The sequence below is a fragment of the Podospora pseudoanserina genome, chromosome 6 (assembly GCF_035222485.1).
Source record: "Podospora pseudoanserina strain CBS 124.78 chromosome 6, whole genome shotgun sequence".
NCBI classification, from domain to species: Eukaryota; Fungi; Ascomycota; class Sordariomycetes; order Sordariales; family Podosporaceae; genus Podospora; species Podospora pseudoanserina.
The window spans coordinates 1-60,299 of NC_085925.1; the positions used below are offsets into that span (position 1 = coordinate 1).

The 60,299-nt window shown below is 43.2% G+C and overlaps 10 protein-coding genes across 10 annotated transcripts; 4 read left to right on the top strand and 6 right to left on the bottom strand.

The window, feature by feature from the left end:
- Positions 1-17,677: 17,677 nt before the first annotated feature.
- QC764_611200 (uncharacterized protein) lies at positions 17,678-22,074 on the bottom strand. Its single transcript, XM_062949602.1, has 3 exons — positions 21,622-22,074; positions 21,377-21,564; positions 17,678-21,327 (listed from the first exon to the last, which is right to left on the bottom strand). The coding sequence occupies exons 1-3, from the start codon at positions 21,760-21,762 to the stop codon at positions 17,775-17,777; spliced, it is 3,882 nt and encodes a 1,293-aa protein (XP_062797011.1). The 5' UTR covers positions 21,763-22,074; the 3' UTR covers positions 17,678-17,774.
- Positions 22,075-22,163: 89 nt separating this feature from the next.
- Positions 22,164-25,130, top strand: QC764_611210 (uncharacterized protein). Its single transcript, XM_062949603.1, has 7 exons — positions 22,164-22,387; positions 22,466-22,489; positions 22,557-22,609; positions 22,669-22,731; positions 22,805-24,071; positions 24,141-24,391; positions 24,471-25,130. The coding sequence occupies exons 1-7, from the start codon at positions 22,226-22,228 to the stop codon at positions 24,979-24,981; spliced, it is 2,331 nt and encodes a 776-aa protein (XP_062797012.1). The 5' UTR covers positions 22,164-22,225; the 3' UTR covers positions 24,982-25,130.
- A 1,004-nt stretch (positions 25,131-26,134) lies between these two features.
- QC764_611220 (uncharacterized protein) lies at positions 26,135-27,596 on the top strand. Its single transcript, XM_062949604.1, has 4 exons — positions 26,135-26,622; positions 26,685-26,777; positions 26,834-27,074; positions 27,131-27,596. The coding sequence occupies exons 1-4, from the start codon at positions 26,526-26,528 to the stop codon at positions 27,402-27,404; spliced, it is 705 nt and encodes a 234-aa protein (XP_062797013.1). The 5' UTR covers positions 26,135-26,525; the 3' UTR covers positions 27,405-27,596.
- Positions 27,597-28,990: 1,394 nt separating this feature from the next.
- QC764_611230 (Type I Iterative PKS) lies at positions 28,991-37,256 on the top strand. Its single transcript, XM_062949605.1, has 6 exons — positions 28,991-29,902; positions 29,955-30,956; positions 31,013-31,388; positions 31,445-32,151; positions 32,246-36,131; positions 36,225-37,256. Exons 1-6 carry the CDS (start codon positions 29,303-29,305, stop codon positions 37,130-37,132), a joined length of 7,479 nt encoding a protein of 2,492 aa, XP_062797014.1. The 5' UTR covers positions 28,991-29,302; the 3' UTR covers positions 37,133-37,256.
- A 1,323-nt stretch (positions 37,257-38,579) lies between these two features.
- QC764_611240 (uncharacterized protein) lies at positions 38,580-40,847 on the top strand (the record flags this gene model as incomplete). Its single annotated transcript, XM_062949606.1, has 1 exon — positions 38,580-40,847. The coding sequence occupies one exon, from the start codon at positions 38,580-38,582 to the stop codon at positions 40,845-40,847; it is 2,268 nt and encodes a 755-aa protein (XP_062797015.1).
- Positions 40,848-41,202: 355 nt separating this feature from the next.
- QC764_611250 (uncharacterized protein) lies at positions 41,203-43,199 on the bottom strand (the record flags this gene model as incomplete). The annotated part of the gene is made up of 3 exons (XM_062949607.1): positions 41,203-41,961; positions 42,019-42,814; positions 42,872-43,199. 3 exons carry the CDS (start codon positions 43,197-43,199, stop codon positions 41,373-41,375), a joined length of 1,713 nt encoding a protein of 570 aa, XP_062797016.1. The 3' UTR covers positions 41,203-41,372.
- Positions 43,200-43,845: 646 nt separating this feature from the next.
- On the bottom strand, positions 43,846-45,620 carry QC764_611260 (uncharacterized protein; the record flags this gene model as incomplete). Its single annotated transcript, XM_062949608.1, has 5 exons — positions 43,846-44,025; positions 44,082-44,560; positions 44,619-44,670; positions 44,744-45,404; positions 45,493-45,620. The coding sequence occupies 5 exons, from the start codon at positions 45,618-45,620 to the stop codon at positions 43,846-43,848; spliced, it is 1,500 nt and encodes a 499-aa protein (XP_062797017.1).
- Positions 45,621-46,464: 844 nt separating this feature from the next.
- Positions 46,465-47,147, bottom strand: QC764_0087820 (uncharacterized protein; the record flags this gene model as incomplete). The annotated part of the gene is made up of 2 exons (XM_062940890.1): positions 46,465-46,855; positions 46,921-47,147. The coding sequence occupies 2 exons, from the start codon at positions 47,145-47,147 to the stop codon at positions 46,465-46,467; spliced, it is 618 nt and encodes a 205-aa protein (XP_062797018.1).
- A 27-nt stretch (positions 47,148-47,174) lies between these two features.
- Positions 47,175-47,662, bottom strand: QC764_0087830 (uncharacterized protein; the record flags this gene model as incomplete). Its single annotated transcript, XM_062940891.1, has 2 exons — positions 47,175-47,504; positions 47,561-47,662. The coding sequence occupies 2 exons, from the start codon at positions 47,660-47,662 to the stop codon at positions 47,175-47,177; spliced, it is 432 nt and encodes a 143-aa protein (XP_062797019.1).
- An 893-nt stretch (positions 47,663-48,555) lies between these two features.
- Positions 48,556-50,145, bottom strand: QC764_611280 (uncharacterized protein; the record flags this gene model as incomplete). Its single annotated transcript, XM_062949609.1, has 1 exon — positions 48,556-50,145. The coding sequence occupies one exon, from the start codon at positions 50,143-50,145 to the stop codon at positions 48,556-48,558; it is 1,590 nt and encodes a 529-aa protein (XP_062797020.1).
- Positions 50,146-60,299: the final 10,154 nt, after the last annotated feature.

Consider the following 60,299-nt stretch of genomic DNA (forward strand, 5'->3'; position numbering starts at 1 on the left):
CCCTACTATTATAGAATACTTAATATCCGATACTTTTATTCGTACGAGTAACCGACGTATTACCGCTACTTTATTATCTAATGTAATCCCGTACTTCTAATAAAGTACCTCGATATTTTCCTTAAACTAACCTAACCCCCTTTTTTTAATTATAATTAACCCAATAATAATTTTATCCAGTATAAATAATTCCTCCTTAACTCGTAAAATTAATTTTTATTTTCCTTTAGCGGTTCCTACCGCCTATAAAACTTTCGAGGAACCTTACATTTATTATACCCCTAGAAACCCCTATTTAACTTTCGTACGGTATTTAAATTTAAATCCCTAACCCTTAAAAACTAATCGCCTAACTTTATACTTTTCTTTTAAGCCTATTTATTTTCGAGTAAATCCTTTAATATATGTAGCTTTTTTAACCTATTAGGAAGTTTAGTTAGTTATAAAGTATTTCGTACGATACTATAAAATCTATAGGCCGGCGATTACTGGAACTCGTACCGTATATATTCCTTCCCGGACTTAATATATTTCAAAAAGTAAATTATATAATATACCTATAACTATAAAAACGCTTTAGTTATAACTTCTATATTTCGTATAATATCTTTCCTTCTTTCCCGCTCTTTTATAGTAACCCGCCGTTACTTTTTTTTATTAATAACTATATCGAAAGCTTCTTTATCTATAGCCTCCGGGGTTACCGTATAATTTAACCTATTACCCTCCTCCTTTTCCCGCATATTTTCCGTACGAGCTATATTAAAAAACCGCTCTTTATATAATTTATATAACTCCTTACCCTCCTTACATCCGGCCTTATCTATCCGCCCGTTTATTATCCGGGAAAAAATAATCTTATAGTATAGGTTACTATCCTATATAAAATACTTTATTTTTAATAATACTAAATTTATAGCTCCGGTAATTAACTTTCTGGCCGTACGATTTTTTATAAAAGAAAATAACCGATTTAGCTTTTACTCCGTCTCTCCCGGCTCGTCCGCTTTCCTAAATAAAGTCCCTTAATATCCTTAGAAACCCGTTATAGAAAATATATTATACGTTTGGAATATCGATATTAGTATTTAGGGCGGACGTAACTATAATAGTATTACCGTTTTTAATTTACCCTCGTACGATCTTACTTTTCTAAATACTATTTTTTATATTATTATAGTATACCGGATACTTAAGTAAGTATAAAAAAGCTTTAATAAAATAAATCGAGGGAAAATAAATAATAATTTTTGTATAAGGGTTACGGTTACCGATAAACTTAACTTATTAATTAAGGGCTTAGAGAATAGCCTCTTAATTTTTATATTTAACTATAAAGTATTTAATATTCGACCGGGATATAATAGACCGTACGATAATTACTTTTTATAAATTAAAATATAAACTTTTATAAAACCTTAATAAGTCCTAAGGTAGGAAGGTAGCTATTAGGAAAATTAATTACGTTCCGATTAAAGCTATATATTAGCCGATTTACCGGAGGAGTAATCGAAATTCGTATAACGAATTTAAAATAATATAATATTCATTAAAAATAATCCGGTCGAGCTATTATTATACGTTAAGCCTATTAATAAAGGTTTTAAACGTTTTAATAGTAAAGGCCTTTAGGGTTATAAAAATAACCTAATTAATTAAAACCCTTTTAAAGCTTTAAATCGTATAACCAATCTTTATTTCCTTATAACGCCGGGCTATATCTTTTTATAGTATTATAAAAGGAGAAATAATAATAGTAACCTTATCTTTCGTATAATAAGTTAGAAATAAAAAAATAATACTTTTTCTATTCTCTATCCCGGTAATATAAAGGATTAGGTAAAACCCTCGTATAATAAATATTAGTATTTCGCGTTAATTACTTTTAAAATTAATATTAAAGTTATTAAATATTTAATAGAAATAGCTTTTAATATTAAAGTTAGCTAGGTACTGGAGTCGTTTTTATCGTACGGTATAATATTAGTTTTAAAAGAAGTTAATTTTAGTTTATTAGAGGGTTAAAGTATTGTCCGAGCCGAAAGTAAATAGCTAATACTATAATTAATTAAGCTTTATAAACCACTATTATTATACGGTATACCCTAACCTTCCTTAGTTAATATACTTAGTATATACTATTCCGGTAATCCTTTCCAAATAGTTAGTTTAGGCTATAATAATAGGATTAAAGCCCTTATTTTCGTTATCCTCGTCGTAACTAAAATTAGACCCGTTATAATTATCGGACGACGGTACTATCTTATTTTCTAATAAGCTTTTTAGGATAAAATAAATAAGAAATTAATAGGTAATATCTATAGTAATATAACGCTAAGGCCGAATATTAATTTTAGATCCGAAATAACGCTTTATATATAATAAAAGGGCCTAGCTAACTTTATTGGATAACTATTAGTTTTTTAAGTTACCGGAGGATATATTTAAATTAATTACCCTAAACTCGATATTTTTAGACGGTCGTATAAATTTAGAATCCTAAAAGAATAAGGTAAGGGTAGAGGCTCCGTCGAGCTAATATTATAAACTAAAGTAAAAGAGGTAGATAAGTTAAAAGTATTATACGACGCTTATATTTAATTCCCTTAGGAAATAACGGTAAATAACTTTAAGCTATCCCGTATAGTTTAACCTTTTATAGTACCGTAATACGATTATAATTATACCGTATTAAATAAATATATTTTTAAGCTCTTTAACCGGTATATTATAGACCTTTATACTTAAAAGCTTTATTGTATAAGGCGGTAACCCTAATAATAAATAAATAGCAATAAAAAGAAAGGATTAAAGTTTATTTACCCGGTTTAAGTATAATTAGGCCTCGGTCGTATAATAAATATAATTATTACCCTCTTCTCTTAACTAAAGTTAAGTAAGGAATAGATTTTCGGTAATTCGTTATATAATTTAATTTTAAGGCCGCTAAAAGTATATATTATTAGGATCGGAAAAAAAGGAATACCTAATCTTATTCTAGCTTATATTATCCTTTAAATTATCCTAGGGAATCTCCGGGATAGGAACGTCCGATATTAATAAAAAAGTTAGGTCTTAGACCGTACAATTAATTTTATTAACTAAAATATATATTATCTCGGCCAGGGTATTAATAGTAGTAGAGATATCCTAGTATATAATAGTAGTATCGTTAAACGTAAGCTTATTTTCGGATACCGTAAAGCTATTAATCGTTATACTATACGTATAAGCCTTTAAAACCTAGTCTATCGGTATAAAGTAATTACTTTAGTAAACCCTAATTATAAACCTCGAGACTTTAAAGTAAATAATATTAAAGAGATTTAGCTTTTTACTTACCTTTTCTAGCTAAATAAACTTGTAAAATAAGTATTATACGATAAAGGCCCTACCGAGGGTAACGATAGTAGAAAAGAATAATATAAAATCGGACGGGGTATACTACTTTCTATTATCTTTTAAGGCTATAATAACTAGGGTAAAGAGGAGAGCGCTTTCGTACGACGACTGTAAAAAAGAATAATCTAAAAGTCTAATAAGAAAATTAATAAGTATTTAATCTAATAACTTTTATCCGGCCTTATCGCTACCGTAGTAAAACTCCTATACTATTTATATAATAATCTTTAAACTTTTAGTCTAGCTAGCGTTTAAATTATACGGTAGTCGATCCTATTAATTCTAACTCTATATACAGTAAATATACCTAAAAATCGTTTTTTAAATAAAAAAATATTTCTATATTATATAAGGGGCTAGGCTATTACTATTAAAAGGCTTAAAAGGTTTTTAATTAATCGTTTTTTTATTAACTTTAAATAGAACCGGGTAACCGACTTTATCGGACGACGATCTTATTATTATATCGGTAGTAACTTAATTAATTCTCTTTTAGATTTTTTAAAGTACTATAAAAGTAATTAAGTTTTTACTATCTAACTATCTTTCGTTTAGGTTAAGAGAAGTCGTACGATATAAGGCTTGCCGGTCTAAAAACCTAAAGTAATATACCTAATTTATTTTATTTAATTAAGGATTTAAAGCTAATCGTCCCTTATTTACTATAATAGTTATTAATATTTATTAAAGGGTTAAATTAATTATATAATAAAATATTATAAATTACTTTTTTTATTTTTAAGTTTATTATACGAGGTCGGGACTCCTAATTACCGGCTTTATTAATCGTACTTTAAAATATCCGGTAACTAATCGGCTTTTAAAGAAACGCTAATAATATATTTTAATTAATTAAGGTCCTTAATATTATTAGGCAGCCTTAATATTTCTTCCTTTTATATTAAAATTAATTTAATTATATTTTATATAGTAATACTTTTATATTACCCTTTTAATCCGTACGATATAAACGTAAGTCTCGTACTTTAATTTATTAAAAAACGGCTTTTTTAGTTCTAGAATTAGGTTAATTACTATAGGAGGAAGTATAAAGTTTATAAAGTTTTATTATTTTCGAAAGACGGCTAATAAATTATTATATTTTCGTACAATACCTAGTTTATCTATAACTATAATATTTTTATAGGACGTATAAAGATAAATAAGTACTTTATCTATAAAAATAGTTACCTTATATTTCCTATAAACGAGAATTTAAAAGCAGGGGATATAAATAAAAGGTTTTATTTTAATATAATAATAATAGTAATATAATTGTTATATACGATACGAAATATTATTAAATTAAAGTTTATTACTAATTTTCTTTTCGTAAAGGATACCCTATTAAAAGTAGAATAGATTACGTATAAGTAGATAAAGGGAGTACGGTGTGGTTACCGGAGTCTAGGTCACGTACGATAATTAGGAAAGTAATAGCGTACGATTGCCGGGGTTTAGATCTTTAACCTTTTCTTCTAAATCCCTTAGTAGGCTAGCTATATAATAGAGCCTTATTATTCCGATCTTAGAGTCTAGCTCCCGTACGGTATCGAGGAACGCCTGGGCACGAAGGCAGTGGCTTGCGGTTACGAGGGTCTGGCTCCCGTACGGTATCTAGAGACGCCTGGGCACGAAGGCAGTGGCGTGCGGTTGCGAGGGTCTGGCTTCCGTACGGTATCTAGGGACGCCTGGGCACGAAGGTAGTGGCGTGCGGTTGTGAGGGTCTGGGTGTTTAAAAGCAGATCTTTTCTTCTAACTTCCTCGACCGGCTAGCTATATAACAGAGCCTTGTTATTCCGATCCAGGAGTCTGGCTCCCGTACGGTAGTCGGGGCATGCCTGGGCACGAAGGTAGTGGCGTGCGGTCGCGAGGGTCTGGCTCCCGTACGGTATCTAGGGACGCCTGGGCACGAAGGTAGTGGCGTGCGGTTGCGAGGGTCTGGCTCCCGTACGGTATCCAGAGACGCCTGGGCACGAAGGTAGTGGCGTGCGGTTGCAAGGGTCTGGCTCCCGTACGGTATTCAGGGACGCTTGGGCACGAAGGCAGTAATGTGCGGTTGCGAGGGTCTAGGTGTTAAAAGCAGACCTTTTCTTCTAACTTCCTCGACCGGCTAGCTATATAATAGAGCCTTATAATTTCGATTAAAGCGTCTGGGTTCCGTACGGTAAGGTTTAATTAAAAGATATAAATATTTGGTTCTTAAACGGTTTTATAGTAGGCCTATCGTACGATAAAATAATATAAATATTATATAATAGTATTAAAATATTATATAATAATTATCCGGGGTTTATAAAGTTATCGGTTATAGGTATTATCGTTTAAAAAGTAATATAATCTTTAGGTATAATAACTAAGCGGTATATACTATTTTAAAGTTTCTTAAAATACGGATTTAATTCTTATTAATATTTTTTTTTAATAAACTTTTAATCGTATAAACCAATCGACTTTTGTTACAGTTAAGCCAACAGGCAGGACGGACTATATGCGGGGCACAAGACGCACAGACAATCGCTAGTAGGACCAATCAGGGCAAGGCTACGCGATTATAAGCAATAGACTAGGAAGACACAGTAATCGCGGCAATATAACTAATAGGGAGTTATAGAGGATTATAGCGATTATTACGATTATTAAAAATAAGCGGAATAATTACTATAATTAAGGCTTAGCACGAGGTCTATATATATAGAAGAACTAACTATATAAATAAATAGTTCCGCAGTATATAATTTAAACTTATATTTACGGTATTTAGTATTTATATTAAAATATTTTATTATATACTATTTAGCTATACCGAACTATAATTATTTAGAAGTGCCTTCGACTAATATCCCTTTTAGAGGTTCTAAATAGGGGTTTATTATACGTTATATACTCACTTTAACTTTATTACGGATAAATTAAAAGTATTTTTTTACTACTATAGCCGGACTTAAGAATATTTAGATAGGAAGCGTCCTACCTAGCTTAAGTAGCGAGGGACCTTTTACTAGCATTAGACCTGCACTTACTACTATAGAACAGGTCGTTAAGCGCCTTAAGGAGCTTAAGGAAGAGGCTTAGTAAACCCGGGAGTAAATTATTACTATTATAACCGCATTTAAATTAACTATTAAGTTCCCGGTACCGGAGCGCTATAGAGGAGAAAAGGCAGAGCTTAAAGGATTTTTAATTTAACTTAAAATCTATTTTCGTTATTACCTAAACTAGTTTACTAACGAAGAATTAAAGGTAATCTTCGAGGCTACTAAATTTAAGGATAGGGCTCTCGCGTAGTTTAAGCCTATCCTCGATAACTACTATAAGTAGGAGCCGGAGGATTAAAAAAAGATTACCGTAGAATACTTCGAAAGCTATCGTATCTTTAAAACTAAGCTTAAGAAAGTATTTAGGGAGTATAATAAAGTAAGGCGCGCGTAGGAAAGGCTTATAAACCTACGTTAAACGTACTTAGCGGCTAACTATACGGCTCTATTTAAAATCGATAGCCTACGTAGTACTATTAACGATAAAAGGTTAATATAGTTTTTCTATAACGGCCTTAAAGAAAAAGTAAAAAATAAGTTATATAAAGAGTTAAAGCCTAATACTATCGATAAGTATATCGCTATAGCTATTCGGATCGACGATCGGTAGTTCTAGCGGCGTATAGAGAAAAGAGGTAGTAAGGGTTATTACAGTAATAATAATAATAAAGGATATTTCGGTAATAACTATTTTAATAATAAGTAAAAGAGAAAATACTTTAGTATTAGCTACTCCGGCATTATATACGTAGGACCGATAAAGGTCGACGCTATATAGTAATAGAGACTATAAAGCCGGGGCTAAGGTAAAGATAACCTTAAGTATTTTAATTACGGTAAAGTAAAATACTTTAAAAAGAACTATAGGGTACCTAAACGGCTCGGATAAAAGAAAGAAGTCGCATTAACTATTATATTAAAAGGACCGAGGGTTATAGAGGTAATAGCTATCGGGTACTAATAAGGTAAAGCGGTAAGCTCCGAAGAAAACTCTAACTAGTACGTTAAATAAGAAGATATAGAGTTCTAGGAGGTAAAAGAAGTTCTGGAAAGGCTAAAGGTAAAGTATAAGGAAAGAGATCTTTAGATATAAGTATTATAGGATTAGCTAGTATAAATCGCTATAGAAGTTACTACGGAGGTTACTAAAGACAAGGGTCTTACGTAAGGACCTACTAAGTAAACGATATTAAAGAAATAATATAGTAAGTACGGAATTACTATCTTATAAAATATATTATAGCCTATAAAGCTTTTATATAAGAGCTAGGAAAAATATTAGAAAAGTAGGAAAGTTATTAGTATTAAGATCGCGAAATTATTAAGGGATATATTAATACCTATATAATATATATCCTATAAGGGAAATACGGTATAGCTTTATCCTAAATATCCGGAGTATTAAAGAGTACCTTAGTTTTAATATATTATATACGGATATATAGAGTACTATTAAAGTAAGTCGCTATATAGCTATTAGCCGGTACGTAAAGTAAGTAAGGAAAGTAAACTATAATTAATTAAAAGGATTATAGCCCGATAGGAAAAGGCTTAATAGGAGGACCTAAACGATTATATTTTATAAAAGGTTTAGGACCCGGTTAAATTAAAGGATAGCCTTTAGGTTATATAAATCGTATTAAAGTATATAAAGTATTACGTTAAATACGTAAACGGTTAAAATATAAATAATAATATACGTTTATAGAAGAAAGTAATATTAGGATAGTACCTAAGCTTAAACTATATTATATATCTATAAAAGAAAGTTAAGTAATATTATTAAACTAAAACGCTTAAGACTAAATAGAAAAACTATTATCGAGTATAAATACGAAAGAATATTAAAGATAGAAGATAGGAGAAAGCTAGGCGGATATAATTAAAAGATTTTATATTACTAAATAACCCGGGGCAGGAAAACGCTTTTAAACGATATAACCGCTTAAGAAACGATTCGCGGCCTTTCGCGGGAGCTATTAACCTTTAACGGATTACAAACGATATTTTTAAAGGTATTAATATAAGGCGAAGGTATAGGATAACGACCCGGCGCTTATTAATAAGGTCGTTATTATATAGGAAAAAAGTAAGAAAGATAAATGCCTTTAGATTACTATACGATAGAGGGATCTCTAGGTAGTGGTATTAGTAAACGGTAGTGCGGAAACGAATTTAATTTCGCTATAGTTCGTGTACTAGGCCTATATACTATAAAAGAAAAAGAAAGAATAGATAGTTATATAAAGTCCATTTCCTACGTAAAAGGTCTATAGGGAGATACTATCCCTAGATATTATAGTCGAAGGAAAAACGATATTAATTATATTTAATATTATAGATATAGGACCCTCGAAAGATATAATTTTAAAGTAACTATAGTATAAAGATTATAACCTAGATATCGATTAAAGGAATAGTAGTTACCTACGACTAAAAGAGCTTTAAAAGTATTTAATTAACGATAGAAGATTAGGAGTACGTACGGAGTAAAGTGTAGGACGAGCATCCTCTACGGTACTACCGTAAAAAGTATAGGAAGTAATAATATATTTTATCGATATAAGCGGTAAAATCGAAGAAGTAAGGTTAACGACGTTAGTAGAAATATCGGAGGTTAATAAATACGCTTATTATAATAATATAAAGAAAGGTAAGAAAAAGGCGGTACCGGTAGAATATCGAGAATACTTAGCTTTTACGGCTAAATATTTAGAGGGGCTTCTAAAGTAAGGACCGTAGAACTACGAAATTAAATTAAAAAAAAAAGCTAAACTATAGCTATTTAAGGTCTACTATATTAATAATAAATAAAGTAAGGAATTACGGAAGTACTTAAATAAGAACTTAAAGAAAGGATATATTAAGGAGTCTATATCGCTAGTAAGATACCCCGTATTTTTTATACCGAAGAAGGACAGTAACTTATAACTATATATAGATTACCGGTAATTAAATAACGAGACGGTAAAAAATAGTTATCCGCTACCGTTAATATTTAGGTTACGGAGTTAATTAGTAAGGGCACGATACTTTATATACTTAAATATACCTGTCGGGTACGCCTATATATAAATTAAAGAAGGAAACGAATAGAAAATAACGTTTCGTATACCCTATAGTTATTTCGAGTATTTTATAATATTATTTAAGTTAATTAATACGCCCGTAACGTTCTAATCTCTCGTTAACTATACTATACGGAAGTACCTCGATAAGATAATAATATACTATTTCGATAACGTTCTTATTTACTTATATACTTTAGAGGAGTATAAGCGATATATACGAGAGATACTCGACGCGCTATACGGAACCGGACTCTCTATTAATAAGGAAAAAAGCGAGTTTTATATATAGAAAATAGTATACCTAAGATATTTAATAACGTATATTATAAGCGAGTGCACCATATAAGCGAGTGCACTACTTTCCACCACCCTACGAATACTATCCTCAATTACACCACATCAGCACAAGGAATTAACTATAATTACATTAGAAACAGCTGAATCTGAGGCATCTGCAGCTTCCTAGCAAGTGCGCGCATTATGGCCAGGCTTGCCGTATATATTATAGCACTGAACCTTCGTACGAGCCTCCCCTGCATTACTACTATCCGGCTACGTTTCTTACACTCCCTCCTTATCCACGGCCTTCTAATCTAATAAATCCTGTGCCTCTTATATAGTAAGTGACCCTCTAAGCCTTATACGTGTTTTTTTAGCTTTCCGGCGCTTACTTAATACCTTATTGGCCTTACGGAGCGAAGAGACCTCTGCACGAAGGAGAGCTACTTAGTATATTATAGCCGTTATACCTTTAATAAGCTAGTCTACTGTAGCCAGTATTAAAGTCGGGGAGCTATTTTAATGGTTAGTAATGCGAGTCTTAATAAGCGTTAATTGTAAATTGGCTTCTCGAGGGTTATGTAGTGTTTGGGAGACCCAAGGTTATGTAGTGCCGGGCCGTAAGTTTGGAGGTGTTAGCGTATAAAGCTTTATATTTAGCTTAGAAAGTACCCTCTCTGGATCGTACGGTATAAGGCTAGCGCCCGCAAAGCTACCCTATATATTCTTCTTTATTATAGAGACAAAAAAGGCCTCGCGGAAGGTATAGAGGAACTCGAGCTTGCTTATATAGTTAATATACATACGTATTAAGTCTTCGATCTGGCGACCGTACGCCTGTTTTAGCGGCCTAAAGTAGCTAACATCGAGTGGCTAGAGGAAGTGGGAGGAGTATGGAGGTATATAGAGCGTAATAATGTTATTTTGCTGGTAGTAGCGTTCGAATTCGGTCGAGTAGTGGCTTTCGTGGTTATCGAGGATTAATAACCGGTATTTGCCTTTTGTACGGGACGCTATATAATAGTCAAAGTGCTTGATCTAATCTAGGCTTACCGGATTGGTAGTCTATTTATTATCGGTAGTTGCGATACGCTAGGTAGACGGTAAATTGTATTCGGTATACTAATTGGCAAAGTAATACTATACGGTTAAAATAATAAAAGAAGGGATAGCCTAGCCGAGGGTATTAATTCCTTAGATTACCGTTGCCCATTCGCGGTTACTAGGCTGGACTAGTTTTGCCTTGCTAAGGCCGTCCGAGGTTATAACTACTATACCCGCGAAGATAATACCTATTATAAATCTAGTCTCGTCGAAGTTATAAATATCGTTATCTATAATACCGTATTTAGCTTTAGTATTCCGTATAAGCGCAAACCATTCGGTAATAACCTTTAGATCCTCGCATTTAGCCCTCTAGTAGTCGTATCTATACATAAAACGCGTACGGAGCTATAGCTAGCGTTTAACGAAGTTATGTGCCTAGAGCTTGCTAACAGGGGGCGCGTCGCGTACGCGTAGCAGTTAGTTGGCTATATCTTCCATACTACGTAATCTTGGTGGAAAAGCTCGCGCATATAGCTTAATAATATATTGAACAATAGCATCCTCTTCGGATTAAGTAAGCTTCTTCGATTTAGGCGTAGTATCGCGTCGTGCAGGCTGGCCAGCGCATCGTCGTAAGAGAGTCGTATGGTGGACGTTATAGATCTTTCTTGCGGCTCGGAGGCTAAGATTTTTATTTTTTTCAAGAGCTTCGAGGGCTAAGATCACCCTAGCTTCCTTTAAAGTAAAAGGTATATTAGGTTGTATAGAAAAAGTCGATGTTAGGTGGAAGGATAGTGCGTCGCTTAAAAAGTGGTGCACTCGCTTATATAGTGCACTCGCTTATAATGTACGTTATCGCTAAATAAAGTTCGTATAAAACTAAAAAAAATTACGGTAGTAAAAGACTAGCTTACGCTATAATTATAAATATACGTTAAGGAATTTTTAAGGTTTATAAACTTCTATCGGATATTTATTTAAAGCTATGTAGGTATTATAAAGCTACTTAATTACTTAACTAAAAAGGACGTGGAATTCCGGTAAAGGTAGAAAGAAAAGTAGGCCTTTTAGGAGCTAAAAGAGGCTATTCTAAAGGACCCGGTACTTAAATTACTAAACCCTAATCGATTATTCGAAGTCGAGGTAAATATATTAAACTATACTATTAGTAAATAGTTAAGGTAGCGAGACAATAACGGTAAGCTATACCCGGTAGCTTTCTTTTCGAAAAAACTTAATAAAATACGTTAAAACTATTTAATCTATAATAAAGAACTATTTATTATTATCGAAGCGTTCGAGGAATAAAGACTATACTTTAGCGGTACTAAGTATAAAGTATAGGTCTATACGGACCATAAGAATCTACGGTACTTTACTATTACGAAGGTCCTTAACGCGCGGTAAATATAATAATTAGAGTTTCTCTCGGAATTTAATTTTTAAATTAATTATAAAAAGGGTTCGGAGAACGTTAAGGTAGACGTACTTAGCCGGCGAGCCGACTACTATAAGGATATACCTAGGGAGTTACTATTACTATTTAAGGAGGCGCTAGATAGTACCTTTAAGTATCTACTATAGCTATAGATAGAGTATTACGTAATATATTACGAGAAAACTACTTTTAGTAAATATTAAGGGAAGTTAGGTAACGATATTATAAAATAATATTAGTAGGAAAAGCTAAAGCTATAGGGTATTTAAAAGGATAGTTAGGGAAGACTATAGTATAAAAATCGAGCGTACGTAAGGCTAGGTAATAAAACGGTATTAGTAATAGAGATTTATATATTAAAGCTCGGAGGATATATAGGTATCGTTAAAACTATAAAAAAGATTAAATAATACTTTAATTAGTTAGGGATTAAGGACGACGTTAAGGAAACTATTTAATTATACTATATATATAAGAGAACGAAGGTTATAAGGTATAAGCCTTATAGATTTCTAAAGCTATTACCGATAGTAAAACGGCTATAAAGTTTAATTACGATAAACTTTATTATTAAATTATTAAAGTTTAAAAATACGGTAACCGGCGTTAAGTATAATAATATATTAATAGTAATCGATAAGCTTATTAAATAGGTATACTTTTTACTTTATAAAGAGACCTGGTTAATAAAATAATTAACGGATATAGTACTATAGTATATTATATTAATATATATATAGTTAAAGGAGTTTATTATAAACCGCGATACTAAATTCGTATCGAAGTTCTAAAAAGCGTTAATAACGAAGCTAAGGGTAATAAGTAAAGCGTCTTTAGCTTACTACTTTTAAATAAACGGTTAAACGGAACGGCTTAATTAAATCGTAAAATAGTACCTACAGAATTATATTAATTTCGAATAAAACAATTAAGTTAAACTATTACTTATAATATAGTTAATATATAATATATTATTAACTAAAACGATTAAAGCTATACCGTTTTTTATAAACTTCGGTTACGAGGTAAACCTACGGTAAGGACCTACGGTTAAAGTACTTAGGGCTAGGGTTAAGGTAAATAAAATATATATATTTTATAGTAAACTTAAGTAAAAACTAAAGTTTATAAGGGAAAGGATACGGAAATACTATAATACTAAAAAGTTCGAAGGACCTTACCTTAAAGAAAGGAATATAATATTCTTTTCTATACGTAATTTACGTATTAAAAGACTTAATAAAAAGCTAAACTATAGGAAAGTAGGCCCGTTTAAGGTTAAAAGGAAAATATCGGAAACGGTATTTAAACTGGAGCTACTCCGTATAATACGTTTACGGTTATATATTTTTTATATCTTACTTCTAGAGCCCGTACTATAGGTAAGTAAGGCTAATATATAGGTAGTAGCGAAGGACGAAGAAAAAGAGTATAATATAGAAAAAATATTAGATTTACGGTTTAATAAAGGTAAATTAAAGTATTTAGTTAGTTAATTAAAATATTCGGCTATAAATAACTTATAGGAACTATAGGTATACTTTAATTACCTAAATAAGTAAAAGGAATTTTATTAACGATATCTAGACCGGCTAAAACCTAAGTAAGTAAAAAGACTTAGCCTTAGCCTATAGCTAAATAACTATAAAATAAAGTTAAAAAAACTTCGATAAAAATCGAACTTACGCCTTCGACGTAATAGTCGACGTGCTATATATTATATTATAAGGTTAAAAGGTATAAAGGGGATTAAATATAAGTAGTATTACGCGCTTTAATTACTTTAGGAAGGGGAAAGTACGTTATTAACGGTATTTTACGCGGATAAGAAGGAAGGACCGGCCGTATTAAAATCGGTATTAAAGTTAAGAAATAATTAGTTAGGTAAGACGGGAGGTTAGGAGGAGGGGTCGGTATTAGGAGTAGTAGTAATAGGAGGATCGAGCGTAAGTATTACCTCGCTAATAATAACGGTACTCCGCTCCGAAAAATATTATTTTTATTAGCGAAGGCGGGATAAATACGTAATGTTATTTTAGGCCTCGGGTCGACGGAACGTCGATTTAAAAGGAGGGGTATTATATTATAGTTAAGCTAATAGGCAGGACAGACCGTATACGGGGCATAAGATATATAGATAATCGTTAGTAGGACTAATTAGGGTAAGGCTACGCGATTATAGGTAATAGATTAGGAAGATATAGTAATCGCGGTAATATAACTAATAGGGAGTTATAAAGGATTATAGCAATTATTACGATTATTAAGAATAAGCGGAATAATTACTATAATTAGGGCTTAGCACGAGGTTTATATATATAGAGGAACTGGCTATATAGATAGATAGTTCCGTAATATGCAATTTAAGCTTGTATTTACGGTATCTAGTATTTATATTAAGATATCTTATTGTGCACTATTTAGCTGCACCGAACTACGATTATTTAAAAGTGCCTTCGACCAGTATCCCTTTCAGAGGTTCTGGATAGGGGTTCGTCACAACTTTTAAAAAAATATTTAAAATAGCGCTTATCTTTACTACCCGTAGCTCGTATAAGGTTATCGATATTAATTAGCTTTATATTAAAAGGCTAATAAATAGCTTTTATATTAATATTAATATATATTTTTCCTATACGATAATACTTAAATTAATAAATATATAGGAAATATAATAAGTAATTTCGGCTTTACCGTCGGCCGATATCGAATATATCCCCGGTAAGGTAAAGGAAGCTAAAGTACTAGCTTATCCGAATTATATAAATATAGTTTTAATCTAAAGCTATAATTCTATAGTTACCTTTCCCTATATTACTTATACTAGTAAGCCTAATAGGGGGCCGTTTAAAGATTATCGTACAACAGATAGATATTAGGATAGTACCTATAATAATTATAAATGGAGGGATTATAGAAGTAAATATAGCTTTTATATTATTAATTAAAGCGGTATTAAAGCTATAGAGAAAGGTAAGGGAAGTGAGGAAGCTGCGGAGGGGAGCCAGGAGCTAATAGTTATTAATAATTCCGATAATTAAATAAGTTATATAATAATATATATATTTCTTTTATTAACCGTGGAAAATATATTTACTATCCGTACAGTAATATACCCGATACTATTTAATATAGGTTATTTAGATAACTATAATAATGTTTCTATCTTTTATTTTAATAGGAAAAATCTTATCGGATCGTATAACTTACTATTATATTACCTAACCTTACTTTACTATTTATATATATTACTAATACCCTTATATCTAGCTTTATATCTATTATATAGTATTCTACACTGCTTGTACGATAGTATACCTAATACCATTCTATATAGGTCGTTCAGACCATTCTAATAATACCTCTCTCGTTTATTTTAATAGGAAAAATATTATCGGATCGTACAACTTACTATTATATTATCCTACCTTACTTTACAATACACGCGCATTATTAACATACTTATACTAATCTTTACACCCAACTTAATATCTATTATATACTATTCTACACCGCTCGTACGACAATATACTATATACTATTCTATACAGCTCATTTAGGCGATTCCAATAATATTTTTATTATCTATTTTAATAGGAAAAATCTTATCGGATCGTACAATTAAATTCTTTAACGGATCCTACCCCCTGTTTCTAAAGTGGGGCATTTTTTTTGGTGCGCTTTTCAACGGATTGTACTACAATCCATCGGAGAATAACTAATAGGAGGGGCATTATATTACGGACCTAATATAAGCGAAGAGCGCGGGGCGCGACCTATCTAATTACTAAAATAAGAAAAGTAAGGAAGTCGGATTATTACTAGTACTAAAGGTAATAATCACGATTATTATTAGCCTTCGATATACGACGGGTAATAATCGATATTATTATTAATAATAATAATAATAAACCGGTTTATATATACGGAGGAACTAGCTAATATAGATAGATAGTTCCGTAGTATATAATATAAATTATAATCGTTAGTATTTAAACTATTATAATAGAAATAAGCTATTATTATATATTATTTAGCTATACCGAACTAGGATTATTTAGAAGTGCCTTTAACCAGTGTCCCTTTCAGAGGTTCTGGATAGGGGTTCGTCACATACTTCCTAAATACTTTCTTAAACTTAACTTCGAAAATACAAAATTTTTTGAAATATTCTATATCAATCTTTTTTTAATACTCTGGTTATACTCTATAATTATTATTAAAAATAGGCTTGAACTATATAAGAGCTCTATCTTTAAGTTTAGTACTTACGAAAATTACTTTCGACTTTTCGTTAATAAATTAATTTAAATGCTAATAAAATAAATTTTAAAATAAATTAAAAACCTTTTAATCTTTACTTTTTCTTCTTTATGATGCTTTAATACTAGGAATTCAATAGCCGACTTCAATATAACTAAAATAATAACAATCCAATCCCGGATTTACTAAATTTCGTCTTTAAATTCTTTAAAACGCTTAATAACGTATTCTATAGTAGAAAATATAAGTCTAATGATAATAGAGAGTCCTTCAGTACCTAGGCTAGGCGAGACGCCTTTTATTTAAACGTTTTTAAATCCGGCTATAGTAATAGAAAAACGCCATTAACTTATCTATAATAGAGTTAAAGTAAATATATAACGTATAAGGAACCTCTATTCAAAATTTTTAAAAGGGATACTAGTTAAATATACTTCTAAATAATCCTAGTTTAGTATAGCTAAATAGTATTTAACAATAGATTATTATAACCATAATAGTTTAAATACTAACGATTATAACTTATATTACATACTGCAGAACTATCTATCTACACTAGCTAGTTCCTCCGTATATATAAACCTTAGGACCGTAGACCGTTAGCTTATAGACGGTCTTCGGCCCACTCTTAACTAGCCGATACTAGACTGTGAACCGTGAGCTCCGCCGCGGTCCCCGGTCCCCACTTTATTAGTTCGTTCCGTCTAACTGGACCATAAGCCTTGCTCGATCGCTCGGTCTAGCCCTAATTGACTCCCGTGGCCCCACTGTCTCCCAAAACTGTGACTACCGGTACTATTTATTAACTAATATACGTTCGAGCTAAATGTTTTTTGTTGTGTATAATTCGGTTTTAGTAGACTATAAAATTTCCGTTTATTCAAAAAATAACCTAAGCTTCTTATAATAGTTATAATTCGCTGTTTTTCCCAAGTACTAAGTGTTAGGCTAAAAATATAAAGTGCATATCTATTTCAACAAAGTCTTTGGTTTTTTACTCTGCAGACCGCGGTTACATAATGTCTTTGTATAGGTTCTATAGCATATTAAGAACTATATATACTTGAAACTACTTTATAGTAGCTGCATATTAACACGCCTAAAGGAATAGCCATTCTAATAACAGTGCATTCAATGTATCTCATACATAATACTTCAGTGATATATCCTTATTATTATTATTCTAAACACTAAAAAATGCCTATGTAAAAAGAAGGCGAGAATTAAAAAGAATTATCAATCCAGGTTCTGAGCTTCACACATTTGCTTATAAATCTCCCCCTTAGCCAAAAGCTTTGCATGTGTCCCTACCTCCACAATCTTTCCTGCGTGGAAGACGCAAATGAGATCCGCGTCTTTGATGGTGCTCAGTCGGTGAGCAACAGCCACGGTAATGCGGTCACCCTCCTTTGCTACTTCGGCAAGGGCCTCTTGGACAATCTTCTCGCTTGTGGAATCAAGCGCACTCGTGGCCTCGTCCAAAAGAAGGATCTTGGGGTTACGAATAAGAGCACGGGCAATAGCAATCCGCTGGCGCTGTCCTCCTGATAGCTGTGTTCCGTTGGACCCAGCCAAAGTCGCAACACCGTCCGGAAGAGAGCAGACAAAGTCCCAGGCGTTCGCAGCGCGAAGCGCCGCTTCAACCCGAGTCGACAAAACAGCATCCTTTTCGGTGGGTATGTCACTTTCGTCGAGCCCCAGAGCAATGTTATCTTGGATTGTTCCCTGGAAGAGAGTTGGCTCTTGCTGGACGAGAGAGACAATGGCGCGATAATGTCGAGGGTTGATTGAGGGGAGAGGATCAGATGCAATGCGGACGGTGCCAGTAGAGGCGTCGTAAAACCGTTCCAAAAGACCAATGATGGTCGACTTGCCGCAACCAGACGCACCAACAACGGCAATGAACTGTCCTTTCTCGATCTTCAGGTCGACGCCACGCAGCACGGTAGTGTCCGGGCGGAGCGGATACGAAAAGCGGACATTGTCGAGCTCAATGGGACCTCCAGACGAAGGCTTCCTGTCTTGATTGTCCGGTGTCTCCTGAACTATTGGCTGGAGTGAAGAGAGCCAAAAGATGTAGTTTGCCGAGTTTTGACCCTTGGTCATGCTTGTTGAGAATGCAAAAAACTGCGAGGCCGCTTGCGCCGACAAAAAGACACCCATAAAGGCCACAAAGAAGTCATACATGGAAATTTCGAGGTCCGAGACAAGCTTGCAGCCGTACCAGAAGCCCAAAGCCATGAAGAGATACTCGATACATTGAGTGAAGGCGAAGCACGTCATGATCAGGGTAAGAGGTTTGACTGATCCAGCGACGGCATGGTCCAGTTCGGCAGTGTACTTTTCGAGAACCTTGTCCTCCAAAGCCAACGACGACACTGTCCGGATGGCATTGATGCTTTCCGAGGCGATGGCAGAACTCTTGGAATGGCGCTTGGAAACCATCTGATCCAGCTTCACATCAAGACGAATCTTGAAGAAGCCAGACAGGGCGAGAGGTGGCATCCCGGCAAGGACAACAACAAGACCCAGCTTCCAAGTGTGTGCGATAGCCAAAATGCTGCAAGCTCCGAGGTTGAGGACTGAGATCAGAATGAGCCCAACGTTTATGCCCATCAGCTCAAAGACGCCTTGGGGGTCTGACTCGACATGGCTGACCAAGGACCCAACCGAATTCTCGGGACGGTCGAAAAACTGGATGTCCTGACGCAATAAGTTGTCAAATACTTGTCGGCGGAGCTTCCGGGTCAACGTCTGGGCAATCGTGTTGCAAGCCCAACCGAGGACAAAGTAAACCGCGAGACAACCCCCCGCCATGACAATAAACATGCAGGCAAAGAAGTTGCCGCGGTCAACCATGGCCTGCCCGGTCAAAGTAAAGACGTCCATAACCCGGGCCATGAGAATGGCTTGACCTGGGAAGGCCGCGGCAGCTCCTACACAACCCAAGAAGAGCGCCCCATACATCAGGTTGAGCTCAGGGGTGTACTTGACAAGACGGGTTACTACGGCTAAGAGACCAACGTGCTTATGCTTGTGGAAGTCATCGCGATCCCTTTGCTCGTCCAGCCGCATCCAATCTTGTGTTGGGTATCGGGTCATGGTCTTGGTAAGTTCCATCGGATGACGACTCTCATTGTCCTCGTCGCCTTCATCATGACTGTCCATGTTCCGAGACCCGTCCGTGTCTGGAAGCTTCTGGCCTCCGACAGCCAGATCTTGAGCGCGCACAAGTTTGGCATAGGTCCCATCCTGGGCAATGAGCCCTTCGTGAGTGCCTTGCTCAACAATCTTGCCCTTGGACATCACGATGATTTGGTCTGCTTTTTTGATCGTAGCTAGCTTGTGTGCAATGACCAGCGTGGTGCGGCCCTCGGCGGCCCTGTCGAGCGCCTTCTGAACCGTGCCTTCAGCATGGGGATCTAGAGCCGAAGTGGCTTCATCGAGAAGAAGAACTTTAGGGTGGGAAACCACGCTCCGGGCAATGGCGACCCTCTGCTTCTGTCCTCCACTCAGCAAACCTCCTCGCTGGCCAATATCCGTATTGTAACCTTGAGGGAGCTGCAGGATAAAATCATGAGCAAACGCCAATTTTGCTGCCTCTTCCACACGAGCCATCTGCTCCTCGCGAGAACTCTGCTCGTATGGCGTGCCCACCAGCCCATAGGCGATATTTTCAAAGACAGTTCCTTGGAACAGAACAGGCTCTTGCTGCACCAACCGAATGTTTTTGCGAAGCCAGTGGAGGTTGAGCTGGTCAATGGGCCGGCCGTCGAGCTTGATGGAGCCAGAGAATGGATTGTACCACCGTTCCAAGAGACCGACAATGGTGCTCTTGCCCGAACCGCTGGCGCCAACGAGAGCAGTCACCTTTCCTGCCGGGATTGTGAGAGTAAAGTCGTCCAAGACCTTGATCTTGGGCCTCGAGGGGTAGGCAAATGACACGTGCTCCAACTCCACAAGGCCCTCCACGCCATCGGGCTGATCCCCGGATTCGTCAAAGGGATCGATCTTGGAAACGGTGTCGATCAACTTGAAGAGCTGTGCGGCAGCTGTTGAAGCTCTCGAAAAGTCAATGCTGTACGGAGCGAGCATGGTGATAGAGATGGTGGCAATTACGACGGCAAACAAGACGGTAAAGATCTCACCGGCAGCGATGTCGCCGCGTGACAGCATGGCAATACCTTGCCAAAAGGCAAGAGCCATCCCCAAAAAGATGATGCTGTACTCGGCCGACATTAAAATGCCGAGCAGCGGCGAAATCTTGCGTCCCCAGACCCCCGCTTCATCGAGATAGTTGTTGAACCTCTCAACCAGCCGCTCCCTCATGCCAAAGGCGTGAACAGTCTTGGCACTTGCAAGCACGCCCTCGGCAAAAGAGTTTGCCTGTGAGTAAATATCCAAGATCTTGGTCTCGTAGCCGGCGTGAACCATTGCGACAATGGACATGACCAAAATTGTTGCGGGGGCAATGCATAAGCATATAAGCGAAAGCTTCCAGTTGGTAACGAATGCAACGATAAAGGAGGCCACGAATGCAGCCAGCCCCTGGAAGGTGAGTCCTAGCTTCTCCGAAATGCCGCTCTGGATCAGCTTGCCGTTGGATGACGCTTGTGCTGCGATGGAGCCGGCAGACCCAAGGTCGAAGAAGGCCACATCCTGGGAAAGCGCAGCGCGGAGATATGCGCGGCGAATGTTGCGGACGGTGCGGTAACCGGCATAAGTGAACAAGGTGTTGTAAGTGTATGACAAGACGAAGCGGGCGATTCCGAGGTAGACGAAATAAAGACTACAAACGTGTCAGATCAAAGCAAGAGTCATAAAGCCGCAAAACATACGCTAGTTTGGAGACTTCGCCCATGAAAACGTCCCTGTCCGAAGTACCAGAGACATAGTCGGTGATGACTGTCACAAACTGGCCAAAGATCAGGTTCTGCAAAGCCATGCCCACGCCAGAGCAGATTGCCGCAACAGCAGCCACTGCCTGAATGATCTTTTCGACTTTGTCGGCATAGCTGAATATTCTCTGTTCTTAATGTCAGTGTTGGTACAGGAGGCACAGTTTTCTGCATCGATTTCTTACCCAGTATGCACCATTTGATTCCTCCTTTTCCTCCGTGGTTGGCGGGGCAACTTCCTCGGTGGGCCCAGGAGTCATCAAGGCTTCAGACACACAGTGTATTGAAGGAGTGCTCGGCTTTTCCGTCTCTGCCATCGTCGCCATCTTTGCCGTATGTTTGAGGCAACAAAGCGACGGTTCAGTGATGTAGTAGACGGCGTCATTCAGTCAACAGGAGAAGACGGCGACCTTTGAAGAAAAGAATAGCAGATAAAGGAAATTGCAGCTGCTTGGCGCCAAGGGTAATGCAAGATGCCAAGGGTTGCAAAGCAGTGGAGCAGAGGTCAAGACTTGGACGACCAGATGCAGTAGGCATAGACGACAAGCATCTCGAGGGATCGGTAGGCACTCGGCCACTGGATTGTCCGTTGTCCGCACCGAGCTGACGCAACCTATGCGCGAACAGGTCGTCCCGAGTCAGGACGGCAGGGCAGTCCAAGAATGGAAGTCATCCTTGGCACAGCGCATGGCGGTGGATGCGAACTGAGGTCCGTGCCTTTGTCGTGGTCCGCGGTTTCCGCGGGCCAAAAGGGTCGACTGTCCGCCCATTTCAACATCGGCCGCCCGCATGCCTCATGCTCCGTCTCCGATGCTCACGGCAAAACACCCGACAGCTTCCAATATCGCTTCACCTCTGTCCTTGTACGCCCATAGGGCCGCCACTCTCATCGCCATGAACCGCGCAATGGCTTCCCCACCCACCGAAGCCACATCGGTCGTCCCCCGAGCTGTTCGTCTCCCTTCCAACTGACCCCACTTCAGCTTGGCTTTGTTCACATCGATACTGACCTGACCACAAATGATCCAGTGCAATGCATGTCGAGCTCGCAAGGTAGGCGCCTGATGCCAGCCTGTATGTTGCCAATCATTTCCCACGTGGCTAAGTGTTTATTTTGTAGATAGGATGCAATCGCGAATCTCCCTGTGCCCATTGCGTCAGAGCAAAGATCGAGTGAGTAGTCTCCGTTTATTTGTTCTCAAGTTTATCCTCACCTGACTCTTGTTGCGTAGATGTATCTACAATGAAATACGACCCAGGGAGAAGAGGGCTCGCATTCTTTTGAGCCACCAGTAGTATGATTGCCTCGATATTCTATAGTCAGGTTCACGTAATACTTACCAGACCCCCTTGCTGTAACCTGTCTAGTGAGCAAAAGATCGACCACCTTGACAGTCGCCTGGATGAGATCCTAGATCTTCTGCGACAACTCAAAACTCAGCAACCCACAACTGGCTGCCCAATCCCCGAGATCCAGCTCCGTGCACCATCGCCAGCCAATGTAACCGCTCCAAGAACGCAACCCGCAGCTTTCTCAATACCAGCCACACCATCGTCAGCCGCAACAAGCCCAGACTCATCAACCGCTACCACGCATGTCAGGTCCAGTCATGCTCATGCAAACACCACACCGCCCATGGTTGAGGGCAACTCATCGCTTACCGCACAGACAGAGTTCGCCAGTGAATTCCTGAAAACTGCCGTCCATGATCGGGACTCGCAACCAGAAATGCGCGAGCGCCTCGATGCCCTTCGTGTCCTCGTCGAGGCCATGAAGAAACAACCAGCGGCGGATGAGATGCGGTATCCACATGCTGCACCCGTCAAGACGCTATCCTTGAAAGATTGCAAGTTGCCCCCTATTCAGATTGTTGTTGAGGTTCTCCGGATGACACAGTCCTTTAAGGTTATGTGTCTGGCCTGGGTGTCCGAGCTAATACCTCTCACGGGGTTCCTTGAGGCATATGTGAGAGAGGACAACGATTTGATCACCCTCATCAATGTCAATGTTGGTCTCCACTTCCTATTTTGGGCGTGCGCACAAGTGGACCAAGAAAAGAAAGACGAATATCTTGGTTACGCGCAGACCTGTGGTAGTACCATCGAAACAGCTTTGGCACATCTGCCGCTGCATCTTCCCGCCAACGATGACACTATCTCTGCGCTCCTGTCGGGATCATTTTATGCCGTGGAGATATCCAAGCCCTCCCTAGCCTGGATTCTGACTTCCAAGGCATCAGAACTGTGCCAGACACTGGGCTATCACCGAGCCAACGACGGCTATGTCCTGTTCAAGTCTGGAGGGGCTACAAATGATATTGATCGATACAAGCGGCACTTGTTGTTTTGGTCCGTCTACATTGTCGACAAGAGCCTGTCTCTCCGGCTTGGACGGTCCTCCAGTATCCAAGACTACGACATTTCCCTCCCATATCCTTCCACAGATAATCCCGGCAATTCCGGCATCACAGGATTTTTTTTACTATGGGTTCTCCTAGCAAAGTTACAGGGCCAGGTGTACGAGTTGCTTTATTGCCCAGAGGCCGCCATTGCGCCAGAAAGCGTCAAGAGAGAAAGGGTTAAGACTCTGCTGGGTCGTTTGGAAGAATTCGAGGCCAAGACGGCAGAGGTGATTGTAAGTGTCTTCTCGCCACTGGTCTGATGGCCTGAATATGAAATCTAATCAGGACGCTACCTACTGCAGCACCAATGGAGTTCGTATTGCCGCGAACATGCCGGCGATGACTTGACTGATTTCTTTCTTGTGTCCGATCACGTACTGCGGCTTAGTCTCCTCACAATGGTGCATCGCGCCGTTCCCAATCCACCAGGATCACCCACCACTTTCTCCACAGAGTGTATAAACGTGGCACGCCAAACGCTAGGACGACACCAAGAGTGTATGGAGTTAATCAAGTCTACAAACTGCGGGTTGTTCAGCACTTATATGCACTGGTACGTAGCTCGGTCATGTTTCTCCACCTATCACAGCAAATACTGAAAAAGGGCTGATTGGTGCTGACGGCTGAAACAGGACGATCCTAATGGCCCCCTTCGTTCCATTCATTGTCCTTTTCTGTCAGGTAATCGAAACAAAAGATAAGGATGATCTTGCCAGACTGCAAGCCTTTGCCACGTCGTTACAGTATGAGTCTTCCGTCACTGAGGCCGTGGAAAGACTCCGTCGTTTATTTCAGGTGCTCGTCAGCGTGGCATCCCATCATGTTCAATCTCCCCCTACCAGCCAGATCGGACAACGTACAGATTTAAGACCCGACCTACCGAAAGATACACACCAGGCCAATCAGACAGCGTTCGAAGTTGACGCTTATCTCGGAACATTAGGGTTTTCCCAACAAATTGTCTCAGATCAGTGGCCCGAGAGCACAACTGGTCAAGGACAAGAGAATGGCCGAGAAGGAGGAGAGTTTCCCGAGGGACATCGAATGGCTAACCCTATGATGTGGATGGGGAATGAGATGCAGCTGGAGGATTGGTTCTACAATAATGACCAGATAGAAGCGTTGGAATCTCTGTATAATTAACAATTGCCATGTATTAGCATCGGTGTTTCCTATTTTCTCTAGTCGCACTTGCAGAATTCACTTGATGGAGTCCCTGACCCAACAAACAAAAGAACGACATAGACTGATGGAGAGTCTAGTAGAGCTGAAACTCAGGATCTAAAATTTCCCAACATGCCACTCGTAGGTAATATTTAAAAAGCCCAAAGTAACTCATTAGGCTACATGGAGGTGATATGTTAGGCACATGGAGGATTTCAGCAATCATGCCAAGATAGGTTGGCGATCAAACTACATGTAGCACTTATTGCTTCCTGGACACATTGCGGGACTCGGACCCTAAGTTGCGGCTTGGAGAATATTACCACTCTCGTCGAGTATGGTACCGGGCTCTCATCTGGCAACGTCGAGCACAATCCAAAAGTGCAGGATGACGCTGACTGAAACTCGCCTGTAGCACAAAGAGTTTGTCGCCTTACCGTTGTTGATTAGCCTCATACGTAGAGGATGAAGTAGGGTGGGGTCAACACTCCAACTAGGTACCTTAGATAAAAATAACGTCCGCGTTCAAGATATGTTTATCAACTCCCTTGCTGAACTTTTAATATCCTTGAAGGCCAAGTAAGAATCATCCCCTACCTATCGGCTTAACATATTGTTCGCGACTATATTTCTTGCTTATTTCCCTGAAGCTGGCTTCCGCAATTTCCGTTCAACTGCAAGCGATCGGGTCGTCTGGAGCCAAGTCACTCTAAGCTGAGCCAACTAGTGCTGACTTGATTGCGAGTTTGCACTAGGTTTTGTGGTGACATCCTGTAATCGAATAGCCAATCCGGACTTTTCAAAGATTAAATGTTGACGGCACTGGCCAATAAACAAAGTTACTGGTGGAAGATTCTCCCTATTGTATAGTAGCCAAGAATGCTTTGTGCCTTGATGCACTTTACTTTTATCACACGTCCAGCTCGGCATTCCCTGCTGCCACTTTGAACTTGACGTCAAACGGCAGTTGAAGCCCTGCCCCGTGCTTTATTGGGACAAATGTTACGCCGGGAACGACACGGGGTAGTAGAGGACTCGTCCCGCTCCAATCGGGAATTTGAAACACTACCGGGACTGTTTCTCTCATCCTTTTTCAGCATCCACGCTGATCCCTATCCCGTGTCGGCTCCATCGCACGGGATAGGACTTGTGCCACATGACACTTGTGGTATCCAAAAAAGGTCTTGTTTGGTCTAATGAGGCTATTTAGGCGGTTTATGATGGAGAAACTTGATTCGTTCGCAACGCAATGCTTCTTCCCCAGGTTTTCGTGGACCCGGAGAATGCACCCCGCAGTCGGTAGATGTGCTTGATCTGGAGACTAAAGAACCGCGAGATGAAGCCAAGATCTCAGCCTTGAATCACAAAGCGTAGGATATTCAACAGGTTCAGTCGTGACAGGAGACGGTCGATGGACATATATTTAGAGGGCAGACGCGTCCCTAATAAAAGACATACCGTTGACATCCCATCACCCCATCAGTCCCCAACTTCCTCTGCCCTCCAAGTCGGAACCGCTTGTCATGAAGCTCTCGTCGTTCACCATCTTGGCTGGCCTCGCGGCCCAAGCCCAGGCCCACTACATTTTCAACATACTGATTGTGAACGGCCAGCGCATCGGTATGACAATTCATGATTAACCCTTCTTGCAGTTGGGGTTATACTAACAAAAGAATGGAAAGGTGGCGAGTACACATACGTTCGACGCAATTCTAACAGCTACAATCCGGCCTTTCCCGACATCCTTACCTCTGATGAATTACGGTGCAACCGCGGTAAGCCTAACAGATGAAAACATGTGGAATATTCAAGAATCTAAGTCTCAATTTAGGCGCCAAGCCTGGCGGCAACGTACAGACATACGAGGTCAAGGCTGGTGATAAGATCGGCTTCAAGGTCTTCAACAACGAGTTTATTGAACACCCCGGACCGGGGTTTATCTACATGTCCAAAGCCCCTGGCAGTGTCGCTACCTACGATGGTTCCGGCGAGTGGTTCAAGGTCTACGAGACCGGTCTTTGCCGCGGCGGAGGAAATGTGGACACGAACTGGTGCTCGTGGCAGAAGGACAGGTGAGTTCCCAGTCAGACCTTGACCCCTTGTTAGCAAATCTCACACTACATGTCAGGCTTGAATTCACTATCCCGCCCAAGACCCCCCCTGGAGAGTATCTCGTCCGCATCGAGCACATTGGTCTACACGAGGGTCACGTACGCCGCGCTCAGTTCTACATTACCTGCGCACAGTTGAAGATCACCGGGCCCGGTGGTGGCAACCCCTCGCCTCTTGTCCGCATCCCCGGTATCTACAATGCCAATGACCCCGGCATTGCTTACAACAAGTGGACCAACAACCCCGCCGCTTATCGCATGCCTGGTCCCGCTGTCTGGAACGGAAACTGAGCAGGTGAAGCACAGGATGACAGACTACCTGAGGTATGATGAAGGCTTGTAGCCTTCCGATGTCTGTCTGTGTTCAGATTAGTAGATGCCTGCCTTAGTGTGGCATTTTGCCCCCTAAATAAAATGTCACACGTATCTCCAGGACCCGTTGTCATTCTGTGTTGAAGATGTCGGTGACTGTCAAAGAAATCCAAGAAAATCACCTTGCTTTGCAAGTCCCACCCAGTCATATTTCACGACGTTACATAATTCCGGGTTTCCTTTTTCGATCCATTCAGCATTTTACAGGGCCATCGAACAACACATGCATACGGAAGCAACCCCCCACTTGGGACCTCGTAGCCCACAGTTCTTATGGAGAGTGACGAATGAAACATCTATCCACTGCCGCGCGGGGTATTCAAGTACAACCCCCCGTTGGGAGAAACTGGAAATCTTCAACAACAATGGAACTGCATGCACACTTGCGCAGGCAATCGCAACATCTCATTGCCTGGGCAAATCTTGACCGCTACTTTGAGGTCACATAATGCACTAACCCCGTTTCAAGCACCCAACTCAATATATGACTTGGGTGATCATGAAATCAACATATCGGCGTTTGGATGGAATATCCGATTGGTGTAAGCCTGCGCAAAACGATACCTCCCCCCTCCCCCTGCCTTCCACTTCCGTATGGTTCTCATCTGTCTTCGCCATGTCACTTGGTCTAGTTTATATTAATGTGAAAGGTTTGACGAAGCACCCTCCCCACGAAATAATTGGCGCAGCAAAAGTACTAAACTTAACCTATACCATATTATTGACCCTGCCTTATATGCAGATTAATAGACCTTTTAGATATCTTTAAGGGACCATAATTATCTTTGAAGGTCTATAAACTATCTTTCAACGCCTATGAACTATCTTTAAACGCCTATGAACTATCTTTAAACGCCTAACAACCGTTTTACATGGCATGGTTCGCAATTGACCCCGGATCATTAAGACGGAGTTGGTGAGGTCTTTCTGGCCTGAATATCCTACCTTACGGTTCAACCATGGCGAGTCGCCATGACAATTACAGCAGTTGCCGCCGCTACCGACGTCAAGAAGTTATGGTAGGAAACTGCCTGCAAGGTTAAACTTGCTGGCCGTTAACTGCTCGAGCCGCCGCCAATAGGAATACATGCACACGCTCGGCTTCCAGGTTCGGTCCCATTCTCTCGGGTCAAGCCACATTTTGATCGTGACTGAGTGCAATTCATCAATCTATGATCCAGGAGGGGCAACCTGGCCAGCCAATTCAAATACTAGCTGATATTTCAATGCAGCTCTTGCTTGGATAGGCTTCTATGGTGCCTCCTTCCCATAATGCACCCGCTGTGGGCGGCATCTTTGGGTAAACTTGGGATGGTGGGGGTGCAGCCCATGCAGCTGCTGCAACTGTCCGGGTACTTCCTTCCGTGGCCAGCTGAGGTGTCTGGAATTAAAGGAGCACACCGGGTATCCGGTGTCATGTGCATGTTCCAGGACAGAGATTCCATGAAACCGTACGTGCATATAGGTGCGTATTACCTATACGACATTCAGTTAGATCCTGGCCAGCAGGTCACTGCAACACCACTTAAGTCAGGGATTTCAAGGTAGACAGGTAGATATGGTGGAGGAAGGGTGATGAGATTTGCTGTTCGTTCCTTCCCATCTGCCCGATTAGTCTCGCTGCTCACATAGCTGCGTGTGGATACCGACTTTTTCTCAACTCCGCCAGTTGGTGCTGCCAGCTCTGGTGGGCTTGCTTGCCTGTAAACTGCTGTCTATCTGTATATCAAGTCTCTCTGTTCTCGCTTTTGTTGTGGCGGACCTTTATCTTTCCCAAACCGTACTATTGGACACCGATTACCACAAGTCTTCTTACAATGGCCCAGCAACAAATCTTTCTACTCGGTCCCCAAGTGACCAATTGGACACGAGAGGCCTTGGCGGAACTACAACAAAACCTCCTGAAAAATCCCACCCTCGACTTCATCACTCAAGCCCTGTTAACCTTGCCCTCCCTCTCGTCTATACTCGGACAACAGCTCGGGCTAGACTTTCACCCTGGCCGGATTTTCCATCTTCTCGCCGACTTTGCCCAAGGCGGGCAGCTTCTCTTAAACACCAATGATGATTGGCGGCACAACACTTTGCTGGCCCCATTGACAATCGTGTCTCAAGCCGTAGACCTCGCCGTTCAGTTTGGAGGTCTTCCTAGAAACAAACTACCCTTAACACTGCATCAGCAAGTTCAGGGCTTCTGCATTGGCTGGCTGTCGGCATCATCTCTTGCTAGTGCGTCAACTTGGGATGACTTCAAGCGTAATATTTCCGCTGCCTTGCGACTTGGGGCCTGTATTGGCGCAGCAGTGGACGCCGATTCCAGTCAGTGCCCTTCTGATCACGCAAGGGCTATTTGTGTGCGCCTGAGGAACCAGAGTGATAGGGTGTTTCTGGAGACACTGCTGGACCAGATACCGGATGCAAGTCATTCAACCTTTTTTGGCTGGCCTCTACAAGCTAACATGTTGCTAGGCCTACATTTCTTGTTTTTTGGATGAGGGCGTTCTCACCGTGACGGTGCCAAACAGCAAGCGACTTTGGTTGGAAGGACAGCTGCAGAGAGCTAGCCTGCCGTGGACCGATATTGGGCTTCATGGCCATTACCATCACCTACGGCATGAGGAGAGAGCCCAAACCCTCAAAAGAATCTGTGCCTCTATTGGGGAACTTCAGCTTCCCGCCGCCGCGGCCTTGCAAACACCATTGAGATCAACCGCTGATGCCAACATCGTCCCGCCGAACGCGACATCACTTCACGATATTGCCATCGATCTCGCGCTGTGCAAACGAGCCCACTGGTTACAAACTCTGCGCAACTGTGCCGAGAAAGCCGACAACTTCGTCTTCATACCTATTGGTTCCCATACTGGAGGCCTTGTTCCGCGTTCGATTACCCATCCTCGCCCCTCACCCAGCACCTCGATGCCAGAGGACGAGATCGCAATTATCGGCATGTCTGCTCGCTTCCCTGGCTCAGACTCCCTATTAGACTTTTGGAACCTTTTGGTCTCAGGGAAGACTGCGTTTGGACCTCTTCCAGTGTCCCGTTTTGATCCGACATATCCCAGCATTGCCTCACGTCTGGCCGAAGCCAAATACCAGGGGAACTTTCTCAGGGATGAGGTTGTCAAGGGCTTCGACCACCGGTTCTTTGATATTGCTGGGCGAGCAGCTAAACACATAGATCCCCAGCAAAGGCTTGTCCTTGAGGTTGCATATGAGGCTCTAGCTACCGCAGGATATCACCATATCGAGACCCACCAGCAAAAGGAAGTGGGTGTATACATGGGCGTTGGTGAGGTTGAATATCAACATAATCTTGCCGGACACCAAGCAACTCCTTTCACTGCGGTGGGTTTGTTGAGAAGCTTCATCAGTGGGAGAGTTAGCCATTTCTTTGGCTGGAATGGGCCTGCGGTTACAGTTGATACTGCTTGTTCCTCAAGCGCTGTGGCTATACACACAGCTTCGAAGGTAAGGCCCCAGATTTGGCCCATTGTTCATTGGACGTGACTGACATGGACTGCTAGGCTCTTTTGACAGGCGAGTGCGAACTTGCCTTGGCGGGCGGTGTGAACATCATCACCAGCCCCGAGTTGCACCAAGCTCTTGCCGCAGGCTCTTTTCTCAACCCCCACGGAGCAAGCCATGCATTTGATAGCTCTGCCGCAGGGTACTGTCGAGGAGAAGGGGCAGGTATATTGGTGCTGAAGCCCTTGTCCAAAGCTGTTGCGGACGGTGACGCAATTTTAGGAGTCATCGGGGCTTCCGCCATCAACCAAAACTCCAATTGCAGTCCAATCACTGTCCCAGAGTCGTCATCACAATTCTCACTATACAAGAAAATTCTGCAAACGGCAGGAGTGAGCCCGGGAGAAGTTACCTACGTTGAAGCACATGGAACTGGTGAGTGCCCCTCTTGTGCTGACATTGCTGGGACCACATCACTGATGCCATCATAGGCACACAAGTCGGGGACCCTAAGGAGTATGAGAGCATAAGAATGGCTCTCTGTGGTCCCTTTCGCACCGAGCACCTGTTTGTCGGCTCCGCCAAAGACAGTATCGGGCACTGCGAGGCTGCATCAGGCGTGGCCGGCGTCATAAAGACCCTTCTCATGATGCACCACAAGACCATTCCCCCGCAGGCTGGGTTTGACACTCTCAATCCTCGCATTACCACAACCCCAGCAGATAAGATAATCATCCCCAAAGTTGCCCAGCCCTGGAGCCCAGTCCACCGACGAGTCGCGCTTGTGAACAATTATGGCGCTGCAGGTTCTAATGCTGCTATTCTTGTCAGGGAATATGAGGAACCAGCTTCCCAGCCTGTGCTGTCGGCTCCGACATCCTACCCAATACTTCTCGCGGCGAAGTCACCCAATCATTTGCAGTTCATGATTGCTGCGCTGAGGTCCTGGACACCACTCCCCGCATCATTTGGGGACATTGCCTACAACATTAACAAGTCCCAGAATCCCCAGTTCCCTCACCGACTGGCCCTTATAGCCAGGAGTCACGATGATATGGTTGCCTGTCTTGAGACGACGGCAGCGTCCATGCCCACCACTCAGCTACCAGTAGTGCTTGCATTCGGTGGCCAAACAGGGCAGAGTGTTTCGATTTCACAACGTCTCTACAATTCATGCCCTGTGTTGCGCAGACACCTTGTGAGTGGCGCTCTTTGTTTACATACCCCTGAATTCACCCCTATCCTACCCCGAGTCTTGGATTGTTTCCACATGGCGCTAACAAAAGCTCTAGGACCACTGCAATGATGTTTGTGTTGCTCTTGCCCTTCCGGCAATTGTGCCAAACATTTTCACGTCCTCCGAATCGGTTCCGGATTTGCATGACATTGTTCGTCAGCACTGTCAATTGCTGGCTTTGCAAGTTTCTACGGCCCGTTGTTGGCTGGAATCCGGGCTGGAGACATCCGACATCACACTTGTTGGTCACAGTTTTGGCCAAATATCCGCCCTGGTTGTTGGAGGTTCCTTGACAGTCGAAGATGGGTTCCGGTTTGTTGCCGGTCGCGCAAGCCTGATTCGCGATCACTGGTCGGAACCCGGATGCATGCTTTCTCTTGAGTGTCTTGAGCCTCAAGCCAGGGAAGTCAGAGACGCGGTCAACAAGAATCTACAACAAACCGGCAGTAGGGTTGAAATTGCATGCTACAATGGCCCGACAAGCTTTGTCCTCTCTGGCCACCAAGAGGCTATCGCCAAGGCGAAATACGTTTGTCAACAGCAGCAAATCAAGTGCCTGCAGCTGGCAAGTACTCATGCCTATCATTCACACATGACTGAGTCAATTCTCGCGAAGCTCACCGAGATGGCTCGTCGTCTTGTTGTCAAATCACCGAGTCTGAAAATCGAGACTTGCACCCGCAAGACTTCGGATTGGCAGTTCACAGCTGAGAGTTTGGTACAGCACACCAGAGATCCGGTTTTCTTCGCGGATGCCATCGCTCGCATCACTGCATCATACCCCCAGGGAGCCATCTGGCTCGAGGCAGGCACCTCGTCACCAGTCATCCCCATGATCAAACCGGTCAAGCGCAATAACAACAAGACAGGAGGCAAATCGCCAGACATTTACTTACCCGCTGGCCTCCGCAACGATGATGCGATGATCAACATTGGTGTGACCACATCCCAGCTTTGGCAAGCTGGATGCAGTGTGCGGTATTGGCCGTTCCTCCAGCATGGTCCTCAGAATCGACACGCCTTTGTTCCGGTTCCTCCATATCAATTCGACAGGACACAGCATTGGATTGACTACAAACCAAGGGGGTCGGAGGAAGCCGGTAAAACAGCGAAACGAGATGCCGCTTCTGCAGATCTCATCACCCTGGTTGAAGCTGGAAACAAGAAGCACGTCTTCCAGGTCAACACCACTGCCGACTTTTACCAGCTCGCAGCAAATGGACACGCCGTTACTGGACATGGCTTGTGTCCCGCCTCAGTTTACCTGGAGCTCGGCGCCAAATGCGTTGAAATAGCTGCCGACATGCCTCTAGGCGACCTGATGATGCCTCATTTCGAGGCTTTGGCGATGTCATCCCCGCTTGGGATTGCGACGAGCCACACGAAGACAACCGTATCTCTGCATCAGAATGACACCAAGTCATGGTCGTTCAGCATCTCCAGCCTGAATGCTGAAGGCACTTCGACAGAGCATACACGAGGCCGCATAGCATTGCCATCTGGGGGCGCAGATGCTCAGCTCTCATCTATGAGTAAATTGTTTCGACGATCTCGTGTCGATCGTCTAAATAGCCTGGAGACGTCCAGCAAGGTGGCAGGTCCGATGGTCTACCAGTTGTTTTCGAGTGTGGTCGAATATGCCCCCTACTATCAGGGCGTCAAATCCTTGACGGCCCATGGCGACGAGGCTGTGGGGTTAGTCGGTATTCCTACTATTTCGGAATCTCCAGATGGTTTCAGGTTGCCAAAGGGTATTTGTGACCCCGTCACCCTGGACAACTTTCTTCAGGTGGCGGGTATTCACGTTAACTGTCTTCGTCCCAGGGACGCTGGGCAAGTCTTCATGTGCACTGCTATCGAGGAAATAATCATCTCACCAGCTTACAGACAATCATCGATCAGCTGGAAGGTATATACCCGTTATGATACGGAACCAGATTCTCGCTCGATAATAAACGACATTCTGGTCTACGATGGAACCTCCAATGAACTGGTTGTCGCCATCATGGGGGCTACTTTCAGGGCAGTTTCCCTCAAGTCGTTGGAACGCACCCTAGGGCGACTGAATGGCGCTTCACGTTCCTTCCCCTTGACTACACAACCCCATCAATCATCGCCAACCGAGCCGACCCCGCCTATGGAAGCCACCTTTACACCCATCACCAAGACAAATCCCGACCAGACTCCTCAAGTAACAAAAGACTCCAAGGCCCAGTCATCAGTGGATCATGACATCAGGAGGGTGCTCAGCAACATCATTGAGACGCCGGTCGACGAAATTAAATCCACGAGTACTCTTTCTGAACTTGGGGTCGATTCTTTACTGGCTGGTGACGTGTTGGCTGAGATCTCTAATATGTTTGGAGTCAAAGTCTCACAGCCTGAGCTGTTGGCATGTTCCGACGTCGCAGCTCTCGTCGGCCTCGTGGGGAAACAGTCGACGGAACCAACATTTTCCCAATCAGCACCCAAAGTGTTCAGAAATGACAGTTTTGAGACAACGGGATCGGATCCTTTGACTAGTTCAGATCTATTCGACTCGGAGATTGACTCGAATGATTCATCTTGCCCTACTGATTTCACTGACGAAGATATCGCCACGAGCTCCGAGTCTGGCCACTGCAAGAAGAGTGGTTTAGAGGATCTCGGGGGTGTCGCTGGTGTCTCGTTTTGTGAGGCTGCAGCCAATTACACACGACATGCTTCCGCCACTCGCTTCTCGAACTTTTGCATGGACGTCTACCCAGTTCAGTCCCGACTCGTCACACAATACGTCCTGTCCGCCTTTGGTAATATGGGCTGCCATTTGAGCCTCATCAAGCCAGGATCAGAGGTTCCATTCATCGGTTCCTTCGATCCTAAACACAGCAAGCTCGTCAGGCAGCTGTATGAAATCTTGCAAGACTCGAAGCTGATCTCTGTTGATGACCTGGGTAAATTTTGGCGGACAAACACACCTCTCGAGACGACTTCCGCCGTTGACCTCCAAGCCACCATACTCTCTCGGTTTCCGCAGCACACCTCCGAAGCCAAGCTTTTAGATGCTACAGCCTCCCGGCTTTCGGCGTGCTTGACGGGTGCGGCCGATCCAATCGACATCTTGTTCGGTACATCTTCCGCCCGGGGGTTACTTGAAGACGTCTACCTCAACGCCCCCATGTTCAGAACAGGTACCTTGGTTCTGGTTGACTATCTGTCTTCCCTTGTACGAATGAGCACTCGACAAACTATCCGTATTCTGGAGATCGGGGCGGGAACAGGCGGCACAACACGACCTCTGTTACATGCCCTGAGCCAGATTGAGAGACCCGACATGACAGTCCAATACACCTTCACCGACCTGTCCCCATCCCTTGTTGCAGCAGCAAAGAGAAGGTTTGCATCTCTGATGGCCTCTAGTGCTCGGGGAAATGGGGTGGAAATCGAGATGCAGTTCACCACGCTGGACATTGAATCCCCAGACACAAAGCGGGACAAGCACTACGATATTGTCCTGTCGACAAACTGCATACATGCCACTGAAAACCTCAGCATCTCGGCCAGTCATATTCGAGCGCTGTTGGATCCAGTTAAAGGGGGCTTGCTATGCTTGGTAGAGCTGACGAGGAATCTTTACTGGTTCGATCTCGTTTTTGGGCTATTGAAGGGATGGTGGAGATTCAACGATGGACGGACCCATGCCCTGGCCGATGAGCTGACCTGGGAAAGGAGTCTAAAGCAGGCTGGCTTTGCGTCTGTGGAATGGAGCGATAATGGGACACAAGAGGGAAAGATTTTGAGAGTCATCACTGCCCATGCCTTATCCGAGCGAGAGCCCAATATCGGAGAGCAAACGAGGATGGAGACGATGCGCTTCAAGAGTATCGGCGGTGTCGACTTGATGGCAGACATATATTACCCAGATACACTATCTGATATTTCAGCGGCGCCTCGTCCCATAGGTATGTCCTCAAGCTTGTGCTTAAGAAATGCAGAAGCCCTCTCAAAAAGGGTAATAAAGTTTGAAAAAAGATGGTAGCTAACTGGAGTTGTAGCTTTGATGATTCATGGCGGGGGCCACATCATGCTCTCACGAGCCGACATTCGACCTTGTCAAACTGAACTTCTTCTCTCCAAAGGGTTCCTTCCGGTCAGCATTGACTACCGCCTTTGTCCCGAAACGACTCTCCAAGAAGGCCCAATGTGTGATACCGTCTCCGCCCTCTCATGGGTGAGGAATACCCTTCCCTCTCTTCCTCTGGCGAGATCCGATATTCGGGTCGATGGTGAGAAGGTCGTCGCGATTGGCTGGAGCACCGGTGGCCACTTGGCCATGAGTCTGTCGTGGAAATCGGCCGAGTTTGATGTTAGACCACCAGAGGCCATTCTCGCCGTTTATTCTCCTTCGGATTACAAGGACCCCTTCTGGACTCAACCAAACATTCCGGAAGGGTCAGAGTCGATGTTCCCTATCGCGGCTGACTCCGTCTTTATGACACTTGACCAACCCATCACGGCATACAATCCACCATTTTCAGCCAAGGCGGTGGGTGGCTGGATGTCAGTCGTTGATCCACGCTCCAGGTTGGCATTGTACATGAATCATCATGGCAAAACACTCGAGGTTCTTCTGCGTGGAGTTTCTGCGATCAATGGAAAAAGAGAGGTGTCTGAGGAGGAGGTTACGGCGGTGTCTCCATTGGCCCAGGTGCAACAAAATCGGTACAGAACACCGACCTTTATCGTTCACCCTCGGCTAGATGACTTGATACCATGGCAGCAAGCCCAACGGATGCACCAGGCTCTCAAAGAACGAGGTGTTGATGCTGAGTTGAGAATTGTTGACGAGGGAGCAAAGCACTTGTTTGATGTCGGTAAAGGATGGGAAAGGAGGCATCCGCAGGGCTCTAAGGTGGTGCGAGAGGGATTTGAGTTTCTAGTGAAATATGTTGATGGGGTTTGAGGGAGGAAGTCTGGGAAATGCGCTGTGTAAAACCATCACAGCATAACTACCTACCTATATCGGGCATCAAAGCACATCTACCACTTGAGCTGCTAAATCAATGTGTTTTCTCCAGCAAATGCACTACGTGTACTAGTGATACCTATGAAGGAGTGTTTTTGCCCTAAAGGGTACCTACCACGCTGTAGACAAAACACCCAGCACTGCATAAGTTGTAAACCATGCATCCAAAGATAGTCTATAGGCCTTAAAAGATAGTTAATAGGTAGAAAAAGAATATTAAGAGGCTATCTGATATTTAAAAAGGTGTTAATTTGTGTATAACTAACTTGCAGTACCAATTATTCTGTCCGCCACATGCCTACAAACCAAGGCTTGGAGTATCTTGTAAAGCCGACTATCTCCACCCACGGCCCAACGAGTTTCCGAGAGTACCCCATAGTTCTCCGATGTGAGCCGCTTACGTACAGTACACGTCTGACAAAGCGTCCTCGTTACTGGCGAAATATGGGAAGCTAAGTTAAAGTTTGAAGCTATTCCCAGACCATGAATAGGTGGACCAGTTGCCATGACGCGAATGCGGGGCAAGCTATTAAAACCCCTGCCAGCAACGGCCTTGGCATCGAAAGGTCCCGCCTCCATCTGTTCTCCCGTCCCGCGAAGAGCTCCCATCGACAACGTAGCGGAATGGCGTGAATGGCTATCCTGATATGCAAAGACGGACAAGAGAGCCAATATGGAAGCTCAACAGCATTTCCGTCCTACATCCGAACCCCGAGCACGAGGCACCCCACCAATCAGCATCATTGCATCTCATCAAGGCCGTTGATGGGCACCTCTCTGGCGACCAAAGCTCCCCGGGCAGCACAGGGCAACGACACCCGTGGCAAGCCCCGATGGAAAGCTGCACTGTCTTTTGGGCTTACATACCGATGTAAGGGACCCCTTCTTCGTAGGTGGGTAGCAGTAGATTGCCACAGCATTCAAAGCGACACCGTGTTCAGTACTCGCGAAGGCGACTGCTGAATATTCATGCCTTCCCTGGTGCACGGAATAGATGGGATGGCCACGTCGAGGGAGGAAGCGGGGCAAAATGTCGCGATCTTGCCCCTCACCATGCGGGGTTTGACGTGACAGGCTGGGCGGTACTTGGTGTTTGCGTGTGCTTGTCCGGAGAAGAGCGGGGTCGGGGACTGTTCTAAGATCCAGATGCTTCGACGGCGATCTGCAGCTTCCGTGCTTCCATCGGACCCCTCCGGCGTGCCTTTCTTTCAAGTCCATATGTAGTGACCCCTCCTCTTCCACCATAACTTTCCACCTTCCTGAACCTCCTCTTATTTTCTTGCCAATCATCCCCCAACATCCCCAACACCCCCAACACCCCCAATACCCCCAACACCCCCAACACATACATCAGCAACCTAGGTTTGTTTTGTATACTGCAAACATGGGAGAGTGCCCGGTCAATCACACCAAGTCCGCCAACGTCGCCGGCGGCGGGACACGCAACATTGATTGGTGGCCCAACCAGCTGCGTCTCAACATCCTCCGCCAGCACACGGCCGCCTCCGATCCTTTCCACAAGGAGTTCAACTACGCTGCCGCCTTCAAGTCTCTCGACTACGATGCCCTCAAGAAAGACCTTACCGACCTCATGACAAACTCGCAGGACTGGTGGCCTGCCGACTTTGGACACTATGGTGGTCTCTTCATCAGAATGGCCTGGCACAGCGCCGGCACCTACCGGGTCTTTGACGGTCGTGGAGGTGGTGGTCAGGGCCAGCAACGCTTCGCTCCTCTCAACAGCTGGCCCGACAATGTCAGTCTCGACAAGGCCCGTCGCCTGCTGTGGCCCATCAAGCAAAAGTACGGCAACAAGATTTCTTGGGCCGATCTCATGCTCCTGACGGGCAATGTCGCCCTCGAGTCCATGGGCTTCAAGACCTTTGGCTTTGCCGGTGGTCGCCCCGACACGTGGGAGGCCGACGAGTCTGCCTATTGGGGTGGCGAAACAACATGGCTGGGTAACGAAGCTCGCTACGCCCACGGCCAGGAGGGCATTGCCGGCAAGGGAATCGTCTCGGGCGACGAATCCAAAAAGAACCACACCGACATCCACAACCGCGACCTCGAGTCCCCTCTTGCTGCTGCCCACATGGGTTTGATCTATGTCAACCCCGAAGGCCCCGATGGCAACCCCGATCCTGTCGCTGCCGCTCGTGACATTCGCGTCACCTTTGGCCGTATGGCTATGGATGATGAGGAGACGGTGGCCCTGATTGCCGGCGGTCACACTTTTGGCAAGACACACGGCGCTGCCCCGGCCGATAATGTTGGCGCCGAACCTGAGGCAGCCTCTATCGAACAGCAAGGCTTTGGCTGGAGCAACAAGTATGGGTCGGGCAAGGGCCCAGACACTATCACCTCTGGCCTCGAAGTTATCTGGACTAAGAACCCTACCAAGTGGACCAACCAGTTCTTTGAGTACCTCTTTAAGTACGAGTGGGAGCTCACCAAGTCTCCAGCTGGTGCCAACCAGTGGGTGGCCAAGAATGCGGAACCCTTTATCCCCGATGCCTATGACCCTAACAAGAAGCACCTCCCGCGTATGTTGACCACCGATCTATCTCTCCGCTTCGACCCCGGCTTCGAGAAGATCTCTCGTCGCTTTTTGGAGCACCCTGACCAGTTCGCCGACGCCTTTGCCCGCGCCTGGTTCAAACTGCTCCACCGTGACATGGGCCCTCGGTCGCGCTGGCTCGGCCCCGAGATCCCATCCGAGGTTCTTTTGTGGGAGGATCCTCTACCCCCTCTTGACCACCCCGTAATCGATAATAACGATATTGCTGCCATCAAGCGCGAGATTCTTGCCACTGGTCTTGCGCCGCAGAAGCTCATCTCAACCGCTTGGGCGTCCGCCTCTACCTTCCGTGGCAGTGATAAGCGCGGTGGTGCTAATGGCGCACGTATCCGCCTGGCTCCTCAGAAGGACTGGAAGGTCAATAACCCTGCCCAATTGGCCGAGGTCCTTAGAGCCTTGGAGGACGTGCAGAAGAGATTCAACGAGCAGGCTACGGGTGGCAAGAAAGTGTCGCTCGCCGATGTCATTGTCCTGGGTGGTGTTGCTGCCCTGGAGCAAGCTGCCGGTGTGTCGGTGCCCTTCACCCCCGGCCGCACCGACGCTTCTCAGGAGCAGACTGATGTCCATTCGTTTGAGCATCTCGAGCCATATGCCGACGGCTTCCGCAACTATGGTCATGGCAATGACCGCGTCAAGACTGAACAGTACCTCGTTGACCGGGCTCACCTCTTGACTCTGACGGCACCCGAACTCGCCGTGCTTGTTGGCGGTCTTAGAGTCCTCGGTGCCAACTATGATGGCTCCGACCATGGTGTCTTCACTGCCCAACCGGGCAAGCTCACCAATGATTTCTTTGTTAACCTTTTGGATCCCAACACCGAGTGGACCAACGTTGATGGCAAGGATGAGGTCTTTGAGGGCAAGGACCGTGCGACTGGCCAAAAGAAGTGGACCGGAACTCGTGCCGATCTCATCTTTGGTTCCCACTCTGAGCTCCGCGCCATCGCTGAGGTGTATGGTAGTGCTGACGGTCAGGAGAAGTTTGTCAAGGACTTTGTGGCGGCGTGGGATAAGGTCATGAACCTTGATCGGTTTGACCTCGAGCAGGGTGCTGGATCGAGCCCTAAGCTCTAAGTTGAAAACAGCTGTGTATCATGGCAGGACTGTAATGCCGTCAATGAGTCAATGAATTAATTTTCTGAAGGCTTGTCCAGGGTATAATTTGTTTTGCCGTTCTGATCATAGGGGTCAGGGCTGTATGTCAGCGGCGGGAAGCCATGCCAGATCAATAACTTACTGGGCCCCAAAATGTGTTGTGGTGTTTTTCGTTGATTCAAGCGAACATATCTGGAACAAATATCAAAGTTCGCATATGGGTTCGCCCATTTTTCAAATGAATACTCCTTTTGGTACTACAATTAGTGACCTATATCCTCAGAATTACATGCTTTGATAACACACAACAAACAATCGGCAAAATGGTGAACCATCTTGTTCTTGATACAGAAGGACATCCTACCCCCAGGGTAGGCAAGGTGGTATATATCTCTATAATACCTGTCACTGACAGCCAAGCACATCAACTAACTCATCATTCAAGTTCGTCATATAAAAATCATCATGCATTAGAATGTGTGGGAGACGAGAGACATTAAACACTTAGAGTCCCCGGGTCGGGTCCAACATCCGCTTCGCGTTCCGGGCTAGAAACTTTTGTCTGCATCGGCTGATCGGCTTGATTCTGCCCTCCAACTTGATATCAACAGGGGTCTTGTACCCGATGTAGTCCACCAAAACCTGGTCTTGTGTGTCGAGAACGATGGGGTTGGTAAAAGGGGGGTCAAAGAAATTATCGCCCCCACCTGCGAGGAAATCAAGTGTCACGATCCGATACTCGGCAGTCTTGTCCAAGGGCTTGCCGCCAATCGTGACAGCAACCAGCTTCGTTGTTGCAGTTGCATCAGGGTTGTACTCGATGACAATTCCGCGGCTGACTTGTAACAGAGAGGTCACGGGACGGCCATTGACCTGGTTGACTTTGGACATGATGCCCTCGAGAGTCGACCACAGGCGTTCACCGGACATGGAGATCTCGACGATGGCATTTCCAAAGGGGAAGGACGTGAGGACCTCCCCTCTGGTGATGGGGCCTTCATCGATAGTGGAACGAACACCGCCGGCATTGATGAGCGCAAAGGCCGGGGCAGTCTCGGGGGTGGTGTTGTTGACTCGGTATTGAAGCATGGCGCTGCAGGTTCCCACCGTCAGCCCACGTCACGGACACATTACTGCGAGGGCAACTTACTCGGCCATGAAATTTCCCAACAAACATTCCTCCAACAGGCAACGAGACTGATCTAGCACCACCAAGCTTTCTCCTACGACTTGGGCAGCAAACTCTTCGAACGGCTTCCTCCACTGGTCAATCTGGCTCTGAAGATCCTCATCTTGGACTGTTGTGTTGGTCAGGTGAACCGGCGCACCATGGTAATCCATGACTCTTCCATCCGTGTCGTAGGTAACATCGATGTAGCCGAGATATTCTCCCCAGCGGTAAGCCTGCACGATGAAGACTTCTTCGCCCTCAGAATTCTCAACAATGGTTGGGTACTTGCCCACGGCACCGGCAAAGTCTCCCAGTGGGGTATGGCTGTGGCCGCCCATGATCAAGTACAGACCCTTAGTCTCTCGCGCGAGCCTCTGGTCCTCCTCATATCCAATGTGAGTCAACGCCGCGATCCTCTTCACTCCCAGTTCGCCTCTCAAGTAGTCAATCGTCTCCTGTACGCTTTTCACAGGATCTTCAAACGTCGTTCCCGGGCCGGGATTGGCGATTCCTGGCGTAGTCTCGGTCGTGACACCGATGACGGCCAGCTCGTACTGTTCAAAATAGTGAAAAGGCTTGATTGTCTTGTTCAGAACCGCATGGTCGGACTTTATATTGGCGCTGACAATAGGAAAGGTCAGGTTGTCAAGGAACTCGCCCAGGTGATCATCGCCGCGGTCAAACTCGTGGTTCCCCAACGTCATGGCATCAAAGCCGATCTGGTTGAGCGTCTCGGCGATTTTCGAACCGCCATAGTATGAGAAGAACATGGTACCTACTCCAAGTCAGCAATCCAAATCACTTGATATTCCACCTTGGACCTCAAACTTACCTTGAAACTCATCACCGGCGTTCAGGAGCAACGAGTCCGGGTGCGAAGGGCGGGATTCGCTGAGGACATGCTTGATGCGGGCGTAACCACCGTAGCAGCCTCTCTCTGGACGAGTGCAGTCGGTGCCTGAGGAGGAAAACTCGTCGAGATGGGCGTGGACGTCATTGAGATGGTAGAATGAAATGTTGTAGTTGCCATTGTCGTCGATGAAGCGCTTGGAGAACTTGCGGCGGCTCACGAGGTGCTCCGGAGACCCCACTTCCTCGAGAGCGATAGAGCCAGCCGTGGCAACTGCTGCCCACAAGAGCAGGCCCTTGAGGGAATTCATCTTGTACGCTGGTTTACAGACGATGGAGCTCACTCAGAGGCAAAAAACGAGTGACATGAACCGGGCCTATGAGGAACAGACAACAGCGCCAAGGATGGGACAGAAGAGACGCATTGCAACAGAACTCGCGCCTTGGGTTATTATACCCGTCCCTGGAATGCGGTGTATGACAATGATCGACACGGCGACATGGAACCTCGATGTCGTCTATCGGTTCCGAGGATGGCAGCCTCAAGCTTGTGAACCATTCTAGAGCTGAGAGTTGACCTCTCACTGGCTCGGGGATGCTGACTGGAATGAGCTGATGATGAACCAGCAGAGCACAAACCTGTCCGACCTTCCCGTTTAGGCGTCCGAGTCGTGCCAAGATGGCCTTCCCGAAACAGCAGCCGATGCCCTATCAGTGGCGACACGTGGGGACAACCGCAACGATTTCGACAGCGGAAATTGCCAGATGAGCCTGAGTACCTAGCATAATCATCGAGATCATGCACGTGGAAAGGTGTGTTCTGCTATTTGCAAATCTGTTTGGCTGAAAATGAGCATCTGGTAATATTACGATTAGAAGCTATGGCATGGCTGTGGCGTTACCCCTGCTATCATCCGAGTGAACTACAAGGCCAACAATGTGACTCCAGGAGTTGGTTTAGATATCATGGCCGCATCCCAGGTGTCTCTCGCCCAGTGCCTCGAGCTCCTCGATACGGACAACATCTGGTCCCACGTCGCGCATGCGGATAGCGGCGACCATGGATGCCTTTTGCTTGGTCTTGGGGATAAGCTTGGTGCCGTCGACGGACAGAACGCTCAGCATGTGTGCAGCAGCCTAGAATATTCGCGTCAGAACTCTGATTTTCTCGAGACATGTGCACAACGGCTAACCTTGGCGTTAATGGTAATGGTCTTGGGGTCAGGATTGTTGATCGTGTCACACGCTTGATGGTAGCACGGGTCTTGCTCCACCCCGGTTCCAGTGTGGAGGAATCCAAAAGGCTTGTTCAGAACTTGCCAAAACGAAGCGTAGTCGCTCCCGTTGGTGACCACAGCTGGGGTGACGGAAATGCCCTGCTTCTGGAAGTGCTCGTTGTAGATGCGCTCGATGACCTCGGAGCCCGGGGGCCCAACGCTGCCGTGCGAACTGCCATCAGCATCGCCGACGCCGATGAAACCCTTAGCAACCATGTCAAAGTTGAGGTAGGCCAGAATCTGGTCGGCCTCCTTGGTGGTGAGGCTCTGCGTGTAGAAGCGAGATCCAAGGAGACCGTTCTCCTCGGCACCCCACCAGGCAAAACGGACCTTGTTCTTGGTGCGATAGTTGCTGGCAGCTTTGAACAGCTCAAGAAGCAGACTGGTGCCGGAGCCTGGGGCTTTGTCAGCTAACTATCCTGAGAACAACCTGAGCGCGGTGCATCGTCTTACCGTCATCATTGATACCGGGACCAGCTTGCACGCTGTCCAAGTGTGCCCCGAGCTGGTTACACACACGTCGTCAGTTGGCATGCAAATGTCTACACCGTCAAGGTCCCAGCAAAAGTGCCACCTACCACGACGACATTGTCCTTGTCACCACCCTCCAGCTCCACAAACACATTTTGTGTAATCCTCGTCTCAATAACCTGGGTCTGCTGGAAGGTAGCCTCCAGAGTCTCGCCGGCAGCAAGACGCGTCTTGATACGTTCGCCGTCAACCAGGTTGATGAAGCCACCAGGAACGTGCTCGGGGTTGGGGGCCGACAGCGAGCCGGCCGTCACATTGGTGGTAATATCATGGTAGATAATGACAGCCACGGCGCCGGCACGGGCAGCAGGTAGCAGCCTTCCGGCAAGGGTACCGCCGGTTGGGCAACGGAACCTCTGGACCAGCACAATCTTGCCCTTCACGTCCAGATCGTCGTAGGAAGCATCATCACACCCAGCGGCACCCTCAGGTCCGGCCACAATCTCGGCCGTGATACCTTCGGCGCTCGTGGATGGGGAGTATGTCAGGCCGTAGACGTAGATGTCCTCACCGGCAACCTTGAGCGAGATGGACTCGACAAAGTTGAACAGAGCTGGAAAATCTTGCTTCCATGCTTTGGCGCCCTTGACCTTGGAGATCTGAGACCATACGAAATCGACCGAGGCGGCGTATCCCGGAAGGCCGAAGGCGCGGTTTCCACCGTTGGCAAAAGCGATCGTGTTCAGTTGTTCGAGATTGAACATGAGGCTGCGACGGCGCCCAGGCACCCCAACGTTAGCAGTGCCCAGGCCAAGGATTAAAGCAGCACTAGCGGATAGGAATCAAGGGCCCTTACCCCTTTGTGGTGATTTCGGACTGGAGCTTCTTGGAGTTAATCAAGGGCTTCTGCTTGCCCGGTCCACCGTTGGCGGCAACAGCCGAAGCCAACGATGCAAGGGCCGTGGCAGTCTGGAGGAACTTCATGATGCCAGTAACAATATTCCGCAAAAAGGACCGACAGCCAAACACCAGACACGGCACAGCGTGACACGGGCAGACCTCCAGCTTTTATCTGCTCCCATGGCACCCGACCTTCCCCGCGCTGGCCACGACATGGCGATCATCTATTTTCTCTGGGTTTGCGGCAGGTGGTAGGTGTGAATGGCGGTTGCGATGCATGCATGTCTTGTGGTATCGGGATGCGGCAGGTGGTAGGACAGCAGTTCGAGGGTCCCAGTTCGGTAGCGCGGGAATATGGGGAATCGGACCGGAGGGAAGCTCTGATCGGGAAGGTCGAGGGAGCTTGGAGTTACCAAGCATCAACACTGCGCTTGGCCCCGCCGTTGTCTCGTCGTTGCAGTGCGGAGAGAGGCCCACCTGTGATAGGTCGCCTGCCCGATTGCGCGTTTGTTGATTTTGCAGTTGGTTGGCTGTCTGAGTCTGCCTCCCGTCGTCGTGTGATTATCGTGGATGGTTGTCTGTTAGGGCAAGAATTGCTGGGGAAGAAAAAAGGAAGTTTCTCGAGAGACGGACCTGGGAGTGAACGACGTCAGTGATCTGTGCGCCACCCGGGGTACCTGCAGCATGACAAATTCCCCGTCGCGTCTTTTTTCCCAGCGACATCAAATTACTCTGTGCTCTCTGTACTGTTTGGATATAAGTGGATTGCTTGCGCTTTACTGGTGGTATCATTGGGTATCATAACAACAACTCGGCACTGGTAGAAATAAACAGAATGCTCTTTTAATGAAAGACATCAGTTGGACACTCCCTCGATCCCGTCTGCCCGCTCGTCTCCACCACCTCGGTCCCCACGCCCTGGTCCAGATTACCAGCCTTCTTGCCTTGCTGCTTTCGTTTGCGCCACTTGGGAATTTGCTGCAACGGTGTCCTGTGCAGTCAGCTCCGTGGTGCTGTAGTGGAACGACCGCTCCTCGAGGATGATGTACTTGCCGTCGGCATCCAGGTCGTTGATGGTGTCGAGGTTGGAGGCCATGTGCGACCCCGACTTGCCACGCTTGCGGCCCTTGTTCTTTGCATAAGACCCGATGGTAATGACAGTGTTGCTCGGTCCGGTGCTCCCTCCGCGGAGGCCGGCTGACTTAGAGTTGCCTGTCGGCCGGGCGGAGCTTCCGAGAGCAGACTTGCCAAACACCTTCCGGATCAGAGGGTAAAGGCAGGGGATGCAGGCGCCGATGATGACACAGTTGGCTTCAATGCTGTGTACCAAGTTAGCACTCCATCCTCCTCTTTGCGTCCCCAACTGCACTGATCTTTCACTTACTTTGTCCAAAGAACCACATCGTCGACCGTGTATGTAAAGTCTTTGACCTCCAGGAGGCCACTCAGCGTGTAGCACTTGTAACAAGTGATGACACCAGCGCAATATCCGAAACCCAACGAGGAAAGAGCCAGCTTCTTCCTCCAGTTGAGCTGCAGTTGGAACAGAACGACAGTGGGATATATGGCGAGGTAAAAGTCGAAAAGAACGGAATAGATTCCCAGCGCCATGGCATAGTCGACGGTGATTTGCCGGTCCTAGCATTTCCCATCAGCCTCCAGCCACTGGGCGCGGGCCGGGGTGCACTGGGCGAAGTTGATGACGAGCATACCGAGGGCGAGGAGGCCGTAGATGATCGAGACGATCCACATGACAATGCGGTGGGCGCGCCCCGGGTTCAGCAGTTTGCGCAGCAAAACGACGACGGCAAACTTGGAGATCGTGAAGGATGACACGCCAGGAACGAAGGAAATAACGGTGTAATACAGGGCCTTTTTGACGTCCTCCTGGCTCAGCGTGTCCAAATGTCTGCCGCCGCCATGGGAGATGGCGGCGCCAGCAAGGCCGACGTAGATAATGCATAGACACTGTACTCGTGAGTTTCTCTATCCCCCTGCTGGATCTTGGGGTCGCCTGGACTTACAATGGAAAACAGAGTGATGTAGTCGTCAAGATAGATCTTGCCCATCGAAATGACTCTGCTGTACACTCTTCCCGCAACAAAGACAGTTCCGAGCAAAGTCATCGTCGAAATGACTCCGCATTTAGATTGCCGCCATGTCCTAATCCTGGATATCACGCTCTCCCCCCTATAATCCCCGCTGAAGTAATCAACCGCCAACAACCAACCATCAACAATTATATCCAACAGTTCGACCCCAGCAATCACCACAGCAAATACGTCTCTACATTGGCTCTCAGTCACAAGACTGGATTTCCAGGCAACACCACGTGGAGGTTGCAGAGTCCGATTTCGATGCCCGTCCCGGCCAAGGGATCTCTCGAAAGAGGAGGACGTGATGGCACCGAGGTACCAGAGCACTGGCCGCCCGCTCAACCAACCCATGAAAGGTGAGAGCTGCTCAACCACCCAAACAGATGATAGAGCTGGATCACCCACACAGATGACCCGAATCACCCTCATAGGTGATCGATGCTCACCGACCCATAAAGGTGAGAGATCAACACCGACTAACGTCCCCAAGAACCCAACCAAACCCAGAGGAGTGGAGGAACAACACCGGTCAAACGTCCCCAAGAATCCAACCAAACCCGGAGGAGTGGAGGCATCCTCTATCGACCCGCAAAGGCCGCGAAGATCAACACCAACCAACGTCCCCGGTAAATCCTCAAGCAACCCATGAGGGCAGGAGGGCAGAAAACATGCACCAAAGACAATGACGCACTCAACCCATAAACAGGCGAGGCCAGAACAAACACACACCAGTGGTGCGGGAGAGGCGGGATAGACACACACCAAGGACAATGACGAACGACCATCAACCCATAAACGAGAGAGGCGGGAAAGACACGCACCAACAACGACGATGATGATGACCACCCCGTGGCATGAAAAGACAGGAAACAATACACCACAGCGACAACATCAGATCCTCCTCCCGCCTCATCAGCAACCCATTATCGCTTCGCCGCCTTCTTCTCCTTGTACTTTTGGCGCCTTGAACAATTTCGACACTTTGCATATCTCCCAAAGTGCATAAACAACGAACGGTCCTTTTCCCAATTCTCTGGACGAGGCTCTCCACAGTCGACACAGACATCTTTCTTTCCCATCTTGACCCCTGCCTTGAGCCACACACTACCAGCAGTTCGAAATGCGCCCATTGGTGACACCTCCCCCTTGTTCCTAGTTTTGTACGAATGACAAGGATGGCAGAGAGTTTCTTCGCGGAGACCATGAAATTGAACATCATTCTCCGCCAACACCTGCCTGGTTCGTCCGAACCGAATTGACGCATCTCTCACCATCCAAGGGGGGACCGGGAAGCCGCAATTGTCGTTCTGGCACTTGTCCTCGTTGCCCGCATCCAAATAGGCATCTTGCTCGGCCTGCAGCTGGTGTTTCTCGGCCTTAACATTGGGATTGAGGTGGTTCTTGAGTTGTCGTGGTGATGAACCCTCGGGCTTGTCGACTCCATGCTTCTCCAGATACTGTGCACAGGAGGAACATCTTGACTGCTCGCAATAGCCCTTGAATCTGGTGGTCCTGAAATCTCCGCGTGGGACGTCGCAGAAAGGGTTCTGGCAGACATTGGCGTTGTCTGCGGCGAGGAAAATCTCATGGTCCTTTGGACCCCATGCAAAAGCCGGGACGCCAACCATCGCTCTTTGTTTCTTCGGGTACATATTGTAAAAGTCGTGCCCGACGGTGACCGTTTGTCGTTGCCGACAGCGCCGACACAATGCAGCTTCCATGATGCCACGCCACTCATTTTCTCGGCCGTCAGTCGGACGCGGAACACCACAAAACTTGCCGCCACAGATATCGGGGTTGGTCTTGACCCATTCCTCATGCAGAAGCTTGCCAGACGAAACGCGAGGAACACCGCCGCATTGAACCCAAGCACGGTTCAAGCCGAGGTGTCGGAAGCTGGGCAGCTCTGATCCAATGCTGGCCGATACATGTTGACGGATTGTCGCTAAAAAGTCCATGACCGAGGGACTGTGAAACCGGTTGCTGTGGAGCCCAGCATCGGGGAGCAACACAACATCGAGGAGACACTGGAAGATGCCTTCGAGTGAAAAGACGTCCAACTCGACCCTGTCCCTCATAGCGGAGATTGCGAGAACGCAGAAGTTGGAGGAAACACCTTGTTCTCGCAATAACTGATAGTGAGTGCTCTTGGTAACCCTTCTCGACACCCCAAGTATCTTTTTGGCTTGGACGCGATGTTCTTTCACCCGAGACTGAAGACCTCCACCATTCCGGCCGGTTGTTGCACACGAAGAACCGACATAGAGACCCTTGACGGAGTTACGAGGGGCTGACGTGGGGACGTTGATATACACACCGGGCACCGAAAGATTCATGGGCACCTGGGGTAGATCCAGGAGAGTGCGTAGATCAGATGAAGTAGGGTTGGGCTTCCTGAAAAGGCAACCGAGAATGGACTGAGTCGCCGACGGGATCATTTTGAAATACCGATCGAAGACTTCATCAGCCTTGACGCCGCGGTGGGCGTAGTGGATGATCCAATTCCGACTCATTGGTAATCTTTGTTCGTTACCGCCTTCAGCACTGAACCCCCTCAAGCGTTGCGCAGCCGCATCCTGGACAAAGTGGTAGGCTGAGCTCAAGATGGCACGGAAGAAAGTCGCATCCTCAACTGGTTGGTCGAAGGCAGCAAAAAGCTCAGGCGGAGGCTGATCCTTGAGGAAGTTTAGCTTACGACCTGGAGACTGGTTGGTGCTGTTGTCGTCGTTGTCGTCATCATCGTCGCGGTCAGTCTCAGGGGGGTTCGTCTCGACAATACCCTCGGGGTCGAACAAATCCAACTCATCGGGCTCAAGAAGCGTGTCATCTTCCTCATCGTCGTCGTGGCATTGAGCATGTGTCGTTGAACTAACGAAGGCATTTGGTTAGAACTTGGAAGAAAACCCAAAGGATGATGGGACCTACGTGACAACAGCATTGTCCTCGTCGTCACTGTCAGGGACGACTCGTCTCCTCTTCTTGGGCTGGGATCTTGATCCGGATGTGATCCGGCGTCGCTTGGAACCACGTAGAGGCTCGTCGTTGTCGTCGTCGTCGTCGTCGTCTTGTTAACCGGTAACTGGAACGGGGACGCTAAGGGAGAGCTTCCGGTCATTGTCGAAAATGGCCCCAAGGTAGAGACCAGGCTGGGCAGGGGGTGAGGAACCGGTATCATCTTCGTCCTCGCTGTCAAGGACGACGTCTCTCGTTTGGCGTTTGGGCTGGGATGCCGGTCTAGAAGTGTCACGGTGTCGTTTGTAGCCAACAAATGGCTTATCGTCGTCATCCGAATCAATTATTTGGGCCACAGGAAGGGGTCTGGTGCCAATACTACGAACTGCACCCAGATTAAACGTATCATGTCCAGCAAGAGGGAGAGGAGCAACAGGGAGCAACAAACCAGAGGTACCAGAGGTACCAGGGGTGCCAGGGGCACCAGGGGCACCAGAGTTGGACGAACCAACCAGAGCATCGGGAACAGGCGTTCCCAGGCCAGTGCTGGGATCGTTCGAACGCAGCGACAACCAGGTTCTCATGAAGCGTTGCTGGGCCGCAACAGCAGTCGAGTGAGCGGCCGAGCGAGCAGCCGAGCGAGCAGCTCTGAGACGAGCGTCGGTGAGCCCGTTGGAAGTACGAGGAGAGGGGGTGGAAACCATTTTGAAAATTATCAAGTAAGTAGAGTGAATCTAGAGACGTTGAGCAAACTGAGGCTTCAAAGTGTGTAGATTCGAGTGGTTCCCTGTGTTCTAGCAACATCATGAGAGGAAAAGTTCAACTTCAGTATCATCTATATTAGAGTCTATCCAGCAAGCTGGAAGCTCTTGCGTTGCTACTTCCTTTTTCCATACCTGCATCCCGTGTAATTCAGGTAAGGGTAATTGTTTATAACACCGGAAAGCAGGGACGTACGGGGCAGTTTCCAGAACTTTGTTTAACCGTTGCTGGAGATGTTACACCGAAGGGCGGGTTTCGAGCGTTCAAAGCTGTTTAGGAAGGCGCCAGGATATGACCTGATCAAATTCAGGTCCACCGAGTCATCATTGAGGTCAGCATAAACAGGTCGATTCTCAAAGAACCCCATGAGCTGCTTTTAAACAAAGTCGCTTTACAAATGCCAGCCTTGCACCTTATCTAAATTACAACTTCCCAGTCAGAGTAAATATTATGGGATCTCAAACTCCAGCCCACATCGCTGCCATAGGTACCTTGGATATCTACTGCAGTCTCACATGCAGCCGCATTTACAAGTCCCAGTGGTTGCATTATGTGCCAACCTGGAACTCGATGTCTTTGATTGTTTTTCGCTGAACACCCGAACCCCATTCTCTCAAACTGAGCCGCTCTACAAGTCCAAACGTTCCACACGATTGTTGGGTTTCGATCCCGCTGTAAGCCCTCCATTAACCGACTCCTTTCTCCCCGGCTGAGACGACTTTTAAGTTTCGACTCCGCTGCAAACCCTCCATTAACCGACTTATTTCTCTCCGGCCGAGATGACTTTTAAGTTTCGATCTCGCTGCAAGCCCTCCGTGGCTGCCAATTGATTGGCTTTAGATACCGTTAAACAACCTACGATTTAATTGCTATTATTTAGACTGAGCCGCTTTACAATAGTAAGCCCTCGATCCCGCCTATTATCCCGCTTTACGAGTATAAGCTCGCTATACCTGCCAATTTAACGACTTTAGATCCCGTTCAGAACCTACACTCTAGCCGCTTTTTCTTAAATCTAGCCTCGCCTATAAGTACGATTTAGCCGCTATATAGCTTAATGTCTTTCTTCCGTTTTAATAAAAATATTATTTAATAATTATTAACTTCGCGTTTAAAAATTATAAAATAATTTTAATATAAATATAGACTTATTAAAGGAACTATTTAATATTATATAGTTAATAATCCGGGTAAGAAATTTAACATATATAAACTATATAGTTTAAATAATACTCGAGCTAATAATTTAATTTTATTAGTATTAGTTTGGGGTGCGGCTATAGGCCTGAGGGTTTAAGTAAAGAAGTGGGGCTCTCGGAGGATTCGGGAGTTCAGGGGTCATATATATAAGCGGTCTGCTTCGGGCATTCTATTTTAGACAGGATATTGACTTTTATTTCTTTATATTTTTGTGCCTTGCACGCGTGCAGGCAGTTCTGGCCCTCTAATCAGGCCGATTAGGTGCTTATTATGTGGTCTGCGAGCCTATAAAGTCTTTTCTTTGTCCTACGTGGAGTGCGGCCTGCGAGCGAGCTACTGTCACGCAGGTGTGTTTATTTAGAGACCCTGTTGAGGGTATATTTGTGGTGTTGTAGTTGGTTTGTGTGTTTTCTCATCATTTCAGTATAATATATAATTATATTATTTCCGCTTAAAGTATTTTCTTAAATAATAATATTATAAGTCCGTACCTTTATTATATATATTGTATTAATTTATATCGATTATAAATTAATTTTACTTGAAAGGCTAAACGATATAAAAATAAATAAAAAATAAAATATATTTATTTTCCTCGGATACCTTAAATATAAAACTAATATAAATTACTTTTTAAAAATAACGAAAGTTCTAGAAAGGAAAAATATAGGTTAATATACTTATTATGGTCCTTTCCTTAACCTTTACGGCCCTTTCGTAGCCCTTTACCTTATCTCCTCCTTAAATTCGCGAGGAGATAATGTCACAGACTAACTATATAGTAAGGCAGGATAGAGACTGCAGCCGGCCGTGGTGGCTAATTAGGTAAGAGGAAACGACGGACCTGCAGGACAGTGGGGCGCTTACTCTTGGCAAAAGTGAGCCGGCTTACCTGGCTTACTAGTGAGCGTAGTGAGCTAGGACGGATCGCCAGGCTTACTAGTAAGCGTAGTGAGCTAGGTACGGAGGTACCTGGAGGATAGAGGTTTATATATACGGAGAAACTAGCTGGTATAGATAGATAGTTCCGTAGTATATAATATATGTTATAATCGTTAATATTTAAACTATTATAATAGAGATAAGCTATTATTATATACTGTTTAGCTATACCGAATTAGGATTATTTAGAAGTACCTTTAATTAGTATCCCTTTTAGAGGTTCTAAATAGGGGTTCGTTATACGTTATATACTTACTTTTACTCTATTACGAATAAGTTAAAAGCGTTTTTTCACTATTATAGCCGGACCTAAAAACGTTTAGATAGGAGGCGTCCTGCCTAGCCTAAGTGCCGAAGGACCTTCTATTAGACCTATATCCTTTACCGCAAAGTAGGTTATTAAGCGTTTTAAAAAACTCGAGGACGAGGCTTAGTAGACCCGGGAATAGATTTTTACTATCTCGATTACGTCTAAATCGATTATTAAGTTCCTGGTACCGGAGCGCTATAAAGGAGAAAAGGTAGAGTTTAGAGGGTTCTTAATTTAGTTTAAAACCTATTTTCGTTAATACCTAAACTAGTTTATTAATAAAAAATTAAAAGTAATTTTCGCGGCTATTAAGCTTAAAGATAAGGCTCTTACGTAATTTAAGCCTATTCTTAACGACTATTACGAGTAAGAGCCGGAAAATTAAAAGAGAATTACCGTAGAATACTTCGAGAGCTACCGTGCCTTTAAGGCTAAGCTTAAAGAAATATTTAGGAAGTACGATAAAGTAAAGTATATATAAGAGAGGCTCTTAAGCCTATATTAAACGCGTTTAGCGGTTAACTACGCGGTTTAATTTAAGATCGATAGCCTACGTAATACTATTAACGATAAAGGATTAATATAGCTTTTTTACTATAGCTTTAAAAAAAAGATAAAAGATAAATTATATAAAGAGTTAAGGCTCGATACTATTAATAAGTATATCGATATAGCTATACGGATCGATAATCGGTAGTTCGAGCGTTATACGGAGAAAAGAAATTACAGTAAAGGTATTTACGGTAATAACTATAAGGGATACTTTAATAATAACCGTTTTAACGATAAGCGTAAGTAAAAATATTTTAATATTAATTACTCCGGTACTATATACTTAGGACTAATAGACGTTAACGCTATATAGTAATAAAGGCCGTAAAGCTGGGGCTAAAGTAAAGATAACTTTAAATATTTTAATTATAGTAAAGTAAGATATTTTAAAAAGGACTATAGGGTACTTAAACGGCTCGGATAGAAAAAGGAGATCGTATTAATTATTATATCGAAAGGACCGAGGGTTATAAAAGTAGTAGCTATTAGGTACTAATAAAGCGGAGCGGTAAACTTTAAGAAAGACTTTAATTAATATACCGGATAAGAAGATATAGAGTTTTAGGAGGTGAAGGAAGTCCTAAAAAGGCTAAAGGCGAAGCACGAGGAAAGAAATTTTTAGATATAAGTATTATAGGATTAGCTAATATAAATTATTACGGAAGTTATTACGGAGGTCGCTAAGGGTAAAGGTCTTACGTAAGGACCTATTAAATAAACGATATTAAAAAAGTAATATAGTAAGTATAGAATTATTGTTTTATAAGATATATTATAATTTATAAAGCTTTTATATAAGAATTAAGAAGAGTACTAAAAAGGTAAGAAGGTCGTTAGTATTAAAATCGCAAAGTTACTAGAAAATATATTAATATTTATATAGTATATACCCTATAAAGGAGATATAATATAGCTTTATCCTAGGTATTTAGAGTATCGGAAAGTACTTTAGTTTTAGTATATTATATATAAATATATAAAATACTATTAAAGTAAGTCGCTATATAGCTATAAGCTAATATGTAAGGCAGATAAGGAGGGTAAGCTTTAGTTAATTAGAAGGACTATAGTCTAATAGAAAAAGGCTTAATAGAAGGACCTAAATTATTATATTTTATAAAGGGTTTAGGATTTAGTTAAACTAAAGGATAGCCTTTAGGTTATATAGATCGTACCGAAGTATACGAGGTATTACGTCGAATATATAAACGGTTAAAATATAGATAATAATATATATTCGTAGGAGGAAATAATATTAAAATAATACTTAAGCCTAAAGTACGCTATATATTTACGGAAGAAAGTTAAGCGATATTATTAAGCTAAAACGCTTAAGATTAAGTAAAAGAACTATTATCGAGCGTAAATACGAGAAAATATTAAAAACGGAAAATAGAAGGAAGTTAAGTAAGTATAGTTAAAAGACTTTATATTATTAAATAACCCGGAGTAGGAAGATACTTTTAAATAATATAACTGTTTAAGAAACGATTCGCGGCCTTTCGCGGGGGCCGTTAACCTTTAACGGATTACGAATAGTATCTTTAAAGGTATCGGCGTAAAGTAAAAGTATAGAATAACGATTTAGCGCTTATTAGCGAAGTTATTACCGTATAAGAAAGAGGTAAAAAAGATAAACGCTTTTAAATTATTACGTATTAAAAAGATCTTTAGGTAGTGGTATTAGTAAACGGTAATATAAAGACGAATTTAATTTCGCTATAGTTCGTATATTAGGCCCGTATACTATAAAAAAAAATAGATTATTATATAAAGACTATTTCCGACGTAAAAGGTTTATAGGAAAATACTACCTTTAAATATTCTAGTCGAAGGGAAAACGATATTAATTATATTTAATATTATAAATATAAAACCTTTGAAAAATATAATCCTAAAATAACTATAGTATAAAAACTATAACCTAAATATCGATTAGAGGGATAGTAACTACTTACGACTAAAAGAATCTTAAAAGTATTTAATTAACGATAAAAGATTAAAAATACGTATAGAATAAAGTATAAAATAAATACCTTCTGCGGTATTACCGTAAAGAGTATAGAAAATAATAATATACTTTATCGATATAAGCGGTAAGATTAAGGAAATAAGGTTAACGACGTTAGTAGAAATATCGAAAGTTAATAAATACGCTTATTATAATAATATAGAGAAGGGTAAGAAAAAAGTAATACTGGTAAAATATCGAGGATACTTAACCTTTATAGCTAAATATTTAAATAGGCTTTTAAAGCGAGGACTATAGAACTACGAAATTAAATTAAAAAAAGAAGTTAAACTACGGCTATTTAAAGTTTACTATAGTAACGATAAATAAAGTAAGGAACTACGGAAGTACTTAAACGAAAACTTAAAAAGAAAATATATTAGAGAATCTATATCGTTAATAGGATATCCTATATTCTTTATACCGAAAAAAGATAATAACGAAACGGTAAAAAATAATTACTTACTATTATTCATATCTAGATTACGGAGTTAATTAGTAAGGGTATAATACTTTATACGCTTAAATATACCTATCGGGTACGCCTATATATAGATTAAAGAAAGAAACGAATAGAAAATAGCGTTTCGTATACCCTATAATTATTTCGAGTATCTTATAATACTATTTAGGTTAATTAATACGCCTATAATATTCTAATCTCTCGTTAATTATATAATATAAAAGTACCTCGATAAAATAATAATATATTATTTTAATAACGTTTTTATTTATTTACGTATTTTAAAAAAGTATAAGTAATATATATAAAAAATATTTAACGCGCTATATAAAACCGGACTTTTAATTAATAAAGAGAAAAGCGAGTTTTATATATAAAAAATAATATACCTAGGATATTTAATATCGCTAAATAAAGTTCGTATAAAACTAAAGAAAATTACGGTAATTAAAGATTAGCTTACGCTATAGTTATAAATATATATTAAGGAATTTTTAAGGTTTATAAATTTCTATTAAATATTTATTTGGGGCTATATAAGTATTACGAAACTACTTAATTACTTAATTAAAAAAAATATAGAGTTTTAGTAAAGGCAGGAAAAAGAGCAGGCTTTCTAGAAGTTAAAAGAGGCTATTTTAAAGGACCCGGTACTTAAATTACTAGACCTTAATCGACCGTTCGAAGTCGAAGCGAATATATTAAACTATATAATCGGTAAATAACTAGGGTAACGAAATAATAATAATAAACTATATTTAGTAACTTTTTTTTTAAAGAAATTTAAAGAAATACGTTAAAACTATTTAATTTACGATAAGGAACTATTTACTATTATCGAGGCGTTCGAGGAGTAGAGGCTATACCTTAATAGTATTAAACACGAAGTATAAGTTTATACGGATTATAAAAATCTATAGTACTTTACTATTACGAAGGTCCTTAACGCGCGGTAAATATAATAATTAAAGTTCCTTTCGGAATTTAATTTCTAAATTAATTATAAAAAAGGTTCGGAGAACGCTAGAGTAGACGTACTTAGCCGGCGAGCTAACTATTATAAAGATATATCTAGAGAGTCACTATTACTATTTAAAGAAGCGTTAAATAGTATCTTTAAGTATTTACTATAGCCGTAAATAAAGTATTACGTAATATATTGTAAGAAGGCTACTTTTAATAAGTATTAAAGGAAGTTAAGTAACGATATTATAGAGTAATATTAGTAGAAAGAGCTAGAGTTATAAGGTATTTAGAAAGATAGTTAGGGAAGATTATAGTATAGGAATTAAACGTACGTAAAGCTAGGTAATAAGAAGGTATTAATTATAAAGATTTATATATTAAAGTTCGGAGGATATATAAATATCGTTAAGATTATAGAAAAGATTAAATAATACTTTAATTAATTAAAGATTAAGGACGATATTAAAGAAGTTATTTAATTATACTATATATACGAGAGAATAAGGGTTACGAAGTATAAACTTTATAGATTTCTAAAGCTATTACCGGTAATAGAACGGTTATAGAGTTTAATTATAATAAACTTTATTATTGAATTATTAAAGTTTAAAGATATAATAACCGGCGTTAAATATAATAGTATATTAACGGTAATCGATAGGCTTATAAAATAGGTATACTTTCTGCCTTATAAAGAGATTTAATCGGTAAAATAATTAGCGAATATAGTACTATAGTATATTATATTAATATATATATAATTAAAAAAGTTTATTACGGACCGTAATATTAAGTTCGTATCGAAGTTCTAAAGAGCGTTAATAACGAGGCTAGGGATAATAAATAAAGCGTTTTCGTCTTACTACTTTTAAATAAACTGTTTAACGGAACGGCTTAATTAAATTATAAAATAGTATTTACGGAATTATATTAATTTCGAGTAGGACGATTAGGTTAAACTATTACTTACGGTATGACTAATATATAATATATTATTAACTAAAACGATTAAAGCTATACCGTTCTTTACGAATTTCGGCTACGAAATAAACCTACGGTAGGGATCTATAGTTAAGGTGCCTAAAGCTAGGGTTAAGGTAATTAAAATATATATATTTTACGGTAAACTTAAGTAGGAACTAAAGTTTATAAAAGAAAAAATATAGAAATACTATAATACTAAAAGGCTCGAAGGAGTTCGCTTTAAAGAAAGTAATATAGTATTTCTTTTTATATATAATTTATATACTAAAAAACCTAGTAAGAAGCTAGACTATAGGAGAGTAAAACTATTTAAAGTTAAGAGGAAGATATCGTAAACGGCATTCACATTGGAACTACTTAGTATAATACGTCTATAGTCATATACTTTTTATATTTCACTTCTGAAACCCGTATTATATATAAATAAGGCTAATATATAAGTAATAGCGGAAAATAAAAAATAAAAATATAATATAGAAAAGATATTAGATTTACGGTTTAATAAAGATTAATTAAAATATTTAATTAGTTAATTAGGATATTCGGCTATAGATAACTCGTAGGAACTATAGGTATATATTACGGTTCTGGAAGACAGTGGGGCCACAAGGGACTAATCAAGACTGGACGGCGCCGTCGAGCGGGGCTTACGGTCCAGATAGGCAACGGACTAATAAGATGGGGACCGGGAACCGCGGTGGGGCTCACGGTCCACGGTCCGGCATCGGCTAATCAGGAGCGGACCGAGGACCGTCTGTAAATCAACGGTCTACGGTTCACGGGACTATATATATAGAGGAACTGGCCGGTATAGATAGATAATTCCGCAGTATATAATATAAGTTATAATCATTAGTATTTAGACTATTATAATAAAAATAAGTTATTATTATATATTATTTAGCTATACCGAACTAGGATTATTTAGAAGTACCTTTAATTAATATTCCTTTTAGAGATTCTAAATAGGAGTTCATTACACGTTATATATTTACTTTAACTCTATTATAAATAAATTAAAAGCGTCTTTTTATTACTATAGTCGAACTTAAAAATATTTAAATAGAAGGCGTCCCGCCTAACCTAAGCGCCGAGGGACTTTCTAGATATATACCCTTTACCGTAAAGTAGGTTATTAAGCGTCTTAAAAAACTCGAGGACGAAGCTTAATAGACCCGGGAATAGATTTTCGCTATCTCGATTACGTTTAAATCGACTATTAAGTTCCTAGTACCGGAGCACTATAAAGGAGAAAAGGTAAAGCTTAAAGGAATTTTAATTTAGTTTAAAACTTATTTTCGTTAATACTTAAATTAATTTACTAACGAAAAGTTAAAGGTAATTTTTATAGTTATTAGGCTTAAAGATAAGGCTTTTATATAGTTCGAGCCTATCCTCGACGATTATTATAAATAGGAGCCGGAGGATTAAAAGAAGATTACCGTAAAGTACTTTAAAAGCTACCGTACTTTTAAAGCTAAATTTAAAAAGGTATTTAAGGAATACAATAAAGTAAAGCGTATAT

Bases quoted from the DNA above. Each gene is read 5' to 3' on its own strand.
- QC764_611200 (XM_062949602.1), bottom strand. From the start codon at position 21,762: ATGGCGACGATGGCAGAGACGGAAAAGCCGAGCACTCCTTCAATACAC. The intron at 21,565-21,621 runs GTAAGAAATCGA...CATTAAGAACAG, and splicing joins AATCAAATGGTGCATACTGG to AGAATATTCAGCTATGCCGA. The intron at 21,328-21,376 runs GTATGTTTTGCG...ACACGTTTGTAG, and splicing joins GGCGAAGTCTCCAAACTAGC to TCTTTATTTCGTCTACCTCG.
- QC764_611210 (XM_062949603.1), top strand. From the start codon at position 22,226: ATGCCTCATGCTCCGTCTCCGATGCTCACGGCAAAACACCCGACAGCT. The intron at 22,388-22,465 runs GTTCGTCTCCCT...CAAATGATCCAG, and splicing joins CATCGGTCGTCCCCCGAGCT to TGCAATGCATGTCGAGCTCG. The intron at 22,732-22,804 runs GTATGATTGCCT...TAACCTGTCTAG, and splicing joins ATTCTTTTGAGCCACCAGTA to TGAGCAAAAGATCGACCACC.
- QC764_611220 (XM_062949604.1), top strand. From the start codon at position 26,526: ATGAAGCTCTCGTCGTTCACCATCTTGGCTGGCCTCGCGGCCCAAGCC. The intron at 26,778-26,833 runs GTAAGCCTAACA...GTCTCAATTTAG, and splicing joins TGAATTACGGTGCAACCGCG to GCGCCAAGCCTGGCGGCAAC. The intron at 27,075-27,130 runs GTGAGTTCCCAG...ACTACATGTCAG, and splicing joins TGCTCGTGGCAGAAGGACAG to GCTTGAATTCACTATCCCGC.
- QC764_611230 (XM_062949605.1), top strand. From the start codon at position 29,303: ATGGCCCAGCAACAAATCTTTCTACTCGGTCCCCAAGTGACCAATTGG. The intron at 29,903-29,954 runs GCAAGTCATTCA...ACATGTTGCTAG, and splicing joins TGCTGGACCAGATACCGGAT to GCCTACATTTCTTGTTTTTT. The intron at 30,957-31,012 runs GTAAGGCCCCAG...ATGGACTGCTAG, and splicing joins CTATACACACAGCTTCGAAG to GCTCTTTTGACAGGCGAGTG.